Source organism: Mustela putorius, unplaced genomic scaffold (assembly GCF_011764305.1).
Source record: "Mustela putorius furo isolate JIRA1106 unplaced genomic scaffold, ASM1176430v1.1 tig00003942_pilon_pilon_pilon, whole genome shotgun sequence".
NCBI lineage: Eukaryota > Metazoa > Chordata > Mammalia > Carnivora > Mustelidae > Mustela > Mustela putorius.
Window position 1 is genome coordinate 3,032,287 of NW_025422087.1, and position 72,089 is coordinate 3,104,375.

General features: G+C 41.3%; 2 protein-coding genes across 2 annotated transcripts; one reads left to right on the forward strand and one right to left on the reverse strand.

The window, feature by feature from the left end:
- Positions 1-29,607: 29,607 nt before the first annotated feature.
- LOC101687124 (glucose-6-phosphate isomerase-like) lies at positions 29,608-31,338 on the reverse strand. Its single transcript, XM_045069630.1, is given in 2 exon segments — positions 29,608-31,119; positions 31,121-31,338. Coding segments are annotated over 2 exon segments (1,449 nt in total). The 3' UTR covers positions 29,608-29,888.
- A 15,242-nt stretch (positions 31,339-46,580) lies between these two features.
- On the forward strand, positions 46,581-48,241 carry LOC101686836 (rhomboid-related protein 2-like). The gene is given in 2 exon segments (XM_045069657.1): positions 46,581-47,425; positions 47,427-48,241. Coding segments are annotated over 2 exon segments (972 nt in total). The 5' UTR covers positions 46,581-46,889; the 3' UTR covers positions 47,863-48,241.
- Positions 48,242-72,089: the final 23,848 nt, after the last annotated feature.

Sequence of the window (72,089 nt, forward strand, 5' to 3'; positions counted from 1 at the left end):
ATTTCACATATATCAATATTTATCAGCTGGAATATCGTCAGTTTTATACATGCAAACTGAGTGACTGTAAATCATCCTGTGGGTGGGTAACCATGGGGGAAGAGAGGCAGTGTTGTTTGTAAGCGCGCCAGCCCAGTGTGTTTTGTCAGCCAGTGAACGAGTCCTGCAAGCTGGTGACCCGCCAGGACTGGCGAAGCCGGCTAGTGCTGGACAGTTCATGCTGGCAGACAGGGCAGAAGGGACTCACCAGTCTTTAAAGCTTCACTGCATGGTTCACAGTTCCTTGTTCTTTACATATTCTTTAGGGTCCTGGCAGAGTATAACTCATGTTTCAGAAGCTGAAGACATACAGTTCGGTATTGCCATTTGGCCTTCTACACTGCCTCCCAACTCCCCCCACCATTACAAGCCTCTAGGCTGAGTTCTTTGAGATCCAATCCAATTTCTTCAAGTTTGGGGGTGTTATGTGATGGACAACCAACTGACCCACCTACTGAGCACTCACTGAGGTTAGAGCACAAGCCACCAGGAAAGTCCTGGTCAGGTAGATCCTACTATGAGCCTCCTTTTACAGATGGTAAAACCAGGGGTTGTAGAGGCTAGATAATTTGCTCAGGTCCCGACCGCCAGAAAGTGGCAGAGCCGGAATTATACATCTAATGCAGTGGTGTTTTCAAAACCTGGACCCTTACAGTGTTGGGGTGACAAGGGTGTTGTTAGAGTGGGGCAGGGGCAAAGATCCTCAGAAAAATAGCCCAAATTCATGAGCTTTAATCCAACATCATTTTGGTTTGGGGGGAATTTTTTGAGGTTGTTTTTTGGTTTTTGATTTTTTTGAAGGTTGTAAGTACGTATTTTTTTTTATTTTAAAATTTTTTTTAAGATTTTATTTATTTATTTGGCAGAGAGAGAGCACAAGCAGGAGGAGTGGCTGGCAGAGGAAGAGGGAGAAGCAGGCTCCCCACAGAACAGGGGGAGCCCGATATGGGACTCCATCCCAGGACCCCGAGATCATGACCTGAGCTAAAGGCAGTCACTTAACCAACTGAACCACCCAGGAGCCCTCTTTTAAATTTATTTATTAAGTTTTTATTTTAATCCCAGTGTCACCAATATACAATATCATATTAACCACCATTTTATTTTGGTCTCTTTCCCAAGGAGAGAGGATGTTGAGGAGAAAGTAAAATTTGGTCAAGAAGATAGCTCTTTACTTAGAGGTTCTCAAACTCTGACATGTATCCAAATCACCTGGAGGGTGTGTTCAAGCACAGACTGCTGGGCCATACTCACCATTTTCTAATTGAGCGGCTCTGGGCTGGAACACGAGGATGTACATGTTGGTTGGGTTTTTTGTTGTTGTTGTTGTTGTTTTTAGAGATTTTGTATTTATGTATTTGACAGAGAAAGAGATAGTGAGAGAGGGAACACAAGCAGGGGGAGTGGGAGAGGAAGAAGCAGGCTTCCTGCAGAGCATGGAGTCTGATGCAGGGCTCGATCCCAGGACCCTGGGACTATGACCTGAGCCAAAGGCAGATGTCTAACCACTGAGCCCCCCAGGCACCCCTTAGAGGATGTGTATGTCTAATTAGCTCCCAGCCGAGGCTAATGCTGCTGGTTCAGGGATACCACTTTGAGAACCGTTGCTGCAGCCTGTGACACTCATCTGGCATATCAAGTTTTGGCTGTTCAGAGATGTCCTTCAGCAAAACTGTGGCTCAGCTTCTGCCCTTCCCACCCAACACTGGCACCTCCTTCCCCTCATGCAGTTCTCCCTGAGTGTGTCACATATCCAGGTCTTGCTGGCAGAGTTCCAACAGTCATTGTCCCGTTCAGCCAATATCTCTTCCAGGGGGTCACTGACATAGAAAACAGGAGGGAACAGACAACTCCCAGCACAACAGAATGAGCTGGGAATGGTGGCACTTCAGGCTCCACTGGGACCTTTCTTTAGGTGGCCTGGATTTTCCCATGTCCCTTGAATTGCACTCCACAGAACCACCTGTTTCTTCCACCCTCCCGTCACACTAACACCAGAGTCTTGATATTTGATATTTTTTTTTTTTTATAATTTTTTATTTTTATAAACATATATTTTTATCCCCAGGGGTACAGGTCTGTGAATCACCAGGTTTACACACTTCACAGCACTCACCAAATCACATACCCTCCCCAATGTCCATAATCCCACCCCCTTCTCCCAAACCCCCTCCCCCCGGCAACCCTCAGTTTGTTTTGTGAGATTAAGAGTCACTTATGGTTTGTCTCCCTCCCAATCCCATCTTGTTTCATTTATTCTTCTTCTACCCACTTAAGCCTCCATGTTGCATCACCACTTCCTCATATCAGGGAGATCATATGATAGTTGTCTTTCTCTGCTTGACTTATTTCGCTAAGCATGATACGCTCTAGTTCCATCCATGTTGTTGCAAATGGCAAGATTTCATTTCTTTTGATGGCTGCATAGTATTCCATTGTGTATATATACCACATCTTCTTGATCCATTCATCTGTTGATGGACATCTAGGTTCTTTCCATAGTTTGGCTATTGTGGACATTGCTGCTATAAACATTCGGATGCATGTGTCCCTTTGGATCACTACATTTGTATCTTTAGGGTAAATACCCAGTAGTGCAATTGCTGGGTCATAGGGCAGTTCTATTTTCAACATTTTGAGGAACCTCCATGCTGTTTTCCAGAGTGGCTGCACCAGCTTGCATTCCCACCAACAGTGTAGGAGGGTTCCCCTTTCTCCGCATCCTCGCCAGCATCTGTCATTTCCTGACTTGTTGATTTTAGCCATTCTGACTGGTGTGAGGTGATATCTCATTGTGGTTTTGATTTGTATTTCCCTGATGCCGAGTGATATGGAGCACTTTTTTCATGTGTCTGTTGGCCATCTGGATGTCTTCTTTGCAGAAATGTCTGTTCATGTCTTCTGCCCATTTCTTGATTGGATTATTTGTTCTTTGGGTGTTGAGTTTGCTAAGTTCTTTATAGATTCTGGACACTAGTCCTTTATCTGATATGTCGTTTGCAAATATCTTCTCCCATTCTGTCAGTTGTCTTTTGATTTTGTTAACTGTTTCCTTTGCTGTGCAAAAGCTTTTGATCTTGATGAAAATCCCAGTAGTTCATTTTTTTTTTCCCTTGCTTCCCTTGCCTTTTGCGTTGTTCCTAGGAAGATGTTTTGCTGCGGCAGAGGTCGAAGAGGTTGCTGCCCGTGTTCTCCTCAAGGATTTTGATGGATTCCTTTCGTACATTGAGGTCCTTCATCCATTTTGAGTCTATTTTTTGTGTGTGGTGTAAGGAAATGGTCCAATTTCATTTTTTTCTGCATGTGGCTGTCCAATTTTCCCAGCACCATTTATTGAAAAGGCTGTCTTTTTTCCATTGGACATTCTTTCCTGCTTTGTCGAAGATTAGTTGACCATAGATTTGAGGGTCTATTTCTGGGCTCTCTATTCTGTTCCATTGATCTATGTGTCTGTTTTTGTGCCAGTACCATGCTGTCTTGATGATGACAGCTTTGTAATAGAGCTTGAAGTCCGGAATTGTGATGCCACCAACGTTGGCTTTCTTTTTCAATATCCCTTTGGCTATTCGAGGTCTTTTCTGGTTCCATATAAATTTTAGAATTATTTGTTCCATTTCTTTGAAAAAGATGGATGGTACTTTGATAGGAATTGCATTAAATGTGTAGATTGCTTTAGGTAGCATAGACATTTTCACAATATTTATTCTTCCAATCCAGGAGCATTGAACATTTTTCCATTTCTTTGTGTCTTCCTCAATTTCTTTCATGAGTACTTTATAGTTTTCTGAGTATAGATTCTGTGTCTCTTTGGTTAGGTTTATTCCTAGGTATCTTATGGTTTTGGATGCAATTGTAAATGGGATTGACTCCTTAATATCTCTTTCTTCTGTCTTGCTGTTGGTGTAGAGAAATGCAACTGATTTCTGTGCATTGATTTTATATCCTGACACTTTACTGAATTCCTGTATAAGTTCTAGCAGTTTTGGAGTGCATTCTTTTGGGTTTTCCACATATAGTATCATATCATCTGCGAAGAGTGATAATTTGACTTCTTCTTTGCCGATTTGGATGCCTTTAATTTCCTTTTGTTGTCTGATTGCTGAGGCTAGGACCTCTAGTACGATGTTGAATAGCAGTGGTGATAATGGACATCCCTGCCGTGTTCCTGACCTTAGCGGAAAAGCTTTCAGTTTTTCTCCATTGAGAATGATATTTGCGGTGGGTTTTTCATAGATGGCTTTGATGATATTGAGGTATGTGCCCTCTATCCCTACACTTTGAAGAGTTTTGATCAGGAAGGGATGTTGTACTTTGTCAAATGCTTTTTCAGCATCTATTGAGAGTATCATATGGTTCTTGTTCTTACTTTTATTGATGTGTTGTATCACATTGACTGATTTGCGGATGTTGAACCAACCTTGCAGCCCTGGAATAAATCCCACTTGGTCGTGGTGAATAATCTTTTTAATGTACTGTTGAATCCTATTGGCTAGTATTTTGTTGAGTATTTTCGCATCTGTGTTCATCAAGGATATCGGTCTATAGCTCTCTTTTTTGGTGGGATCCTTGTCTGGTTTTGGGATCAAGGTGATGCTGGCCTCATAAAATGAGTTTGGAAGTTTTCCTTCCATTTCTATTTTTTGGAACAGTTTCAGGAGAATAGGAATTAGTTCTTCTTTAAATGTTTGGTAGAATTCCCCCGGGAAGCCGTCTGGCCCTGGGCTTTTGTTTGTTTGGAGATTTTTAATGACTGTTTCAATCTCCTTACTGGTTATGGGTCTGTTCAGGCTTTCTATTTCTTCCTGGTTCAGTTGTGGTAGTTTATATGTTTCTAGGAATGCATCCATTTCTTCCAGATTGTCAAATTTATTGCCGTAGAGTTGCTCATAGTATGTTCTTATAATAGTTTGTATTTCTTTGGTGTTAGTTGTGATCTCTCCTCTTTCATTCATGATTTTATTTATTTGGGTCCTTTCTCTTTTCTTTTTGATAAGTCGGGCCAGGGGTTTATCAATTTTATTAATTCTTTCAAAGAACCAGCTCCTAGTTTCGTTGATTTGTTCTATTGTTTTTTTGGTTTCTATTTCATTGATTTCTGCTCTGATCTTTATGATTTCTCTTCTCCTGCTGGGCTTAGGGTTTCTTTCTTGTTCTTTCTCCAGCTCCTTTAGGTGTAGGGTTAGGTTGTGTACCTGAGACCTTTCTTGTTTCTTGAGAAAGGCTTGTACCGCTATATATTTTCCTCTCAGGACTGCCTTTGTTGTGTCCCACAGATTTTGAACCGTTGTATTTTCATTATCATTTGTTTCCATGATTTTTTTCAATTCTTCTTTAATTTCCCGGTTGACCCATTCATTCTTTAGAAGGATACTGTTTAGTCTCCATGTATTTGGGTTCTTTCCAAACTTCCTTTTGTGGTTGAGTTCTAGCTTTAGAGCATTGTGGTCTGAAAATATGCAGGGAATGATCCCAATCTTTTGATACCGGTTGAGTCCTGATTTAGGACCGAGGATGTGATCTATTCTGGAGAATGTTCCATGTGCACTAGAGAAGAATGTGTATTCTGTTGCTTTGGGATGAAAATTCTGAATATATCTGTGATGTCCATCTGGTCCAGTGTGTCATTTAAGGCCTTTATATCCTTGCTGATCTTTTGCTTGGATGACCTGTCCATTTCAGTGAGGGGAGTGTTAAAGTCCCCTACTATCATTGTATTATTGTTGATGTGTTTCTTTGATTTTGTTATTAATTGGTTTATATAGTTGGCTGCTCCCACATTGGGGGCATAGATATTTAAAATTGTTAAATATTCTTGTTGGACAGACCCTTTGAGTATGATATAGTGTCCTTCCTCATCTCTTATTATAGTCTTTGGCTTAAAATCTAATTGATCTGATATAAGGATTGCCACTCCTGCTTTCTTCTGATGTCCATTAGCATGGTAAATTCTTTTCCACCCCCTCACTTTAAATCTGGAGGTGTCTTCGGGCTTAAAATGTGTTTCTTGGAGGCAACATATAGATGGGTTTTGTTTTTTTATCCATTCTGATACCCTGTGTCTTTTGACAGGGGCATTTAGCCCATTCACATTCAGGGTAACTATTGAGAGATATGAATTTAGTGCCATTGTATTGCCTGTAAGGTGACTGTTACTGTATATGGTCTCTGTTCCTTTCTGATCTACCACTTGTAGGCTCTCTCTTTGCTTAGAGGACCCCTTTCAAGATTTCCTGTAGAGCTGGTTTGGTATTTGCAAATTCTTTCAGTTGTTGTTTGTCCTGGAAGCTTTTAATCTCTCCTTCTATTTTCAATGATAGCCTAGCTGGATATAGTATTCTTGGCTGCATGTTTTTCTCGTTTAGTGCTCTGAAAATATCATGCCAGCTCTTTCTGGCCTGCCAGGTCTCTGTGGATAAGTCAGCTGCCAATCTAATATTTTTACCATTGTATGTTACAGACTTCTTTTCCCGGGCTGCTTTCAGGATTTTTCTCTTTGTCATTGAGACTTGTAAATTTTACTATTAGGTGACGGGGTGTGGGCCTATTCTTATTGATTTTGAGGGGCATTCTCTGAACCTCCTGAATTTTGATGCTCGTTCCCTTTGCCATATTGGGGAAATTCTCCCCAATAATTCTCTCCAGTATACCTTCTGCTCCCCTCTCACTTTCTTCTTCTTCTGGAATCCCAATTATTCTAATGTTGTTTCGTCTTATGGTGTCACTTATCTCTCGAATTCTCCCCTCGTGGTCCAGTAGCTGTTTGTCCCTCTTTTGATCAGCTTCTTTATTCTCTGTCATTTGGTCTTCTATATCACTAATTCTTTCTTCTGCCTCATTTATCCTAGCAGCGAGAGCCTCCATTTTTGATTGCACCTCATTAATAGCTTTTTTGATTTCAACTTGGTTAGATTTTAGTTCTTTTATTTCTCCAGAGAGGGCTTTTATATCTCTCGAGAGGGTTTCTCTAATATCTTCCATGCCTTTTTCGAGCCCGGCTAGAACCTTGAGAATTGTCATTCTGAACTCTAGATCTGACATATTACCGATGTCTGTATTGATTAGGTCCCTAGCCTTCGGTACTGCCTCTTGTTCTTTTTTTTGTGTTGAATTTTTACGTCTTGTCATTTTGTCCAGATAAGAGTAAATGAAGGGGCAAGTAAAATACTAAAAGGGTGGCAACAACCCCAGGAAAATATGCTTTAACCAAATTAGAAGAGATCCAAAATCGTGAGTGGGGAGAAAGGGGATAAAAAGAGGTTCAAAAAGGAAGAAAAAAAAAAAAAAAAAAAAAAAAAAAAAAAAAAAAAGAAAAGAATTTTTAAAAAAGAAAACACCTAAGAAAAAATGTAAAAAATATATATATATATATTAGATAAACTAGTAAAAAAATCGTTAAAAAAGAAAAAGGTAACAGTTAAAAAAAAAAAAAAAAATTTTACCCGAAGGCGAGAAAAAAAAAAAAATGAAAAAAAAAAAATTAAATTAACTGCAAGACTAAAAAAAATCACAGGAAAAAAGCCATGAGTTCCGTGCTTGGCTTTCTCCTCCTCTGGAATTCTGCTGCTGCTCTCTTGGTATTGAAACCGCACTCCTTGGTAGGTGAACTTGGTCTCGGCTGGATTTCTTGTTGATCTTCTGGGGGAGGGGCCTGTTGTAGTGATTCTCAAGTGTCTTTGCCCCAGGCGGAATTACACCGCCCTTACCCGGGGCCGGGGTGAGTAATCCGCTCGGGTTTGCTTTCAGGAGCTTTTGTTCCCTGAGCGCTTTCCGTAGAGTTCCAGAGGACGGGAATACAAATGGCGGCCTCCTGGTCTCCGGCCCGGAGGAGCCGAGAGCCCAGGGCCCCACTCCTCAGTGCGCCCTCAGAGAACAGCGCCCAGTTACTCCCGTCTGCCTGTCCTCCGGCCGCGCTCCGAGCTCACCGAGCCTGCGACCGGTTCAAGGTAACACCGAGCTGCGAGATTACTGTCGGCTCTGTCTCTGTAGCCGGCTTTCCCGTTCCAATACCCGCAAGCTCTGCGACACTCAGACACCCCCGATCCTTCTGTGACCCTGCGGGACCTGAGGCCACGCTGACCCCGCGTGGGCTTCGCCCCGGTTTAGCCTCTGGAGCGATGTCCCTCAGCGGAACAGACTTTTAAAAGTCCTGATTTTGTGCGCGGTTGCTCCGCCGCTTGCCGGGAGCCGGCCCCTCCCCCCGGGGTCTATCTTCCCGTCGCTTTGGATTCACTTCTCCGCCGGTCCTACCTTTCAGAAAGTGGCTGATTTTCTGTTTCCAGAATTGCTGTTCTTCTTCTCTTCGATCTGCCGATGGATTTTCAGGTGTTTGCAATCTTTAGATAAGCTATCTAGCTGATCTCCGGCTAGCTGAAGCAGTCTCAGCTTGCTACTTCTCCGCCATCTTGACTCCTCCCTCGATATTTGATATTTGAAGCTATTGAACCGAATCCTCCCTAGGACACAAGAATGTGTATATACCTTTAAGAAAAAAAAGGTATAATCAGGCACGTAGGAAAAAGGGTGTGTCCCCAGAGAAGCACACAGTAGGTAGGGTGCTGTTGTAGGGGCTAAAAGAAATAACAATTTTTTAAAAGTAGTGCTGTGCCCAAAGTGGGTCTTAAACTCATGATCCCAAGATCAAGGGTCACAATGCTCCACCGACTGAGTCAGCCAGGTGCCCCAGACATTTCTGGGGCACCAGACAATTTAAAGTCTGTTCCCCTCCCGCAATGTCAATCATCTCTGTCAGCAAAAACAAGCAGGGGTGCCTTTTCGCCTTTTGTTTTCTCTCCAGCCAAGTCCTGCGTGTGCTTTCAAGTACTCTCCTTGGGAAGGACCCTGGACTCCCCTTTCACCTGCCCTGTCCCCTCGCCACACCTGCCTCTGCCTCAAAGTGACCTTTCCTCAGCACAGCCTCCGTTCTGGCCAGTGCTGGTCGCTCATCACGTAGGCAAGAATGCAGCCTGCCCGCCTCCAGCTGCCCTGCACACTTCTCCAGGGCAATGGCCATGCCTCTATGGCACACAGCAAAGCTTCAACCGAAGCTTTATGAATGAGTACATGAATGACTTTTTCAGTCTCATACAGAACGAACAGAAACATTATGAGTCTGTCCCCATGACAGACCTCTGGGCGCTAATCCTCACGGACTGAGGTACATCATTATAAATGACCAAATATCTCGCTAGAGCTAGACAAAACCCAATGGCTATTTTTTTAAAAGATTTTATTTATTTATTTGAGAGAGTGAGTGCACATGAGAGAGCATGAGCAGGACGAAGGGCAGAGGGAGAGGGACAAGTAGACAACCCACTGAGCAGGGAGCCTGAGGCAGGACTCCGTCCCAGGACCCCAGGATCATGACCTGAGCCCAAGGCAGATGCTTAATGGACCGAGCCCCCCAGGTGCCTCCCCAAAGGCTATTTATAAGACAGAGGATCTGTACTCAGCTCCCTATGCAGAGAGAGTCACTGAGCATCACTTCGTGCCCAGCTTTGGGCTGAACAAAGCGATGAGCAAGGCAGTAACTTCACTTGCCAGTCCCAGAAACCAGTGCTCCTAGAGGCCTCATTCCCTGGCATGGTCCTAAGATCCTTTTACTTAAGGAAAGAGAGGGAGTGGTTTTGTTTCTGGAGCCTGGAATGAAGCTGTGTGTAAAAAGAATGCTCCAAGCTTGGTGGGGACTTTCAATACATAGCCTAAATGTTTTATTCAAGTACAATGCACACATAGAGAAGTACACAACTCACAAAATCTCGATATCCACATTCATGAAACCAGATCAAGAAACACAACATGAGCGGTGCCTGGGTGGCTCAGTGGGTTAAAACCTCTGCCTTCGGCTCAAGTCATGATCCCAGGGTATTGGGATCAAGCCCCGCATCGGGCTCTCTGCTCAGCAGGGAACCTGCTTCCCTTTCTCTCTCTCTCTGACTGCCTCTCTGCCTACTTGTGATCTCTGTCTGTTGAATAAATAAATAAAATCTTAAAAAAAAAAATGAGCAGCACCCACAGAAGCTACTATTTTAGCCACAACTCCCTTCCCCCACCAAACATAACCCATAGTAAACTTAAAAATAAAAACCGCAAAATAAAAATAAAATAAATAAAAATTGCTCTTATCAGCAAGAGATGGGCTTATTCAGGAATAAAAGATAATTGTAAGATGACACAAATAAGCTACAGCAAAAGCACAGGCAAGTCCGGGGAACAAAGGAGAGGCATGCCTCTTTAAGGAAAAAGAGTGTAAATTGGGAAGGCTATTATAAACTAAAAGTCCATGGGAGTGAACTGGAGGTTGAAAACATGGTAGCTCTTCATTGGCTCAGCTCTTGCCCTTGAGAGGAACCTCTCTGCCTCCAGCTGGAGTAGCATAGTAGTATCCATGTGCAAGGCCCAGTCCATGTAAGGTCAAGCCAGTCTCTGCCCCTTAGGTCTGGAATTGACTACAAGTCATAAGGCATGATTTTCACACCCAGAATCCTAATATTAAACACCGTTGCCTCGTCCTGAACTTCACATAAATGGAATCGTGGTTTGTACACTTTGTCTCTAGCTTCTTTTTTTTTTTTTAAGATTTTATTTATTTATTTGACAGACAGAAATCACAAGTAGGCAGAGGCAGGCAGAGAGAGAGGAGGGGAACAGGCCCCTCGCTGAGCAGAGAGCCCGATGTGGGGCTCAATCCCAGGACCCTAGGATCATGACCTGAGCTGAAGGCAGAGGCTTAACCCACTGAGCCACCCAGGTGCCCCTGTCTCTAGCTTCTTTTTCTCTGCATCATCTTTGTGAAGTTTACTCAAAGCTTTGCACTAAGTGCAGTTTGTCCGTCCATCCACCTTGCTGTCAGGTACTCCATTGTCTGAGTGTACGAGGGATTATTCATCTATTCTACTGTTGATGAATGCTTGGGCAGTTTCCACTTTGGTGCTTTTGCAAATAATGAAGCTATGAACTACGTTGGTGCATTTTTTTTAAAGATTTTATTCTTAAGTAATCTCTACCCCAAAGTGGAGCTTGAATTTACAATCCCAAGATTAAGTCACACCCTCTACCCAATGAGGCAGCCAGGTGCCCCTCGTAGGCATCTTCTGATGAACACCACACAGATATCTGTTGAGTCTGCGCTGGGTTGAGATGGACATTCCTCGGTTGTGCATATTGTTTAGCTTAAGGGGATGCTGTCAACAGATAATTTTCAAAGGGGTTTTATTAATCTACATTTCCATCACAACAAAACTCAGTATTACTTGTCTTCCTCGTTGTGCCATTTTGATAAGTGTGTGGTGGTGTAACCACCTGGTTTTCATTTGTGTGTCTCTGAACATTACTGATGTTGAATATCTTTTCATAAGATTATTATATCTGAATATCCTCTCTTGTTCAAAGTTTTTGTCCTAATTTCTTGATTCTGGGAGAACTTTGCTTTATTTTTTATTTACCTTATTTTTTGTCATCATGAGTGAAAATTGGTGTCCAATTGTGGTCAATTGTCATAAAAATAATAACTATATTAATATGTTAATAACTATGAGAGAGAGTATTTTTGAGTGCTTACTCTAATTATCTTATTACAAAGTGTTTTCACGAACACCCTGAGATAAGATATTCTCATCCTTTTTTTTATAGAAGAGCAAACTGAGGCATAGAGAGATTAAGAAACTCCCACTAGGTTACACAGGTAAGTAAGTGCCTGAGTCAGGATTTAAACCCAGACAGTCTCACTCTAGAGCTTCTCTTGCTCTTGGTGAGCTCCAAGGCCCTGCTGCGCGCACGCGCGCACACACACACGATTGCCCACATCCATTGCCTGGCTAGGACTTTCTACCATTAGCCTCAAAGCTTCAGCTTGTCTGTTCTCCAGCCCTGACCGCTTCTGGGAATGGGGTTTTGAGGGGTTTGGGAACTGTGGTCTCCATGTGTCTCTTTAGTTTGGACAATACAGGCCCTGTAACTGCCATCCCTGTTCCAGATGGAGCTTTGAGGCTGGCGACTCCTTCCCAAGGCCCCTCCCACTCCGTTGCCCTCTTCTTATTTACTCTCTTATGCCACCCATGTTCCTGCTGTTCCCTCTGCTGAACTGCAGTTCCTTTAAGAGGAAGGTATGTTGGTTACTCATTTTGACATTACTCTTATTAGAGGGATAGGGGAAGAAAGGGAAATTGTCTCACAGAAAGTTTAATTACCACCGAAATAAAAACCATTTATCGCTAGTATGTTTCTTGATCTCTATCAAAAGCCAGCATCTACACAAGAGGAAAACCGAATAAAAATGTTGGAAAATATCCCAATAGAAAATATAGGCCCCACTATGGCCCTTAAGCCCCTACCTTTGGGCTAAAATTCTGGTAAAGAAATAAAAATAAATAATGATGATGATAACAGACCATCTCCAAAAGGCTCATCATCAGCTCTAGGCCACCATTTGAGTAAACAGGCCCTTGTACCCTGGTACAAAGACCAACAAACTTGAACTCCACTGGGGAAAAAGGAAAAATGTAGAGCCAAGAGCCAACCAGAATCAGCATATGCTGCCCCTTCGATTCTAATCATCCTTGACCCCTGCACAGTAGGTGACAGGGCCATTCTGGAGGTGGCACTTAGGGGACGGGCTTCCTGCTACATCCCAGTGGACACTGAAGGTGTCTTGCCCTGCACTAAGCCTTGCGAATCTGACCTCACCTTCTCTCCTCCTTCTTCCCTAGTTCAGGCCTCTGGACCATTACAATAGCCTCACCTCTAAGTGGTCTTCCTGGTCACTCCTGTCCCTCCTGCTGTATCCTCCTGCCCCTGCCTCTCCCACTGTTACCAGAGTACCAAATCTCAGAGGCAAATGCAATTGTGGCACTTCCCCAACTCCTGACAGCAAGAAGAGGAGCCCACCATGGAGCCCACCATGGAAGGAACAGACACTCCTGGGCCAGCCTTCGGCTCCCAGGCTGCCCACAGCCCACAACCCAAACACTCCCACTCTGTTGTGTACCTCTATGCCTGTGCACCCCCAGCTCCCCTTCCACCCCTTTCCCTGTATTCATCTTGCCCAGTCATGGAATTTCTTCTTGGTTCTGATGGACGCTTCCATCAGAATGCTGCTCCAGGCTGGGCTGAGTAACCCCCTGACACCCAGGCCCTGTGCCTGTCTATGCGGAACACATTTGATGATATCCAAGACCCTCTGTCTGCTCTCTCACTGCCTATGAGCAAAAAATACTCCCTATGAGCACAGACTATGTGCTGCTACCCACCTGCAACTCCTCAGGGGCCAGCCCAGCATTTGGCTTATGGTAAGTACCTGGGAAGGTGAATCACACTGGAGGAAGTTTCCTTGATGATTAGGACCTCTGAGAGCCTCAGCTCCTATAGCCATGAGGAGCCAGGCCAGAAAATGGATGCAGCCACTCATTTTACAGACAAGAGAACTGACACGGGGCACCTGGGTGGCTCAGCTGGTTAAGCATCTGACTCTTGGTTTCAGCTCAGGTCGTGATCTCAGAGTTGTGAGATAGAGCCCTGCATTGGGCTCTGCACTCAGCATGGAGTCTGTTTAAGAGTCTCTCTTCCTCTCCCTCTGTCCCTCCCCATTGCTCTCTCTCTCTCTTTCTTAAATAAATAAGTAAATCATTTTTTACAAAAATCTTTAAAAAAATTTTTTTAAATCTTTTTAGAAAATCTTTTTAAAAATCTTTTTAAAATAAAAAATCTAAGATAAATAAATAAATCTTATTTAAAAAAATAAATTTGTTAAAAATCTAAAAATAATAATAAAAAAATAATCAATCACAAGAGGAAATTTGGAAAGAACCCAAATACATGGAGACTAAACAGCATCCTTCTAAAAAATGAATGGGTCAACCAGGAAATTAAAGAAGAATTGAAAAAATTCATGGAAACAAATGATAATGAAAACACAATGGTTCAAAATCTGTGGAACACAACAAAGGCAGTCCTGAGAATAAAATATATAGCGGTACAAGCCTTTCTCAAGAAACAAGAAAGGTCTCAAGTACACAACCTAACCCTACACCTAAAGGAGCTGGAGAACAAACAAAGAAAGCCTAAACCCAGCAGGAGAAGAGAAATCATAAAGATCAGAGCAGAAATCAATGAAATAGAAACTAAAATAAAAAATAAAACAGATCAATGAAACTAGGAGCTGGTTCTTTGAAAGAATTAATAAGATTGATAAACCCCTGGCCAGGCTTATCAAAAAGAAAAGAGAAAGGGCCCAATAAATAAAATCGTGAATGAAAGAGGAGAGATCACAACTAACACCAAAGAAATATAAACAGTTATAAGATCATATTATGAGCAACTCTACGCCAACAAATTCGACAATCTGGAAGAAATGGATACATTTCTAAAGACATATAAACTACCACAACTGAACCAGGAAGAAATAGAAAACCTGAACAGACCCATAAGCAGTAAGATTGAAACAGTCATCAAAAACCTCCAAACAAACAAAAGCCCAGGGCCAGACGGCTTCCCAGGGGAATTCTACCAAACATTTAAAGGAGAACTAATTCCTATTCTCCCGAAACTGTTCCAAAAAATAGAAATGGAAGGAAAACTTCCAAACCCATTTTATGAGGCCAGCATCACTTCGATCCCAAAATCAGACAAGGATCCCATCAAAAAAGAGAATTACAGACCAATATCCTTGATGAACACAGATGTGAAAATTCTCACCAAAATACTAGCCAATAGGATCCAACAGTACATTAAAAGGATTATTCACCACGACCAAGTGGGATTTATTCCAGGGCTGCGAGGTTGGTTCAACATCCACAAATGAATCAGTGTGATACAATACATTAATAAAAGAAAGAAGAACCATATGATACTCTAAATAGACGCTGAAAAAGCATTTGACAAAGTGCAACATCCCTTCCTGATTAAAACTTCAAAGTGTAGGGACAGAGGGCTCATACCTCAACATTATCAAAGTCATCTATGAAAAACCCACTGCAAATATCATTCTCAATGGAGAAAAACTGAAACCTTTTCCACTAAGGTCAGGAACACGGCAAGGATGTCCGTTGTCACCACTACTATTCAACATAGTACTAGAAGTCCTAGCCTTGGCAATCAGACAACAAAAAGAAATTAAAGGCACCCAAATCAGCAAAGAAGTCAAACTATCAGTCTTTGCAGATGATATGATACTATATGTGGAAAACCCAAAAGACTCCACTCCAAAACTGCTAGAACTTGTACAGGAATTCAGTAAAGTGTCGGGATATAAAGTCAATGCACAGAAATCAGTTGCATTTCTTTCCACCAACAACAAGACAGAAGAAAGAGAAATTAAGGAGTCAATCCCATTTACAATTGCACCCAAAACCATAAGATACCTAGGAATAAACCTGACCAAAGAGGCAAAGAATCTATACTCAGAAAACTATAAAGTACCCATGAAAGAAATTGAGGAAGACACAAAGAAATGGAAAAATGTTCCATGCTCATGGATTGGAAGAACAAATATTGTGAAAATGTCTATGCTGCCTAAAGCAATCTACACATTTAATGCAATCCCTATCAAAATCCCATCCAGTTTTTTCAAAGAAATAGAACAAATAATCCTAAAATTTATATGGAATCAGAAAAGACCTCGAATAGCCAAAGAAATATTGAAAAAGAAAGCCAAAGTTGGTGACATCACAATTCCAGACTTCAAGCTCTATTACAAAGCTATCATCATCAAGACAGTATGGTACTGGCACAAAAACAGACATATAGATCAATGGAACAGAATAAAGAGCGCAGAAATAGACCCTTAACTCTATGGTCAACTAATCTTTGACAAAGCAGGAAGGAATGTCCAATGGAAAAAAGACAGCCTCTTCAACAAATGGGGCTGGGAAAATTGGACAGCCGCATGCAGAAAAATGAAATTGGACCATTTCCTTACACCACACACGAAAATGGACTCAAAATGGATGAAGGACCTTAATGTGAAAAAGGAATCCATCAAAATCCTTGAGGAGAACACAGGCAGCAACCTCTTTGACCTCAGCCGCAGCAACTTCTTCGAGGAACATAGCCAAAGGCAACAGAAGCAAGGGCAAAAAAACCTACTGGGATTTCATCAAGATCAAAAGCATTTGCACAGCAAAGGAAACAGTTAACAAAACAAAAAGACAACTGACAGAATGGGATAAGATATTTGCAAATGACATATCAGATAAAGGGCTAGTGTCCAAAATCTATAAAGAGCTTAGCAAACTCAATACCCAAAGAACAAATAACCCAATCAAGAAGTAGGCAGAGGACAAGAACAGACATTTCTGCAAAGAAGACATCCAGATGGCCAACAGACACATGAAAAAATGCTCCACATCACTCAGCATCAGGGAAATAAAATAAATCAAAACCACAATGAAATACCACCTCACGCCAGTCAGAATGGCTAAAATTAACAAGTCAGGAAATGACAGATGCTGGCGAGGATGCGGAGAAAGGGGAACCCTCCTACACTGTTGGTGGGAATGCAAGCTGTTGCAACCACTCTGTAAAACAGTGTGGAGGTTCCTCAAAAATCTGAAAATAGAGCTACCCTATGACCCAGTGATTGCTCTACTGGGTATATACCCTAAAGATACAAACGTGGTGCTCCGAAGGGGCACGTGCACCCGAATGTTTATAGCAGCAATGTCCACAATAGCCAAAGTATGGAAAGAACCTAGATGTCCATCAACAGATGAGTGGATAAAGAAGATATGGTATATATATATATACAATGGAATACTATGCAGCCATCAAAAGAAATGAAATCTTACCATTTGCGACGATGTGGATGGAACTAGAGGGTAGTATCCTTAGTGAAATAAGTCAAGCGGAGAAAGACAACTATCAAATGATCTCCCTGATATAAATAAGCAAAGATGCAATATGGGGGGTTGGGGGGTAGGAAAAGAAAAAGTAAAGAAGATGGCATTTGGAGGGAGACAAACCATAAAAGACCTAATCTCAAAAAACAGATTGAGGGTTGCTGGGGGGAGGGGGGGAGGGAGAGGGTTGTGGGGATATGGACATTTTGTATGTGCTATGGTGAATGCTGTGAAATGTGTAAACCTGGCGATTCACAGACCTGTACCCCTGGGGATAAAAATACATTACATGTTTATAAAAAATTTTTTAAATTAATATAAATAAATAAATAAATATCAAAATTGCTATAAAAATTTAAAAATATAAAAAAATAATAAAAATAATGAAAGATCTAAAATAAATAAATCTTATTTTAAAAATAAATAAATCTTTTTAAAAATCTTTATTTAAAAATTTGTTTTAAAAAATAAAATATATATCTAATTAATAAATATTTATTTAATAAATAAATATTTTTAAAAATCTTTTTAAATAGATAAATCTTTGGCATGACATGACATGCCAAAATTTTGATGCATGGTAGGAAATAAGAAAAATAAGATACCGCTCGCCTGTACTAATCCAACAGAGACCAACAGCAGGGCGAAGCAGCTTCTTTCCCTTCTAGATGGAACAGGTTTTACAATAGGGACAGACCAAGCATTAATGCTACTTCTTGTGCTTCCCCAGACCCAACTGGAAAGTGAAGAACTGGAATCCAAGCCAAAGAAGGGGGTGAGGAGTGATTACTTCTCCCCACTGGACCTCCACAGCTGCCGCCCACAGAGAAGAGGTAGGTGTTCCCGGTTTAGACATGTGCCTTTTCTGGTTAGGTCTAAGAAGGGGCCGGCCCTGCCAGCATAAGCATCAGCACCCACATGAGCCGGGCATGCCTGCCACCTTGGGTTTTTTCTGTGGAGAGGCTGCCAGCCCTCCCCAACCCGATTAAAGGCTCAGTTGGTATGGATTGGCCATTATGAGAAAGAGTCAAGAAGACAGGGGCCTGGCAGCTTAAACATAGTGGGGGCAACCAGACATTCAGGAACTGAGTCCTTAAAGCACATATTTCTCAGGGCACCTGGGTGGCCCAGTAGGTTAAGCATCTGATTCTTGGCTTTATTTATTTATTTGACAGAGATCACAAGTGGGCAGAGAGGCAGGCAGAGAGAAAGGAGGAAGCAGGCTCCCTGCTGAGCAGAGAGCCTCATTTGGGGCTCCATCCCAGGACCCTGGGATCATGACCTGAGCCAAAGGCAGCAGCTTAACCCACTGAGCCATCCAGGCGGCCAAAGCACCCGATTCTTGATCTCAGCTCAGGTCTCGACCTCAGGTCATGAGTTTGAGCATACTGCTTTTAAAAAACAAATAAATAAATAAAACACATTGCTTAATGCTAGTCACGTACTTACACACATTTCAAACATAGCATTGGGATGCAAATTCAAACTGCCACATTTCTGCCAGGCTACCAGCATTATAGGAGGCCAACAGGCTTCCACTAATTCAGAAGATAGTCTGAGACCCAAGGGAAATCTTATTACAAAATGATTTTTGCCTCAAAATGTCCAGGCCCTGTCTAGGAAAGGTCCCTCAGTCCAGGACCCCAGCTTTTGAACCCAACTGCTGTGGATCGACCCCTCAATGTTCTTTTGGAGTGTTGGTGACACTGGGTTCTTCCCTCTTGTTAGCTGAGTAACCACAGGCAATATCATTACCATGAGTCAGATTCAGCACAACTCCGCCCACCAGAGAGAAACCGATAGAATCCCCTGTCATGGGGGATTTGTTAGTAAATATAAGTGCATCCATACCACGGAATACTACACAGTCATTTTTCTCAAGTTACTTATAAGGAATGATCTCCACAATGTATTGCTAAGTGCAAAGACCAAGATACACAATATAATGTGTATAGTACTGGTCATGCGAAAAGGAGGAAAAGAATGTTTATACGTGTATTCATATTATCTCTCAAAGACTACAAGAAACTGATAGCATTGGCTATCTCCTAGAAGGGGACCTACATGCACAAGGAACAGGACAGAAAGAAAACTATCAAGCTTTATACTTTAGAGTTTCAACAGTGTGAGTATATTATCTATCCACTATAAAGTTTCAAAGTGAGAAAAGTCACACAATATCAATAGGATTTAACAACCGGTGGGATAGAGGTAGGCAGGAGGAAAGGGAGAGGTAGAAGTCAACAACAACTCTGAGATCACTGTCTGGATAACTGGATTAGCTAAAATACAGACTCTAGAAGGAAAGGGAAGGTTTGGGGGAAGGAAAATAAATTCAAACTTGGACTGTCCAGCTGGAAATGCAAGAAATAACCAAATAGAGATGTTTAGAGCGGGAAACTGAAGACACATCAAGAGAGCTCAAGAGACAAGGTCGTATTTAAAATGTAGACTTGAAATATACAACGGAACAATACTCAGCCATGAAAAAAATGAAATCTTGCCATTTGCAATGCTAGAGGGTATTATGCTAGATGAAACAAGTCAATCAGAGAAAGACAATTATATGATTTCACTCATATGTAAAATTTAAGAAACAAAACAAAGGGGCTCCCGGGTGGCTCAGTGGGTTAAGCCTCTGCCTTCGGCTCAGGTCATGATCTCAGGGTCCTGGGATCGAGTTCCGCATCGGGCTCTCTGCTTGGCAGGGAGCCTGCTTCCTCCTCTCTCTCTACCTGCCTCTCTGCCTACTTGTGATCTCTGTCTGTCAAACAAATAAATAAAATCCTAAAAAAAAAAAAAAAAAAAAGAAACAAAACAGAGGAACATAGAGGAAGGGAGGGAAAAATAAAACAAGACAAAATCAGAAAGGAAGACAAACCGTAACTATAGGAAACAAACTGAGGGTTGCTGGAGGAAAGGGTGTAGGGGATGGGATAGCTGGGTAATGGGCATTTAGGAGGGCACATGATGTGATGAGCACTGGGTATTATACAAGACTAAGGAATCACTGAACTCTACCTCTGAAACTAATAATATACTATATGTTAATTAATTGAATTTAAATTTTAAAAATGTAGATTTGAAGAGGAGTCTGGGTGATGCAGTCAGTTAAGCATCCGATTCTTAGTTTCGGCTCAGGTCATGATCTTAGACATGAAATGGAGCCCCACGTTGGGCTCTGCACTTGGTGTGGAGTCTGCTTGAGTTTCTCTCGCCCTCTCCCTTTGCCCCTACCAGCCCCTCACTCACTCTCTCCCAAATAAAAAAATAAATTTTTTTAAAAAATGTAAATTTGGGGTCATCATTTCAGAAGGGATATAGAAAGCCATGAGAATGGGTGATAGACTGGTCTTCAGGTTGAAAGAAACAGAAACCTACTCAACCAGCTTTTAAAAATAAAAGGGGAAGAGAAATCTATTAGAATACACTACAGGGAAATCCAAGGCACAAGTGTGGCTGAATTAAAAAACATCCTCTGCATTCTAAGGGGGAAAAATTCTGATTCTGTAAGTTCAAAAAAGAAAAAAGGATGTTTTATTTAACCGTAGTTCCAAGTCATGAACACGGGACCCCACAAAAAGCTCTAAAGCCATCTCTACCCTTCAGTGAGAGCCTCACTTCAGCACCACACCCCACTTCTGAAAATTAGCAACAATTCACTTACAAGTCAGTGCAGCCCAAAAATCCAAGCTTCTCACAACTGTCAACAAGAACAGTGCTTGCTTGGTTCTGAAAAACAGTGCAACACAGTTCTCCTTGACTGAGCAAGTAATAAGTTCAATACATGCCCAGAAAGAGAATGCTGTGTTCTCTTCCTAAAATACTTTTGTTTCTCTTTACCACCCCCCTTTCAGCTCAACTTGCTTCTGTTTGTCTTGATTCACATATGGATTCCAGCCATCTGTCAACAAGTTGTTCCCTGACAGCTCCAAGCTTCCAAGGTCCTCAGAGTCCCTGTCCCAGAGAACCTGACAACATGAGGAAAAGACACAGGTATGATTCTATTTAGCTGAGTTTAGATCACATGCCCAACACTTAACCAACCATAAGGCAAAGAGGATAGAGAACTCTCCTTGGCCAAACCCAAGTCAAATGTGCTGGTAGTTACTGTCCATTTACCATCTCCTAGATCAGGTCTCCATCCTCGCCTGTCCTGTTCAGGGCAGCAGTTGCTGACTGCGATGACTGCATCACCCAGATGCCCTTGCCAGCTGGCTTCCAGGTGGGCGTGGTCAGCAGGAGGCACTGGGAGGCACCCATAGAGCTGCAGAGAAAGGTGAGAGTATTTCTTCCCTGCTCCCTGCTTGCTTCAGGTTGCAAAATGTAAGCAGATCTCTCTCTCTACAGCTATTGCTGAGCACTGATTTTATAAAACTGGAGCTCTCGCTGGGTACTGGTCATAACATAACATTGTTTCCTCTTTCTCCTTCAGACTGAGGGATGAGACCGGCTTCTTGCTGTTGGTTCTCTCAGCCCTGCCAACACCTCTCCCTTCTTTAAAATCTCCTCCATCGATCTGTGTGAATGGAATTCTGTTTCTAACAAAGACTACAACTGTTCATCACTACAATGGAAAGGGCTATCTCTCCTCAAAGAAAGGAGTACTGAGCAGACAAAAATACACCTCCAGAGCTCAAGGGAGCTACCTGAGTGGCAGGAGAGGCCAGCTTAGGATAGGGCCTGCATCTAAGGGGCAAGAGAAAAGAGATAATCTTTGGGGGAAGGGGTGAAATTCAAAGGAGTTATGGGAACAGTGAGAAGGTAACTGTGGAAATAGCCCAAGAAAGAGAAGTAAATTTCAAGTAAGTTGCAAGTGCCCTAGTTGAGTGGAATGAGGACTATGAAGAAGTTGCTGCACTTATTGATGAGAAAGTTATTGCTAACGTTTGAACAAAGTCTCAGTAGGATGGTGCGGCAATTTTTCAAACATGCCCCCTCCCATTTTTTTTTGTATTTTTCCCATGACAGGTGTATCTATGCCCTTTCCCCTTGAACCTGGGCTGGCTTATGACTGCTCTGATGAATAGAGTATATATAGCAGAAGAGATACTGCATGGCTTCTGAAAGTAGGTTGGAAAATGCCGTGCAATTGAAGCTGGTCTCCTTGGGGTGCTCACTTTGGGTGAAACCAGACCCCATGTGGAAATTCAACCATGCTGAGGCTGCTGTGCTGGAAGCCATGAGTGCGTGCCCCAGGTGACAGGTAAGGTGAACCTCCACCTGACAGCCAGCCAGCATCTCCCAGCAGCCACCTGAGTCAGTCACTGTGGACATCCGCCCTGTCAAAGCCTTTGGATGGTGGTAGCCCCAGCAGGTATCAGATGGCAGCTACATTAGAGACCCCAAGCAGGAGCTGCCATCCAGCCCTTCCCCAACTCTCATTCCACAAAATCATGTGCAGAGTTAAATGGTTGGTGTTTTAGGTTGCTAGGTTTGGAGGGTAATTTGTTACACAGCAAAAATGATGAACAGATTTTGGCACCGGAAGTGAAGTACTTTAGGCAGGTGGTACTGGCTTTGGGACTGGAACCATGTGACGTGTAAAGGCTCTGAGGAGACCTAGTGAAAGTGAGATGTACCTTAAGGAGGCTGTCAGTGATGGCTTAAAGGAAAATGAGGGAAATGTTATTGGAAACAAAAGGAAAGCAGACTCTTGTAATAAAATGGCCAATGGTTTAGCAAACTTTCACCTGTACTAATGTGGAAAATCAAAAACATATTTGATGAGCTGATTAATCTGGCTAAGGAAGTTTCCAGGCAGAATATTAAAAAAAAAAATAAAAAACCTGGGTATCATAAGGTCTAGACAGAGAAAATTATCTAATAGGAAAAAAGGTACTATTCCATTTCAAGCAGAATTTACAGAAAATATAAAAGAACTAGAACTTTATGGTTCAAAAATAAAACTAGTTCTAATCTCTATATCTCTTACCAGAAAATTCTCAAAGTAGGAAAGGACATCACAGAAAATATTAAGCCCAGGGCACTGATGGGAAAACATCTTCGGGTAAAAATGAGGCCAAGTGTGTGACTACAACATGCTTTGTTGAGACCTCAGGAAGTTTTTAAATGGTGCTTTCACTGACCCTTTAAGACATACAATCTATTAAGGATTGTAAGGTTTTGCCTGTAGGCTGTATTTTCTAAAAAATAGAGATTGTAGGAACCATAAAGGCACTATCTCACTCAGAAAACTTACAGATAGCCCAAGGTAGAGAGGACTTATCTTGAAGAGATTTGAGGACATGTCTTTTGTCTAATGCAGTGGATTATGAATTGATACAAAGGAATTGTATCAGCTTTGACTTGAAGGGACAGAGACAGTACAAAATGAAGAGAGGCTTTTTCCACAATGAGGCACAACCTCACACCAGTCAGAATGGCTAAAATTAATCACTCAGGAAATGACAGATGTTGGCAATGATGCAGAGAAAAAGGAACCTCCTACACTGTTGGTAGGAATGCAAGCTGGTGTAGCCATTCTGGAAAACAGTATGGAGATTCCTCAAAAAGTTGAAAATAGAGCTGCCCTATGACCCAGCAATTGCACTACTAGGGATTTACATCAAAGGCATAAATATCATGATCTGAAGGGGCACGTGCATGTCAGTGTTTATAGCAGCATTATCCACAAGAGCTAAACGATGGAAAGAGCCCAGATGTCCACTGACAGATGATGGGTAAAGAAGAGTTGGTACATATACATATACAGTGGAATTCCACTCAACCACCAAAATCTTGCCATTTCCAATGAATGAATGAAGATGGAACTAGAGGGTATTATGATAAGTGAGATAAGTCAGAGAAAGACAGTTACCATATGCTCCACTCATATGTGGAATTTAAGAAACAAAACAGAGGATCATAGGGGAAGAGAGGAAAAAATAAAATAAGACAGAGAGGGAGACAAACCATAAGAGACTCTTTATCCCTCAAACTGAGGGTTGCTAGAAGGTAGGGGGTGTAGGAATGAAATAACTGGGTGATGGACATTAGGAGAGCACGTGATACAATGAGCACTAGGTATTATATACAATTGATGAATCACTGTCCTCTATCTCTGAAACTAATAATAGATTATATGTTAATTAACTGAATTTAAATTTTAAAAAAATAAAAGAGGCTTTTAGGCATCCCATCCACCAACTTTTCGGTTATTTTATTTTTAGAGAGGGAAATGAAGGGAGGGGTAGAAAGAGAGCACGGAACCCAACACAGGGCTTGATCTCACAGCCCTAAGATCATGACCTGAGCTGAAATCAAGAGCCAGACATTTAACCAACTAATTCACCCAGGTGTCCCAAACATGGGCCACTTTTTAAAGGAAAAAGGAATAATGACTTTGAGCAGCGAACTAGGAATCCAAAGAGCCAGCCAAAGCCACAGCAATAACTTCCAGAAAATAGGACTCAGCTCTAAATAGGGGACTAAAAACATGTATCCAGATGGATTTCAGAATGGCTACATCCCAGTGACTAATGTGTGCCTCACATTTTCTTTTGTTTTTTGTTTTTTTGTTTTGAGAGAGAGAGAAAGAGCAAGAGAGTGTGAGCAGGGCAGAGGGGCAGAAGAAGAGAAGGAATCCTAAAGGCCCCACACTCAGAGTGGAACCACACACAGAGCTTGATCTCACAACCCTGAGATCATGACTTGAGCCAAATCAAGAGTCTGATGCCTAACTGTCTGAGCCACCCAGGCACAACCTTCCATTTATTTTTCTGATAGTAGTGTCAATACAATTAACCCATACTTGACATTTTAGTTTAGGTGAATGGAAAGCAAATCACAGATCTTCATATTGAGAGGAACTATACTCAAGGAACCTCATTCAAAAAGCCTCTTCTGCTTGGGGACCTGACTTCAATGACAAGATCCTGACCCAGACCCTGATGCTATAATGGGAAAGAACAAGTATTCTGCATGTAGGAAAAATGCAAATAATCTACGACCAGAAGGTGAACTGTGGCAGTTTTAAAACATAGTCCCAAAATTCTTTGACACTCCTCTCATTGAGAAATGGAGTCTATGTCCCCTCCCCATGGATCTGGGCAGGATGATGATGGTTCAGTCAGTACAGGACAGTATAAGTAAACGCTGTGTGACTTCTGGTGCTGCAGGGAAAGACCATGTAGCATCTTCCTGGACCTCCGGCCAACACTTTCTCTGGGGGAAGCTGGCTACCATGATTATCCTGAGCCTGCCTGCCATGCTGGAGAGACCATGTGGACGTGTTCCAATAGACAGACCCAGCTGAGCTTTCAGACAACAGTCAGCAGCAACTGCCGGCCATGTGAGTGAGCCATTCTGGATGCCTGCCCAACCAAGCCTTCATCCCCAGCCAACACCCTCTTGCAACTGTGAAAGACCCAAAGAAGAACTGCACAGCTAAGCCCTCCTCAAATTGCTGACTCACAAAATTGTGAACAAAATAAAATGATGGTTGTTTTAAGCTACTCTGTTTGAGGTACTTCCCACATGGCAGGAGTAACTGGAGCAAACGGGACCAGTTTAAACCAGATTACACAAGAGTAGAAATTGATGAATGGTGAAGATACTGAAGCAACTTGAGAAATTTAGCAGGGAAGGAAAGGAAAAAATACAACATAGTGATGTGGGGGGCAAGCTGACTTCAGAGAAGTTTCTTCTAGGATGGGAGAGTGGAGCCAATGGAGAGAAAGAGTGTGAAGATGTAAGAGTCATCCTCAGAGAGGTCTGGCATGACCAGGTCAGATGGACAGAGCCTTGGGTGGAAGGCAGTGCAGTTTCTGCTTGTACAGTCCAAGGACGAAGGGGAAGATAGGTCTGTCTGTGAAGACCTGTCCTGGGATCGAGCCCCGCGTTGGGCTCACTACTCAACAGGGAGCCTGCTTCCCTCCTCTCTCTGGCTGCCTCTCTGTCTGTCAAATAAATAAATAAAATCTTTAAAAAAAAAAAAACAAATATAAGAGTCACAGTTTGTTTGTTTTTAAACTTAGCTCTCCAGGGGCGCTTGGGTGGCTCAGTCAATTAAGTGCCCAACTCCTGGTTTTGGCTCAGGTCATGATCTCAGGATCATGAGACTGAGCCCCACATCAGGCTCTGCACTCAGTGCAGAGTCCGCTTGAAATTTCTCCCTCTCCCTCTCTCTCTGCCCCTCACTGTGCTTGTGCTCTCTCTAATAAATAAACAAAACCTTTAAAAAAAAATAAGCTCTACACCCAATGTGGAGCTTGAATACACAACCCCAAGATTGAGAGTCACATCTATCTACTTAGCCAGCCAGGTGCCCCTGGATTGGGGCACAATACAGTGGATTGTTTGAAAGTCTGCTAAAAAAAGAAACCAAGTACTAAAATCCTCTCCTTCACTCTACAAAGCTATTAAGCTACCTGTTCCACATCCGAGTCAAAAAGTTGAAGTTTACTCTCTGGAGAGAATAAAACAGACTGTCTTGAACTAAAGACATGAGGCAAAGTGGAGGGAGACCAAACACTAAGAAAATGAAACAAACCAGGAATACAAATTGGCACAGCCACTGTGAAAAATAGTATGGAAACTCCTCAAAAAAATTAAAAATAGAAATATCATATGATCTAGTAATTCCACTACTGGATAGTAAAGGAAAATAGTAGTTCAAAAAGATATACACACCCCTATGATTACAGCAGCATTACTTACAATAGCCAAGATAAGCAAGCTGCCCAAGTGCCCACTCATAAATGAACAGATAAGGAAGAGGTGGTATATATAGAAAATGAAATATTGCTCAGCCATAAAAAAGAATGAGATTTTGCCATTTGCAACAACACAGGTAGACCTAGAGGGTATTATGCATGCTAAGTAAAATAAGTCCGTCAGAGAAAGACAAACACCGAATTATTTCTCTTATCTGTGTAATCTAAAAAAATGAAACAAACAAACAAAAAGCAGAAATAGACCCAGAAGTATAGAGAACAAACTGATGGTTGCCAGAGGGGTTGGGCAAAATGAATGAAGGAGAGTGGGAGATACAGGCTTCCATTTATGGAATGAATAAGTCAGAGGGATGAGAGGTACAGGATAGAAAATACAGTCAGTGGTATTGTAACAGCATTGTATGGTGACAGATGGTAATTGCATTTGTAGTGAGAAGAGCATCCCATATAGAGCTGCTGAACCACTGTGTTGAACACCTGAAACTAATGTAACTTCCTGTTGTCAACTATACTTAAATATAAATAAATAAATAGGAAAAAGTAAGAAACAGGTAAAAATCAACTTAGAGGAAATAGTTCGTGCAAGGAGAGAGGTTTTAAAAGTTAACAGGAATATCCATAAAGAGACTAGAAAAGATACTTCACCCACAAAACAGGATGTTATTTCAAATGGAAAATTCAGAGAACAATAAGAACTACTGAAAATTTTCTAGGGGTGCCTGGCTGTCTGTCAGTGGAGTATACAGCTCTTGATCTCAGGGCTGCTGGTTTAAGTTCCATGTTGGGTGCAGAGATTACTTAAAAGTAAAATCTTAAAAAAAAAAAATTCTAAATATAATAGCAAAAATGAAAATCCCAGAAGAATAAATGGATTTAAAAATCGGGAAAACCGGGACGCCTGGGTGGCTCAGTTGGTTGAGCAGCTGCCTTCGGCTCAGGTCATGATCCCGGCGTCCTGGGATCGAGTCCCGCATCAGGCTCCTTACTCCGCGGGGAGCCTGCTTCTCCCTCTGACTCTGCCTGCCACTCTGTCTGCCTGTGCTCACTCTCGCTCTCTCTCTCTGACTAAATAAAAAATAATAATAATTTAAAAAAATAATAAATAAATAAAAATCGGGAAAACCTCCCCCAAAAAAATAGACCAAGAAAATCAAAGATACAGAAATAAAGCAAAAAAAAAAAAAAAGTTTTTTAATTAGAGTACCAATCTAGGAGGTACCATATCTTAATAATGGACTTTCAGGGGTGGGCAGGGATGGTGGGGAAATACTCAGCAACGAAATAATTCAAGGAAATTTCCCATGACTAAAGGACACGAGTTTCTTGATGGAAAATGCTTCCTAATGCCATATGAAGACAGACCCATACCAAACCACAGTAATGAAAACTTTCAGAATAGTAGGGACAAGTTGAAGATTTCACGAAGATAAATAAATACATCAAACATAAAAGATCAGAAATCAGGGACGCCTGGATGGCTCAGTTGGTTGAGCTGCTGCCTTCGGCTTGGGTCGTGATCCCGGCGTCCTGGAATCAAGTCCCGCATCAGGCTCCTTGCTCGGTGGGGAGCCTGCTTCTCCCTCTGCCTCTGCCTGCCATTCTGTCTACCTGTCGTGCTCGCTCTCTCCCCCTCTCTCTCTCTGATAAATAAATAAAATCTTAAAAAAAAAAAAGATTAAAAAAAAAGATCAGAAATCAGAATGGCTTTGGATTTCTCAAATACTGATTGGAAACAATGAAGCAATGCATTCAGATTCTGAAATTTTCTCCCAACTGAGATAATTATACTCAAATTATCAATAAAGCATGGAAGTAGAATAAAGTCATTTCAGCATGTTGGCTTAACCAGCTTTTACTGCATAATGAACAACCACAGGCTCTTGCATACACAATATGCATTTGGGGTGGGGGGGCAGTGGGTGGAGAGGCACAGGGAAAGGAAGAGAGAATCTTAAGCTCTAGGTGTGGAGTCTGACACCGGGCTCAGTCTCACAACCCTGAGATCATGACTTGAGCTGAAACCAAGAGTGGGACACTTAACCAACTGAGCCTCTGAGGTGCCCCACGATATGCATTTTTATTCTTGTTCACATGTCTGTGGATTAGCAGAGATGACTCCCCTCTAGGCTCTGAGTCTGCAGGTCAGCTGGTGAGGCTCCAATCCATGTGTAAAAACTGACAATTAACCTAAGCAAAATTACAATATAATTGTGTGTGGAGAAGAGGGGGTGGAGAGGTGAATACAGATAGCGGAGCAGAAGAAAGCTCACTCCTTACTCCCGGCGCTGGCAGAGCACAGTAGTTAAGGGCATAAACTGTAGAGCCAGATCATGAAGCTTTGAATTCCAACTCAGTCATTTCTGGCATGTAGGACCTTGGGCAAATTACTAAATCTTTCTGTGCTTTAGTCTCCTCATCTGTAAGACAGCATTAGTAATCATACCCACTTCCCAGAGTGATTATGACCATTCAAGAAATTAATATATGGGGAGTACCTAGAGAACTGCCTGGCAAATACTAAGTGTTAGGAGTGATTGCCATTATTATTGATCATGGTGGAGAACCAATAGAAAATGCCCATGCTGAAAAGATAACCAAGAAGTAACCATTCCATTATAGTATTTACAGACATAGATGTAAATACCAAAATAACTAGCTAGGAAGTGAAAATGGTTGCCTCTGTGGAAAAGAGGAAGAAAGGAAGGACTGGGAGCTCCTGTTTTTCAATGAAACTAGAGAAGTGGCTGATTCTTATGTACGTTATAACTTTGAGAAAGATTAAAAAATAAACAAAGATGGAATGAGAGAAGATGCCAAGCCACGCATGAGGAAAACAACCCTTACATTTCTTTGACGGTGGAAGGGCAAAATGGTTCTCCGATGTTAGAAGTGGAAGGCGAACATCAAAATATTGAGTTCCTGCAGCACCCCGAAGGTGTCTACAGAAGAAAAAACTTTTGAATTTTCTCCTAACCCAAGAAACAATAATGTGTTTATAACTAGAAAAACAACAGTTGAGTTCAGATGTTGTAATTCCTGTAGCATAATATTCCCTATTATTATTTTTTTTTTCCTTTCTGGCATCTTTATTTTTCTATCTGGTACATGAACAAAGTGAACGTGGTCAGAAAAGACAGCTGCACTGAAACACTTGAGCCGATGGTAAAACGGAGGGCGCGTGGACATGGAAGGGCGGGGTGGCAATTCCAGACCAGCTTCCCCCAGAGGGCTTGTGCGCCAAGCCCGCGACCAGAGGCTGCTCTGGGCAGGACCGTGCAGTGCATCTCTGGTGAGGAGGGACAAGAAGGACCAGTCACAACAGGGACTACAGCCGGGCATGAGTTTATTGGCTTCTGGCCTCTCGCTCCTGCTTGATGAAGTTGATTAGCCCATTGGTGGAAGAGTCATGAGAGGTCACTGGGCTACTCCCGTCAAGCTCGGGCTTGATTTTCTTGGCCAGCTGCTTTCCTAGCTCCACCCCCCACTGGTCAAAGCTATTGATGTCCCAGATGATACCCTGAACGAAGATCTTGAGCTCATACATGGCAATCAAGGCTCCCAGAATGAATGGCGTGAGCTTGGTGAATACAATGGAGTTGGTTGGGCAATTTCCTTCAAAGACCTTGTGTGGCAACAGCTTCTCCAAGGCCTCTGGACTCGTCCCTGCAGCCTGCAGCTCCTTCCGGGCCTCCTCTGTCGACTTCCCCTTCATCAGGGCCTCCGTCTGGGCCAAAAAGTTGGCCAGGAGGATCTTGTGGTGCAAACCCTGGTCGTAGGGCAGCATGGCCTGCATCTCGCACCCAAAGCAGTTGATGTACCAGATGCCCAGCATGGCCAGGATGACACGTGCGTTCTTCTCCAGGGGCATCGTACGGAAGTGCTGGTCCATCCAGTGAGCCCCTGAGAGCAGCTGCTCAAAGTTGTCAAATCCCACATGCAGTGCGATGGAGAGTCCAATGGCTGACCACAGCGAGTAACATCCTCCTACCCAATCCCAGAACTCGAACATATTTTGAGGGTCAATCCCAAACTCCGTCACTTTGGACGTGTTGGTAGACAGGGCAACAAAGTGCTTTGCAACTGCAGAAGGGTCCTTGGCCGACAGGAGAAACCACTCCTTTGCCATCTCTGCATTCGTAATGGTCTCCTGGGTGGTAAAGGTCTTGGAGGCAATGATGAACAGGGACAACTCAGGATTCAGGGTGGCCAGAGTTTTGGCGATGTGGGTCCCGTCGATGTTGGAGACAAACCAAACCCGGGGACCTCCTGAAGAGTACGGCTTAAGGGCTTCGGTCACCATGAGGGGTCCCAGGTCAGAGCCGCCAATGCCGATGTTAATGACGTCCGTGATGGACTTGCCCGAGTACCCCTTCCATTCGCCACTGCGGACGCGCTGACAGAAAGACTTCATCTTCTCCAGGACCCTGTTGACCTCTGGCATCACATCCTTGCCATCCACCAGAATGGGTGTGTTTGACCGGTTTCGCAAGGCCACATGCAGCACTGCCCGTTCCTTTGTGAAGTTGGTCTTCTCGCCACTGAACATGCGATCCCGGGCAGCCTCCACGCCCCTACTTGGCCAGGTCCACCAGCATCTGCATCACAGTGTCAGTCACAAGGTTTTTTGAGTAATCCACCAGAATATGCCCATGGCTGGTGTTCAGGTTCAAGCTGAAGTGGCTGAAGCGTTCCTTGTCCCCTTTGAAAAGACAGCGCAAGTTGAGGTCAGAGCCGAGCTCGCGGTACCATTTCTGCAGCTTCTGGAACTGCAGATTCTGGATGAGCACGGCCATGACGACAGCAGTGGGATGCACTGGCTTGGACGAGCTCGGAGGAGGAAGAGGGGCTATTTCCTATTATTTAATGCACTGCACCAGTCCTCCTTTCCATCTTCTAGTCATTTGTGGCACATCACTACATCTGAATATTCATAGGCACGATGCATTTTTTTTTCCAAATTAAGCCACTGCATATTAGAACTTCAAATAAATTTGGGAGCTTAAAACCAACTGATTCTTTTAAAGTTTCCTCCTTTTTCAGGGCACCTGGCTGGTTCAGTCAGTGGAACATGCGACTCTTGATCTCAGGGTTGTGAGTTTGAGCCCCAGGCTGGGTGTAGAGATTGCTTAAAAATAAAATCCTTAAAAAAAAAAATAAAATAGGGGAGCCTGAGTGGCTCTGTCAGTTAAGCACCTGCCTTCAGTTCAGGTCATGATCCCAGGACATAGGGTTAAGTGCTGTGTAGGGTTCCCTGCTCAGTGGGGAGCCTGCTTCTACCTCTGCCCCTCCCTCCGCTTGTGCTCACTCTCTCTCTCTCTCTCTCTCAAATAAGTAAAATCTTAAAAAAAATAAAGCCCACATAGGGCTCCTGGCTCGAAGGGAGTGTGCTTTTCCCTCTCCCTCTGCCTACTACTCCCCACCCCCACTTGTGCAAGCTCTCTCTCCATCAAAGAAAGAAATAAAATCTTTTTAAAAATAAACAAATAGGGGCGCCTGGGTGGCTCAGTGGGTTAAGCCGTTGCCTTCAGCTCAGGTCATGATTCAGGGTCCTGGGATCGAGTCCCGCATCGGGCTCTCTGCTCAGCAGGGGCCCTGTTTCCCTTCCTTCTCTCTCTGCCTGCCTCTCTGCCTACTGTGATCTCTCTCTGTCAAATAAATAAATAAAATCTTTAAAAAAAAATAAATAAAAAATAAAAATAAACAAATAAAAATAATAAAATAAAAGTAAAATGTCTTCCTTTTTCAACAATGCCATTCTCCTACAACTTTCATTTTCTTAGTAGTTTTGTTTTTATCAATCAAAATAAACAAATGGGCAATCAATACCTAAAAAAAACTTGTTACAAAAAAAAAAAAGAAAAGCATCCAACAAAGTCAAGATTTGAAACCTTTCCATATAAAATTAATACTACAGAACAGTAGTCTGACAAAAACATATGTAAATATGTGTAGGATTTTTAAAGTGGGAACTTCAATTGAAAATGAAAAAAATACAAAACAAAAACTAGTAGAAATAAAACCAAAGTAGGCCTGTTTTTAGTAGGAACATTAGAAATCTTAAAAATAAAAAAACAAGCATTAAAATAAAATTTGCAACAGATGGGATTAAACTCTAGACCCAACAGAGTCAAAGATAAAGTCAGTGAACTGAAAACAGAGTAGTGAGAAATTAATTCAGAATGCAGTACTGAAAGGCAATACAAAAAATAATGAGAACTAAAGAGGCCTTGAGATAAGATTGAGAGATTCGAAGAAATGTCTCAGAGTGGTTCCAAAATAAAAGAATAAAGGGCACGACAAAGAAGAAACACTTGAAGAAATAAAGTTTTCAGAGTTGAGGAAATATGTTCTCGTGCATGTTGCATACCAAGCAGGAAAAATAGAACAATAAATTCCACACAGAGAAACATTACAGTGAAACAACATTAAGGATGAAAAGACAACTATAAAAGCCGCGATAGGAAAAAAGATACATTATCTACCTAGGAATTACAACAGACTTCTTATCGGAACAGTACATGCTAGAAGGTAATGAGGTAATACCTTTGAAAGTGCTGAGAGAAATGACTGTAGGTACTCCCAGTATCTATGGAGGAGTAAACCAAGACACTGCTAGGCTCAGTAAATCTCTCAAGATTCTATCAGTGGGATTCAAACCCAGACAGTCTCAGCTTCACCATCCACATTGTTAGCTATGAACCTGCCATGCATTTATAAAATATATGGGAAAACTTACATAATAAAAGAAACAATTCACCAAGCAACAGCTAGGCTAAATATTTAACAGGAAACATGAGTAAATCATGCTACAGTTACACAACAGAACACTAAAAAGCAACTGCAATTAATAAATTGTATCTACACCCTTCCACAGGGGTGTGCCTCAAAAATAAAATGTGCCATCAACCAGGAATGTGTGCGTAGGCCTCTGAATCCTTCAACTACAGAATTAAAAGATTGCTAAGAAGCATTGAAGGTAGATGTTAAATATTTTTCTCCTGAAAAATTTCCTCCTGGAAAATTGACCCGTCACATCTTTTTCAACAATTTTGAGATCTGAATGAGAGAAAGAAATACAAAAAAAAAACAGTCTGTTTGGACCAAGAATTTTTAAGGCATCTGAACGTCTGAAGGAGCTAGCAATCTGATCACACTTGTAGAGCAGATGGGAGCAAGGGAAGCTCAGAGTAAATTCAAAACCCAGATCCTATTTATAACATCTCTTCCCAGCCTTTTGGCCAGAATCACTTATATATGATTAGTGATTAATACCCATTGATTCTTCTGTTGACATATGAGAGATATGCAATAAGATCATCTTACAGTTGTCAGGAGCAAGGAGAGGGGGAAACGGAGAGCCAAGTGAAGTGTATTCTTTAAGGAGTTATATTAGAAAGCTAAAAATGCTTGATTACAGCCATCAGTAAGATGAGCTGTCATGGGGATGCCTCAGGGGCTCAGTTGGTTAAGTGTCTGCCTTTGGCTCCAGTCATGATCCCAGAGTCCTGGGATCAAGCCCCACCAAGCAGGGAACCTGTTTCTCCCTCCACCTAATGCTCCCTCGGCTTATTCTCTCTCTGACAAGTAAATAAAGTTTTTTTTTAAGATTTTATTTATTTTATTTATTTGTGAGAGACAGAGAGTGAGAGAGAGCACACAAAGCGGGGAGGGACAGAGAGAGAACATAATCTCCACTGAGCAGGGAGCCCAATGCAGAGCTCAATTCCAAGACTCTGAGATCATGACCTGAGCCAAAGGCAGCCACTTAACCAATTAAGCCACCCAGACGCCCCAATAAATAAAGTCTTAAAAAAAAAAAAGATGACCTCACATTGTGAGACAATCCTCAGAATCTCAAATTTGTTTAAATGACAGATATTGCTGTGATATCCCCAGGTGGCCTGAAGACAGGCAACAAATGTTAAATATGGTAGCTTTCACCGAACAATTTAATGACTAGATAAATAAATACAACTCTTGAATTCAAAAAGGCAATCTTACGTTTGGATAGCTGACACTATTCTATTAACCCCCTCCAGACTGGTCTCCCTGTCTGGAGCCTCGTCTCCTCAATGCCCATGTTGAGTACCAGGGCTAAAATGACACATCTTCTCCTGGCACCACACACCGCAAATAACGTCTGTGTTCTCAGCTATACTGACATTTCGGTCATGGCAGGGTCAGTGTTACTCATCTTTAGGGCTCTGAAGTTTATGCTTGGCTATACGGGGGGGTTCAGAAAGTGTTTGACAAATGAACAAAACCCAGAAAGACCTTTTTATAATGCAATACTACAGAATGCTAGTAGGTGGCGCCATGTTTTCTTCTTGAGCTGAAGGAAAAAAATCTCCAGATACTTGAGGAGAGAAACTCAAGAGCACAGGAGTATTTAGACTCCAGAAGCAGCCTTACTCATTGGTACAGTCACACGGGTACCTGGGAAAAGATACACCTGTACAGATGTATTATCCAAAGGGCCCCTATGAGAACCTAGCTGTTAATAAAAATTCCCTTCTGGGAAGTCCCTCTGCAAACTGTTAAGAGGCAGAATTTAATTTATGCCATTATGTGGGATCGGTGACTCTTTCCATGGTTAATTTTAGAAACGTGAACATGTCCTTTATAAAAAGTTGTGTCTAAATTGCCACCTAATGAAATTACAAGAAAACTATGCACAGACCTAAAGTAATCTGAGTATGAAAATTCCTTACATTTAGAAGTAAGAAAAGTTATAACTGTCTAACCTGAGGAACCTAAGGGGAATGATTCTGAAGCATCTGCAAATACATGAAAGTTCTAAAATTTGCCTTTGGTGCCAAGGAGATATCTATCTACACTGATATGTAAATTCTCTATATTTCCTGGAAAAATCTAAAGCCTGGATAATTAATGAATTACTCAACTCATATGTACCCAGGGATTAAGTGTTATGTGAACCAGTTTTTAAATCCTTTCAGGAAGGAGAGAATTCTAAATGTTTAAAAAATTGTTGGAGGGCTTAGTAGCCAGGGAACAATTCAATTTAACAAACATTTATTCAACACCCCCTACCAGGCACAGGGTTAGTTTTTAAGTAACCTCTGTAAAATATAATTAGTTTTATTTTTTAGCTGTAAAAACACTTGTGCAGCATTGGAATATTAAAAATTGAAAATGAGAGTTCCCATAATACAGCACTGCAGTGTACTTTAATCTGATTTCTTCCCTAGAGACTTTTTAAAATCTGTATTTTGGGGATGCCTGGTTGGCTCAGTTAGTTAAGCATCTGTCTTCAGCTCGGGTCATGATCCCCGGCCCCCATGAGGCTCTTTGCTCAGCGGGGAGCCTGCTTCTCCCTCTGCCTATCATCCCCCTGCTTGGTCGCTGTGTCTCTCTCCCTCTCTAACAAGCAAATAATTTTTTTTTTAATCTTTAAAAATAAAAAAAGATTAAAAAAATAAAACCGGTATTTTCAAACTTCACCACATACAACTTTTTTTCCACCCAGTATTTTAACAAAATTATTTCACATGTTACTAAAAAAAGCTTTCTAAACAAAATTTTTATTGTCACATAAGAATATACAGAATTTTAAGGCTTTGCTACCTGTTGTCAAATGGATCTACAGAAAGATTGCATCAATTCCCATTCCCATTAAAAAAATATCAAAATGCTCACCTCTATGCCTCTTCCTACTAGATATTAAGATTCCTTTAAATGCTTGCCAAAATGATTTGCAAGGTTTGTTATCTTGGAGTTTTTCCCCATTTTCAATCTTAGAAGAGAGTTAACATTTTTCATACGCTTAATTACAGCCTCACTCATTTTATACATTTCCTATTCAATTTCTAAACTTAGTTTTCAATTGACATGAAAATTAAATATGAAAAAGGAATTTTTTCTCATTGATATGTTAGAACTCTTGGTATTTAAGGGCATTAATTCTTTATTTTTCTCATGTGCTGAAATTTTTTAGTTTTTCAATGTATAGAAGCTTTTGATTACTATACAGCCAATTATTTTTCTTTATGGTTTCTACTCTGGTATTATGCTTAGGAAAGTATTCCCCATTGTAATGCTATATTCAACTATATTTTCTTCTAGTTTAATATTATTTCTTTTAAGATCTTTAATACATCTGAAATTTATTTGGCACAAGGAATGAGGGGGTATCTATTTTTATTTTCTTATCAAATGCTTATCCACTTAACTTAACCCATTTATTAAATAGTCAACCCCAAAGGGGCGTGTGGGTGGCTCAGTTGTTTAAGTGTGGGACTCCTGAGTTTGGCTCAGGTCCTGACCTCAGAGTGGTGGGATGATACCCATGTCATTCTATCATACTTTTTTCTATTACATTCCTAATCATTTTTGTTGTTGTTGGTAATGACACAAGTTTGACATAACATAACATAATGACATAAGTTTCTTCTGTATTCTTTTTTTTTTAAGATTTATTTTATTTATTGTATCTATTGTATTTTATTTATTGTATCAAAAGAGCACAAGCTGGAAGGCAGAGGGAGAGAACATCTCAAGCAGGCTGGATCTCATGACCCCTAGATCAAGACCTGAGTGGAAACCAAAGGTTGGGACTCTCAACCAAATGTACCATCCAGGTGCCCCTCCTCTATATTTTCGAACTCTTTAGCATAGACCCCAAGAAATGGGAGAATTTTAAGATCATAGACATTGAAAAACTCTTGCCAAATTGCTGAAAATTTTCACACCACAATTAAAATATTTAAAAGTACCTATTTCATACCACTCTGAATTATTCAGTATTATTTTTGTAAATCGATAATTAATTTAAAGGAAATGGTATATCCCTGATTTTAGTTTACATTTTTTACTACTTGTGAAGATGAACATTTTCCTGTAAGTTTCATCTGTTTTGCAGTCTTATGCATAAAAGACATTACCATGGGTATGGATTATACTTGTGAACAAAAACGCCATTGGCTGAGCCAAACAGAGTTCACCTAGTCTAGCAATGAACTAAATGGAGGTGAATCTGGTTACAGAAATAGTTGGGGTACTACTGGCATTTGGTGGGTAGGTACCAGGGGAGCTAGAAGTCTCACAAATCATAGGACAGTCCTACATAATAATAAATGTCATACTGATCATTGTTATGAGTAGAAAATTTATTTATAATTTTCTAGGTCTAGAACCTAATTCTATTTTACACACACAATTTTGCATCATTTTGATATACACTGAAATTCCTAGGCATGCAACTTTAATATAAATCAAGACAAAATGGTACTCTGATTTGTTTGGGTATTAACAACAGTTATTCAACCATTTGAAAAGTATGTCATTAATTGGCAACATATTTATGTTATTGACGTTACCAGGAAAATACATCATTATCAGTTTTTGTAGCTGCCCATCCACAATGATTCTAAGAACAGAGCAAAATCCGACTATTACATATAAAAGTACATGTCAGTTTATAACAAGTTATGTACTTTTTATTTATCCTATGTATGAAAGCTTAAATATTTTAATGCTATTATTATTGATGCATAAGTAGGTTATATCATCTAAATGTTCAATTTCAAGATAGTAAAGAAAGCATTGCAAAACACTGGCATACGGGGCTCCTGGGTGGCTCAATCAGTTAAGCATCTGCCTTTGGCTCAGGTCATGATCCTAGGGTCCTGGGATTGAGTCCCGCATTGGGCTCCCTGCTCAGTAGAGAGCCTGCTTCTACCTCTCCCTCTCCCCGATGCTGCCTATTTGGACTCTTTCTCTGTGTCAAATAGATAAGTAAATCTTTCAAAACAAAACAAACAAACAAAAAAAACCACTGGCATAAAAAGTGGGTCTTGACTTGTTAAAATAAAACACCCAAAAGGCCCAAATTTATGTCAAGAAATCAAAAAACTGGTCAGTATTAGAAAACATTTTAAGGTAATTCACCATACTAATGACCTAAAGAGAAAAGTCATAGGATTATCTTGATAAACATTGAAAAAGTTTTTGATAAAATTAAAAGATGAGAAAACAGAAGTGGGCGAATACTTCCTTAACATGCTCTATACTACCATGTCACTTTATTTTCTGGGCCCATGTCACCTATTTTCTGACACCTGGGCTGGATCCTAGAGGGATGACCCCTCCCAGGGTTAGCTAATTCCTAGAGATAGACTACAACTCGTCTAAGAGACCACTTCCTTTACTGGGCTCTCACATTCCAGACCACTATCTACCTGCCCTAATTACCCCAGAGCCAATTAAGAGATAACTAGGGATAGGCCCTAAGCCCAAGGGCCTGCTGAAATTATTCAAGCTAGCTATTGTAAGCCTACTTACCTTGCCTCACCCTTCCTTTCCCCTGGAAACCATAGTAAAGGTTCCTGACCACATTCTCCCCTCCTTCCTCCACCTCCAGGCTGACCATGGTGTTTCCCCTTGTGGTCCCCCAGGGTGTGGCATGTCCCTTCTTTGGGGGCTCTGGGTATAACAAGTTATCTTTTTAATGAAAGTCATCTCCTGATCTGTTGGCCTTGCCATACTTAAATAATAACAAAACACATATTTTAGAAAACAAGACAAAATATATAAAATTCAGCCCTAAAGCCGGCTTCTTTTTTGATGGAAAAAACTCAGGAGTTATTCCCCTTAAAGCAGAAACAAGGCAAGAAACCCATTATCTCCACCACTATTTAACATCCTTCTGGGGATCCTAGTCAGTACAATTTGACCAAAGAGGACAAAGGCATAAAGAAAAAAAAATTGAAAATAAAACAACCTCTAATAGCAGATGACAGAATATCTAGCATATCTAGAAAGTTGTGCTAGAAAATCAATAATAAAGCAATTCAAACAATAAAAATTTCATAAGATAACAGGATATAAAATTAATATGCAAAAATCAATAGCATTGACTTCCAGTTTCTGGTGTGACACGCAAAGAGCTTGGAACTCATCACTCCCAACCTCACAAGACGGGGGTGGGGGGTGCGGGAAGCTGAACCAACTGAACATCAACACTGTTTTCAGATCCATTAAAGAACTGAAATCACAGGGCATCCTGACTCTCTGGAAACTGGAAAGACACAGGCGGACAGAAAATCACAGTGTATGGGAAGCAGAAGCCGCACCTGGAGCCTGGTAGGAACACCTGAGGGTAAATGACTAATTTCTAGAGGCTAACTTGCGAGATAAAAACTCCTGAAAGCCCAATCTTGGAGGCACCCCACACTTCCCTGAGTTTTACCTCCAGGAGGGAGAAGGGGAAAGGTAATCAATCGCTTTGAAATAAGCCCAGAGCGCTCTGTTCTCCTTACCAATGGCCTGTCCTCAAAAGAAAATATTTTACCAGAGCCTAACCCCTGTAGGTTTCACCAGAGCCTAACAGACCTGGGGGGAGGGAAATACCCACTCCAGCCCCTTCCTCCCCTAAGTGGTGTAGGAGTATGGAGCAGGTGGCTGAGAAGCACTTGAGAACATCATGACCAGGGCTCCCTAAAGGACTGAGACCTAATGAAAAGACTAGATAACATTTCTCCTCCTCCCATGCTTTACCACCACAACAGGAGGGCTTCTGCAGATTACAGGAAAGAACTGCAAACTTAGGTCTCTAGGGAAACCCAAAGACAACAAAAGGGGAAAACAAGGACATAAGAAGACATTTTCAGCCTTGGAAATCCCAGCTACGGCAAAGGGTAAACACAGCCTAACTCCTGGCAAGATTAACATGAAAACTCATGTTCAAAGGCTATTTACCGGGGCGCCTGGGTGGCTCAGTGGGTTAAGCCACTGCCTTCGGCTCAGGTCATGATCTCAGGGTCCTGGGATCGAGTCCCGCATCGGGCTCTCTGCTCAGCAGGGAGCCTGCTTCCTTCTCTCTCTCTCTCTCTGCCTGCCTCTCAGTGTACTTGTAATTTCTCTCTGTCAAATAAATATATAAAATTTTAAGAAAAAAAAAAAAAAACACAAAGGCTATTTACCTGGTGTCTCTCTTTCAACTAAAAATTGCAAAGCGTGCCAAAGGCAAAAAATACAGTCTGAAAAGACGAAACAAGCATCAGAACCAGGCTCAGATATAGCAGAGAATTTGGGCTTATCAGACCAGGAATTTAAAATAACTATGATTAATATGCTAAGCGTTCTAATGGACCAAGTAGGCAATGTGCAAGAACAGATGGGTATTGTAAACAGAGTGGTGGACATTCTAAGAAAGAATGGAAAGGAAATGTTAGAAATCAAATACACACAACGTAAGTGAAGAATGCATTTGATAAGCTTTTTAGTAGACTGGAAGTGGCCAAGGAAAGACGTGGTGAGCTAGAAGATAAAAAAGAATGTGGATGATCTCTATGATATCTATGACTCCATATGGAATGACTTCCAGGAAATTAAAAAAAAAGTAGAATAAGACAAGAGATAGTATGCTATCTTTTGTGTCAGAAAGAAGGGGCAATGTCGTTACAAGAAAAAACACAGAATCAGAAAACCATGAAGCTGGTTATTAAGAGGTAGGAGACAATGGTGTGGAAGGGATATGGGAGAGAACGACAATTCTCTTAATATTTTGTATAGTTTTGACTGTTGAGAGCATGTTAATAGTCTAAATCTTAAAATGAAATTAAAGCAATATGAATTTATTATTCAAAAATAAAATTAAATCGAAGCATCCGATTGGCTCAGTGGGTTAAGCCTCTGCCTTTGGCTCAGGTCATGATCTCAGGCTCCTGGGACTGAGTTCTGCATTGGGCTCCCTGCTCAGTGGAGAGCCTGCTTCTCCCTCTCATGCTCCCCCTGCTGTGCTCTCTCTCTGTGTCATATAAAAAAAAATAAAATCTTTAAAAAAAAAAAAAAAAAGAGGGAGCAGAAGAATGGGTGAGCCTGGTGGTGGGTATTAAGGGGGGCACATTTTGCATGGAGCACTGGGTGTGGTGCATAAACAATGAATTTTGGAACATTGAAAAAAATTAAATTAAATTTTTAAAAATATCCTGCTCCTTGTCAAAATTTCCCTCTGGGTTTGGCATCCAAGGATGATTCTTTTGAAATTTATATGTATTTACTTTTAACTGGGGTAAAATACATATAACAAATTTACATCTTACTCGGTTTTAAGTGTATAGTTTAGTGGCATTAAGTACATTCATTTTCTACTTTTTGATCATTAACCCCTCAGAGAGTCAGCCCCAAGAAAACCAGGCTAGCCCCCTGTTTTGTACTCCCACAACCTCTCGTAACAAAATGTGTTTACATTTTCAGGTCCTATTATTGCAGTAGAAGCATTAGTATAGACATTGCCATAACTAAACCCTTTTTTTTACATTTTTATCTCCCCTGTCGAGGCTAGAACCAAGTTACTCTCTCTGTACAAGTTTCTCAGGAAAAGGAAATTTATCTGAAAGTGAAAGACCAAAAAAAGGCAAATTTCCCATTTACAAGGAACTTCTAAACATTTCCAACTTTCTCCTTTAGTGAGGTTTATTATTCTCCTTACGTCTTTTTTGGATCTATGCTATCCACCAGTAAATAACATAACTGTCTGTGGGGCACCTGGGTGGCTCAGTGGGTTAAAGCCTCTGCCTTTGGCTCAGGTCATGATCCCAGGGTCCTGGGATCGAGCCCCACATCGAGCCCCACATGGAGCCCCAGAGCCCCACCATCACCTCTCTGCTCAGCAGGGAGCCTGCTTCTCTTCCTCTCTGCCTGCCTGTCTGCCTACTTATGATCTCTGTCTATCAAATAAATAAATAAATAATCTTTAATAAAAAATAATAACATAACTACCTGAGAATTTTACATTTTAAATTTGGAAAATTCTTTTCCAAAGCCTGACTACCCTGCTTAACAACAGCCTATTAAACTTCCCAATTTGGTGCTAAGATAATCTGTTTATTCATCTATTCAGTAAAAATGCACTAAGCATTTACCCTGAACAAGCCATTGTTTGAGGGGTTAGAAGATGAGGCACGGCTTCTGTGCTCCACGAGTTCTAATACAGCAGAGCAGAGCAGTGAACTACAATAACTGACCCCTGATCCTTCCCATAAGCCTTCCCTTCCCATTCATCTGGGGGTGGACACATGACCCACACCTGGACAAGCAGACCCTTCCATCCTATTGAGCCTGAATGGTACAGGAATGAACAGGTCACCAAAGCTGGCTGGTCATGTTTCCTGCCAGGGCTCTTCTGCTGGAGGACAACGGGAACCTCTAGCACTTGCATCACAAGCTATAATGACAGCATTGGGCTAACTGAGAACCATTTTCCTTCTAAAGAGGAAACCAGTAAGCAGTAGATAATAATCAAGTTAACTCACACAAAAAAGTAAAATTCAAGGTAGAGACTATAAGAACCCTGATACGCTTGAGTGTCTGAGGTTTTGGACGTTATATAAGCTTAAAAATTCCATCTTCGCTAAACTACATGGAGAATCTGCCACTTGCAGAGGCAGGGTTTCCAACCCATACCGCAAGCTAACAGTAATGAGTATCATCACGACTGACAAGAATAAAACAAGTTTCTACAAAAAATAAGTTAGGGGAGTTCTCCTTCATTAGGGAAGATCAAGAAAAAAGTGGCGTTTGAGCTTATTCTTAAGGAATGGGTTAAATCTTTTTTTTTTTTAATATTTTATTTATTTATTTGACAGAGATCACAAGTAGGCAGAGAGGCAGGCAAAGAGAGAGGGGGAAGCAGGCTCCTTGCCAAGCAGTGAGCCCGATGCAGGGCTCAATCCCAGGACCCTGAGATCATGGCCTGAGCCAAAGGCAGAGGCTTTAACCCACTGAGCCTCCCAGGTGCCCAGGAATGGGTTAAATCTTGGTAAGTAGAAATGGATAAAGGAATATTCCAGATGAAAGGAACAAAGAGGAAGTAGTCTGAAATTGTCCAGATTGGCAAGAGTGTATCCATAGCAGTGTAGTGTGGGAGCTAAGATTAAAAAAGTAAGTTTGGGCTACATTTTGTGTCTGCCTCATGCAAGCAACAGATTCTATCAGCCAGGAATGCCTCAGGGCACTCACCTAGGCCTGCACAACTTGTAAGGAGCCCACAGACACTTCCCCAATCCAGAGCCAGTGTTGTGGCTGGACTGGCCCTTGCGGGTTTTATTTGATTGCAAGATGTGCCTCAGCAACAATCAGCAGAGAACTTTGGAAAAAATAAGGTTGATTCTTGGAAGGTGAACCACAAGCCCAAGCCTACACAGTGAGATCACAGGTGGTGGGGGGAGTGAGCTCACGTGGACCCGGGTTCTCCTTCTACTGAGGTCAACAGTGGGATGCCTCAAATTTTGCAGGCTCACTCTTTATTTGTGAATTTAAAACATAAGAGTGGAAATTAAGGCTGGGGTGGGGCAGGATCATGCAAATGGTCCATTATCTGGGTCACCCAGGGCTTTCTGAAAGGGGAACTTCATGGGTTGGGAGGCCTGGCTCTTTATCCAGTTGTGTAGTGTGCAATGTGTTTATTCCCAATGATGTCTTAGAAATAGATGCCTTGGCGATCAGAAACATAATGTCAGCATTTATATTCCAATTTAAAAAGTCCAAATTGTCAGGCAGCACACTACACCTACTCAACAGAGGACCTTAAATTCCAAGAGGACATCCAAGTAGTGTTGTCCAGCTGTACACAGAAAATGTTACACTGTAGCTCAGGAGAGTGATCAGGGCTGGAGACTACATTGGGTCATCTGCAGAAAACCTGCAGCTCAAGCCCTCAGGAGACTGAACCACTCATAATAATGGTAGCTACTGTGTAAGGAGCACTTATTCAGGTCAGGCATGATGCTAAATTATGGTCATTGCTTTGTTTTACTTAATGCACAGAAAAAAAAATCCTATAAAGTTAGACAGTATTTTTTAACCCCATTTTACAGTTGTTGTTGTTGTTGTTTTTAAGATTTATCTATTTATTTGAGAGCGAGAGAGCATGAGTGGTTGGAGGGACAGAGGGAGAAAATCTTCAAGCAGACTCCCCACTTAGCGTAGAGCCCAACGTGGACCTTGATCTCATGACCCTGATATCAGGACCTGAGCCAAAGCCAAGAGTCAGACACTCAACTGACTGAGCCACCCAGGTGCTCTTTAAGCCTATTTCAGAGTTCAAATTTAAAATAAGGTTTACAGACTTAGCCTGTTCAAGGTGACCAATCCAAAGACCCAAAACTAGTTAGCGGCAGAGCCAGGGTCTGTCTTCACTTCAGGGCACAAACTTTTTTTTTTTGCGGGGGTAGGGGTACAAACTCTTAACCAGCAGGTTATACTGAGCTCCTCAGTGGAAGGTGGGGGATAAAGAATGTTGTAAAATATCTAGCAGAAGCAAGGTTTTGTCTCCCTCTGGGTCAGACCAGATGCATAGATGCCATCTGAAGAGGGGAGAGTCTGGCAAGGGTTTATCTGACATAGCTCCATTCCTTACAATATCCATCTATATCACGTACTCCTCTCCAATAACAACTGTGCCTTAGTCTCGGGTATCTTTTTCATGATGTCTCAATCTATCTTTCTTTTTTTTTTTTAATTTTAATAAAGATTTCTATTTATTTATTTGACAGAGAGAGAGCACAAGCAGGGGGAGAGGGAGAGATAGAAGCAGGCTCCCCACTGAGCAGGGAGCCTGACTTGTGGCTTGATCCCAGAACCCTGGAATCATGACCTGAGCCAAAGACAGATGCTTAACCATCTGAGCCACCCAGATCCCCCTCAATCTATCTCTTTTTTTTTTTTTAAGATTTTATTTATTTATTTGACAGAGAGAGATCAGAAGCAGGCAGAGAGGCAGGCAGAGAGAGAGAGAGGAGGAAGCAGGCTCCCTGCTGAGCAGAGAGCCCGATGCGGGACTCGATCCCAGGACCCTGAGATCACGACCTGAGCCGAAGGCAGAGGCTTTAACCCACTGAGCCACCCAGGCACCCTAAATCTATCTTTTTTAATTGAATATTGAAGATGTCAGAGTTTCTGTTACAGTAACTAATGTTACCTTACTTAACCCTTAAGGAGATTCGATTAAAGCATAAAACCACTTATCAAATTTTTATTTCTTCCCAAACTGAAAATTCCAATAGGCAAACTGAATGACAGAATTGCCACTCGTGAGATTAAAAACTGTGGTTTTAAAGACCATTTGGAAGAAACAATTTCAAAACCTAGGACAAAACTCAGAGAGAAGGACTATCTAAAGGAAAATAAAAGATCCTTGTGAGACTGATCCTAGAAAGCCGCGACACAAGTGATATGAATGCCAAAAGGAACATGTATAAGAGGTGAAGGAAGGGGCAAGGAAATTTTGTTATTTGCAGACTTATTGATGCAGGTTTAGGAGAGGTGATATAAAGGCACACATCTAGGCATGTCCTGATAAAATTTGAAAATTCCAAGGTTCAAGATAAATGTGCACACTTCTAGACCAAAAGGACAAGTTATTTCCAGAAGAAGAAAAACTAACAGGCAGTAAGTTCTCACATGCAGCAGCAGAAGTTGGTGGGATATTTTGGATATTTACTAATTACTGGGAAAAAAGGACTAGGAGCCAAGAATGTGGAACATGTAAAGACATTATCCACTCGCTGGTGTAGAAGAAAGGTATTTGCTGGGATGCAAGGATTGAGAGATCTTCATTCACATTACCCATATAAGGAAAAGTTTCCAGAAAAAAAAACTTTGTCAAGGAAGAGAAGAAAAAGTGAAAAAGAAGAAGTAAACAAAAATTGCTAAAAGAAAAAAAAAAGAAGAAGAAGAGGAAGAAAGAAACAGAAAGGGAGTCAATGGTAGGCATAGCACTTTGCTGTGTATATGGTTAACTGAAATGGATGATGATTGACTGGGAATGTCTGAACACGAAGGATCCTTGAAATATGAGACATACTGTAAGAGAAAGTCTAATATTAGTCTGGAGCTAAAGGTTCCTCTCAGCAATATGCAGGCATGGGGAGTTGGGTGGGCATATGTAAAAAAAAGTAATAACCTAGAGAGTTTGGGGAGGGACGGAGGGACCACTGGCAGGGCGGGAACGTCAGGGCCTCAGAGGCAGCCCCTCGGCCCAGGCATCCTGGAAGGCGGTGGGCAGCCTGTCCTGGCTGGGACGACATGGGCCTCCCGAGGAATGTTTCCAAGGTGGTGAACTGTGCTCAGGAATTCAGGTGTGGGAGCAGAAGATAAACAGGAGTGGGAGGGCCAGGGAATGCCACAGCCTGAAAGCACACCTGTGAGCCCTGAAGATGTCAGAGATGCTTAATCAAGGAGGTGCTCCTGGTTTCCGAAGAACAGGGCACACAGACAGGGCTTGAAGTCAGAGTGTGGCCATTGCTAAGAGAGGTAAAACCAACATGCTGCTGGTGCGACCAGCATTTTCATCTGTTGCTAGCTGCTGAAGTGGCTGAACTACATGTCTGATCCCTTTGCTGTATGTGCCGAGGAAGAAAACAGACCCGTGGTGGAGGGAGGACCCAGGACAATGGCTGCTGACCATGATTTGGAGATGGAGGATATGAATCTGAATATGGATAGAGACATGGAAGGAGAGCTGGAAGAAGAGAAGGAAATGAGAGAGGATGGTGGACGTGAAGATCCCTTCAAGAGTAAAAAGGTCCATAGGGTTGTCTCGAAATGGATGCTTCCTGAAAAGGTCCGAAGAACATACTTGGAGAGAGCTAACTGCCTCCCACCCCCTGTGTTTATCATCTCCGTCAGCCTTGCTGAGCTGGCGGTGTTTATTTACTATGCCGTGTGGAAGCCTCAGAAACAGTGGATCACCCTGGACACAGGCATCCTGGAGAGTCCCTTTACCTACAATCCCGAGAAGCGGGAGCAAGCCTGGAGGTCTGTCTCCTATATGCTGGTCCACGCTGGAGTTCAGCACATCGTGGGGAATCTCATTATGCAGCTCGCTTTGGGTATTCCCTTGGAAATGGTCCACAAAGGTAGGGCTGGTGTACCTGGCAGGAGTGATTGCAGGGTCCCTTGCCAGCTCCATTTTTGACCCACTCAAATATCTTGTGGGTGCTTCAGGAGGAGTCTATGCTCTGATGGGAGGCTATTTTATGAATGTTCTGGTGAATTTTCGAGAAATGATTCCTGCCTTCGGAATTGTCAGACTACTGATCATCATCCTTATAATTGGGTCAGATATGGGATTTGCTCTCTACAGAAGGTTCTTTGTCTCTGTGGACGGGTCACCGGTGTCTTTTGCAGCCCATGTTGCAGGTGGATTCGCTGGAATGTCCATAGGTTACACTGTGTTTAGCTGCTTTGATAAGGCTCTGCTGAAGGACCCAAGGCTCTGGATAGCAATTGCAGCTTATTTCGCTTGTGTCTTATTTGCCGTGTTTTTCAACATTTTCCTATCCCCAGCAAACTGAACTGCCTCATGATATATAAACCAAGGAATGCAAAGAGCCATCTGGAAAAAAACTGAAGTCTATGAAGAGACCAAGAAGTCCTTGCAAATACTAACAATTTTTTTTAAAGAGGTCAGAACACCACCGATGTCCTCAGTTGCAAAGACTGTTTACAAAAGGGGTTAGGGTTTAGGGAAGGGGCTTCTGAATGCAGAGGAGGGAAAAGGAAGAGAGAAAAGGGAAGGGATAGAAAAAGCAGGGATTGGCTCTTCCCAGACTCATGGTGTGCATCATATGTATCTAAATGAGACTTGCTCTCCTTAGAGGGTATGTTGTAGAGACTGTTTGATAGAATTCACAAATACTGTAGTGTGCTGATAATAAAAACTTTTCATACCTGTAAAAAAAAAAAAAAGTAATAACCTAGAAATTTGATTTTGGGGAGGATGAGGAAACATGAGGGAAGAGCAAGTGGCTGGCCCATCATCTCAGATAAGAGAATAGCAGTATGTGTTCAAGGACAATACAGTAAAATTTCCAGATTAACAGAAGGAAGGGAAGAGAATAAAAACTAACTGAATCCATCAGCAAAGTACAAAGCAAATAAAAAAGAAAAGTAAAGTAGAAGGCAAGGTAAAAGACGGGGATGGTCAGTTGGAGAAGGAAGAAAACATGATACGTTGTTTACCAAAAAAATGCTTTATAAAAAGGTAAAGGGAAGGCTGAAAAGTTTTAAAATGGGCAAAAATATAAACAAATGTAAACTTCTCCAAGGCACAAGAGCACAAAATGGTGATGAAAGAAATCAAAGACCTATATAAATGGAGACATACTGTTTTCATGGATTAGAAGAGTCAAGGTGATAAAGACATTGATTTTCCCCAGACTAATCTACAGATTTAATATAATTCTTATCAAAATGTCAGCAATATTTATGCACAATTCTTAACAAAATGTCAGCAAGCTCATTCTAACATTTATATGGAAAGGGAAGAGAACTAAAATAGCTAAACAATTTTGAAAATGAAGAATTAAATGTTATCATTTTTTATAAGAATTGCTCATTTATTTTGTTTCTTAAATTCCACATATGAGTGTAATCATATGCTATTTATCTTTCTCTGGCCAATTTTGCTTAGCATAATACTCTCTTGTTCCATCCTTGTCATTGCAAATGGCAAGATTTCATTCTTTTTATGGCCACATAATATTCCACCCCCGTGTGTGTGTGTGTGTGTGTGTGTGTGTGTGTGTGTGTGTATGTGTGTGTGTGTGTGTGTGTACTGCCTCTTTATCCATTCATCAATCAAAGGACACTTGGGCTAATGTTTTGTTTTTCCATACACAAGTCTTTGGCCTCCTTACTTATTTTTAAGTATTTTATTCTTTGGTGCTACTGTAAATGGAATTGTTTTATTGACTTCATTTTTGAATTGTTTATTACTAGTGCCTAAAAATGAGACCAATTTTTCTGTGTTGATTTTGTATCCTGCAACTTTGCTGAAATTATTAGCCCTTACTAATAGACTCTCCAGTGGTTTTTTGTAGTTTTAGCAGACTCTCTAGTAGTTTCTACACATAATACTGTATCACCTATGAAAAGAAATAATCTTACTTCTTCCTTTCCGATTTGGATAGCTTTTATTTCCTTTTCTTGCCTAATTTCTCCTGACAGAACTTCGGATTCTATGCCTAATAGAAGTGGTAAAAGCAGGCATCCTTGTCTTGTTCCTGATCTTAGAGGAGAAGTGGTCAGTTTTTCACCATGGAGTATAATGCTATCTGTGGGTTTCTTATACAGAGCCTTTATTATGTTAGTAAACTTCCTTCTATTTCAACTTCACTAAGTGTATTATCTTGAAAGGTGCTTAATTTTGTCAAGTTCTTTTTCTGCTCTATTAAAATGATCATGTGGGTTTTTTTCCTTCAATTAATACAGTTTATCACATTGATACTTTTTTTTTTTAAGTAGGCTCCACACACAGCAGGGATCATAACATGGGGCTTGAATTTACTACCCTGAGATCAAGACCTGTGCTGAAAACAACCACCCAGTCAACCCACATTGATTGATTCTTATATGTTGAGGCATCTTTGCACTCCAAATAAATCCCACTTGGTCATGGTGCATAATTCTTTTAGTCTGTTGCTGAATTTGGTTTGCTAATATTCTTTGAGGATTTTTGTATCAATATTCATAAGGGTTATTAGTCTGCAGTTTTCTTTTCTTGCAGTATCTTTGTCTAGCTTTTAGTATCAGGGTAATGCTGGCCTCATCAAATGAGTTGGCATGCCTTAAAAAGAATGTAAATATATGTAAAATCAATCTCTCCTCAAAATGCCAGTGCAGCTCTTTCTGCCCATGGGTTCTGCCCCTGTGCTTTAAAAAACTATAAAAACTATATATTAAGTGTCTGGTAGAATTTACCAATGAAGCCATCTGGTCCATGACTTTTTTTGGTGGGAAGCTTTTGGTTACTGATTCAAGTTCTTACTAGTTAGATAGTTAGGTCTATCCAGATTTTCTGTTTCTTCCTGATCCAGTCTTGGTAGAGTGTATGTTTCTAGGAATTTGTCCATTTCACTTAGGTCATCCAGTTTGTTGCTTATAAATGGTTCCTAACACTAAGTGTACTTGAAAAACATACACATGTTCAAAAATCCTAGAAGTGAATTTATCAATAAATAAGTATTTATCAAGAATCCATTATGTCCAAGGCACCATGAAACAGAAAAATTTGTTTTTTTCTCTCGTTTTCATCAAAATGAAATTTTAGAGTTTTTCTCTCATTTTCGTCAAAAACAAAATTTTATAGAGATCATCTGCAATAACCACAAACATTAATAAAGTAACTAGAAATAAATATAACTACAGATGTGCGACAAGGGATGGTGCAGCAGCCCAAAGCTGCCTACAGTGAGAACAACCTTAGGCTTAAAGGGAACCCAAGGACAGTTACTACAAGAGAGAGCCACCTCCAGGAACTGGACCTATGTGGAGGGATGCAGCCAACCTACCAGGACAAAGCAAGGAGGAACAAGTACCCCCATCTCAATCTCTCAATCTCTGATCTTTTTTTATTAACCCTTTCACATGTATGTTTGTATGTATGTAGATTTACATATAGTTCTAAGAAATTATACAGAGAGGTCCTGTGTGTGTTTTATCCACTTTCCCCACTGGTAACATCCTGCAAAACTATAGTATAATATCTCAACCAGAATCAGGTCATGATTTTCGGGTCCTGGGATCAAGCCCTGCATCATGCTCCCTGCTCAGTGGGAGGTTGGCTTCTCCCTCTCCCACTCCCCCTGCTTGTGTTCCCTCTCTCACTGTCTCTCTCTGTGTGCCAAATAAATTTTTAAAATCTTTAAAAAAATATTCCATTGATAAAATGCACTGAGCATGTTCAGATTCTCCCAGTTTTACTTATACTTATTTGTAGTGTGTATGTGTGTGTGGTGCATCTAGTGTATTCTAATTTTGTCACATGGGTTTGTGTATCCACCACCACAGTCAAGATACAGAACAGTTTCAACACCAGGGTGATTCCTCCTGCTTCTTTTCATAACCACACCCATATACCCCCTACCCTTTTCCCTTTCCCTAACGCTGGCAACCAGAGAGCTTTTCTCATTTTTATAATTTAATTTCAAAAATATTATATAAATGAAATCATACAGTATGTAACCTTTTTTTGGCATTTTTCCACTCAGTATATTTCCTCCAATATTCATTCAAGTTAATTCCTTTATTGTTGAGCAGTATTCCATGGTATGGAGGCACTACAGTGGATTTAACCTTTCACTTATGGGCAGACATTTGTATTGTTTCCAGCTTGGGAGCTATTACAAATAAACTGCCATGCACACTCAGGTGCAGGTTTTTCTGTGAATATTAGCTTCTATTTCTCTGAGATAAATGTCCAAGAGAGGAATTGCTGGGTCATGTGACAATTGCATATTTAGTTTTTTAAGAAACTGTCAAATTGTTTTCCAGAGTAGCCATACCCTCTTATATTCCCACCAGTAATATATGAGACCCAATTTCTCCACATCCTCACAAGGATGTGGTGTTAGTAATTTTTTTTTTTATTATACCCATTCTATTAGGTATGTTAGTGTAGTAGTCTGGGTTCTCCATAGGAACAGAATTTTATACACATAACATTCTTGGTTCTTGTATTATGTATGTATTTTGTGGAAACTTGCTGAAATAGTTATTAAAAGTAGAATTCACACAGATATGATTGAGATTTATTATAAGAAATTGATTCACACTGGTATGGAGGCTGAGAACTTCTAAGATCTGCAGTCGGAAGCTGGATACTCAGGAGAGCTGATGGTATAGTTCCAGTCTGATACCTAGAGCTTGAGAACCAGGAGAGTCAATGGTATTAATTTCCAGCCCGAGTCCAAGTTCACAGGCAGGAGGAGACTGATATCCTAGCTCAAAGTCAGTCAGGCAGGGAGAATTCTCCCTTACTCAGCTTTTTCAGGCATTCAGTGGATTGTTTGAGGCCCACTCACACTGGAGAAGAAAATCTGCTTTACTAGGTCTACCCCTTCAAATGTTACTCGCATCCTGAAATACCCTATGAAAACACTCAGAATAATTCAACCAACTACCCAGGCACCCCATGGCCTAGTCCAGTTCACACATAAAATTATAGTAGGATATCACACATTTTGGTTTTAATCTGCATTTCCCTAACTGCTAATGATGAAGAATACCTTTCCGTGTACTTACTTGCCATCTGTATGACTTCTTCAGAGAAATATCTGTGTTTTTTTTAAACTGTTGAGTCTTGAGAGTTCCTTATGTATTCTAGATACTAGTCTTTTGTTAAATATGTGGCTTATAAGTCTAGCTTGTCTTTTCATCCTCTTGTCTTTCATGGAACAAAAGTTTTTCATCTGGACTAGTTCCATTTTATCAATTTTTCCTTTTAGGGATTGTACTTCTGGTGTTAAGTCTAAGAACTCTTTGCCCAACCCTACTTTTGAAAGATTTTCTTCCAAAAGTTTTATCATTTTACATTTAAAATGATAGTTCATTTTGAGTTAGTTTTTATCTAAGGTATAAAATTTAGATCCTTTTTTTAAAAGATTTTATTATTTATTTGACAGTAAGACAGAAAGCACAAACAGAGGGAGCAGCAGGTAGAGGGAGAAGCAACCTCCGCACTGAGCAGTGATCCAGAGGCAGGACTCAATCCCACGACTTGAGGATCATGACCTGAGCAGAAGGCAGACACTTAAAAGGCCTGAGCCACCCAGGTGACCCAAAATTTAGATCTTTTTAAAACCTTACCAATATATAATTTCTCTGCCACCATTTGTTGAAAAGGCCATCCTTTCTCCTTGAATTCATTTTTTATCTTTGTCAAAAATCAGTTGAGCAGGGTCACCTGGGTAGCTCAGTCATTAAGTGTCTGCCTTCAGCTCAGGTCATGATCCAGGGTCCTGGGATTAAGTCCCACATCGGACTCAGCAGGAAGCCTAATTCTCCCTCTCCCAATCCCCCTGCTTGTATTCCTTCTCTCTTCCCTCCCTCTCTTTCTCTCTCTCTGTCAAATAAATAAATAAATAAAATCTGTTTTAAAAAATCAATTGGGCATCTTCATATGGGTCTATTTCTGGATTCTCTACTCTGTTGCACTGATCTAGGAGTCTATCCTTTCCCCAATACTGCATACTCCTGATTACTGTAGATTCATATTACGTATTCAAATTAGGCAGACTGATTCCTAACACTTTATTCTTCTTCTCTAAGATTGTTTTAGGTATCTCAGTCCTTCGTCTTTCCATATAAATTTTAGAGTAAGCTTGTCTATACCTACCAAAAGTTTCTTGCTGGGATTTTTTATAGCAACTGCATTAAACCTACACGTCAATTTGGTGGAGAAGTCACATCTTTGCTATGTTGAATCTTCAAATCCATGAGTATAGTATGTCTCTCCACTTATTTTGGTCTTGTTTGATTTCTCTTATGATATCCTGCTTTCAATTTCACCATTTTCTGTTCTTAATTTTAATTATTTCCTTCTTTCTACTCATTTTGAGTTTATTTTTATCTTTTTCTAGTTTCTTGGGGTAGGAACCTAGATTATTGACTTGAGAACTTTCCTCTTTTTTTTTTTTAAAGATTTATTTATTTATGTGACTGAGATCACAAGTAGGCAGAAAGGCAAGCAGAGAGAGAGGAGGAAGCAGGCTCCCCGCTGAGCAGAGAGCCTATGTGGGACTCGACCCCAGGACCCTGGGATCATGACCTGAGCTGAAGGCAGAGGCTTTAAACCACTGAGCCACTCAGGTGCCCAAGAACTTTCCTCTTTTCTAATGAAAGAATTTAGTGCTATAAATTTCCCTCTTGGCATTGCTCTAGGTGTGTAGTACATATTTTGCTATGTTGTATTTTCATTCTCATTCAGTTCTTTAAATTTTAAATTTTAAATTTTTTAAATTTCCCTTGAGATTTCCTCTTTGATTCATGGATTATTTCAAAGTGTGATGTTCAACTTTCAGTTCTTTGAGATTTTCCTGTTGCTTTTCTGTTATTATTGGTTTCTAGTTTGTTTCCCTTATACCTAACTGATTTTTGACAAAGATACAAAAGCAATTTAATGAAGAAAATGATGGTCTTTTCAACAAATGTTGATGGAGCAGCTTCACATCCATGAGTTAAAAAAAATAATAATAATAACTTGATCTAATTTCATACCTTGTGTAAAAGTTAACCCAAAATGGGGGCACCTGCATGGCATAGTCAGCTGGGCCTCCAACTCTTGGTTTCAGCTCAGGTCTGATCTTGGGGTCAGGGACTCAAGCCCCACATAGAGCTCCTTGCTCAACTCCAAGTGTGCTTGAGTTTCTCTTTCCCACTCCTTCTGCCCCACATATGCACACTCTCTCTGTCTAAAATAAAAAAGTCTTTAAAAGAGGGTGCCTGGGTGGCTCAGTGGGTTAAGCCGCTGCCTTCGGCTCAGGTCATGATCTCAGGGTCCTGGGATCGAGTCCCGCATCAGGCTCTCTGCTCAGCGGGGAGCCTGCTTCCTCCTCTCTCTCTGCCTGCCTCTCTGCCTACTTGTGATCTCTCTCTGTCAAATAAATAAATAAAATCTTAAAAAAAAAAAAAAAAAAGTCTTTAAAAGAAATTAACTCAGGCGCTTGGGTGGCTCAGCGGGTTAAGCCTCTCAGGTTATGATCTCAGGGCCCTGGAATCGAGTTCTGCTTCCTCCTCTCTCTCTCTCTGCCTGCCTTTCTGCCTACTTGTGATCTCTCTCGGTCAAATAAATAAATAAAATCTTTTTTAAAAAATTAAAAAAATAAAAGAAATTAACTCAAGGGGAGCCTGGGTGATCAGCTGGATAAGCAGCTGCCTCTAGCTCCAGTCGTGATCCCAGGGTCCTGGGATCTTAGGCCCTCATCAGGTTCCCCACTCAGCAGAGAGCCTGCTTCTCCCTCTCTCTCTGCCTGCCACTCTGCCTACTTGTACTCACTTTCTCTCTGTCAAATAAATAAATAAAATCTTTTTTTTAATCAACAAAATCTTAAAAAAAAAAAAAAGGAAATTAACTCAAAATGAACCATGATCTCAAATGTACAACTAGAAAACTTTCAGAAAACATACTCTGGAAACATTCTGCATGATTTAAATTCTATTCAGTTTGTGAAGGTTTAATGGACCAGAATATGGTCTACCTTGGTGAATGTCCCAGAGTATTTGGGGGGAAAATTATATATTCTACTGTCATTGGTCAGTGTTTCATATATGTTGATTAGATCTTATTGGTTGTATCATTCATATCTTATCTTTTATATTTTGCTGATTTTCCATTTAATAGTTGTAACAGTTGCTGAAAGTAGGATGTTGAAATCCTCAATTATAATTATGGACTGGTCTATTACTGTGTTCAGTTCTCAGTTTTTGCTTCATGTATTTTGAGGTTCTGTTGTTTGCTAAATAGATGTTTAATACTGTTTTATCTTCCTGGTGGATTGATCCTTATCATTATGTTTGTTATATTTCTCTTTATCCTGAGTAACCTTCTTCACTGTGAATTCTCTTTTACCTGATATTGATAGGGCTATTCCTTATTTTAATTAATATGTGCATAGTATGTCTTCTTTTATCCTTTACTTTTTAAAAAAACTTTATTTTTTTAAAGATTTTATTTTTTTTATTTGAGAGAGACAGAGTAAGAGAGAGAGAGAACACAAGCAGGGGGAGCAGCAGAGGGAGAGGGAGAAGCAGGCTCCCTACTGAGCAGGGAGCTCGACATGGGCTCTATCCCAGGACCCTGAGCTCATGAGCCAAAGGCAGACGCTTGAGTGGTCCACCCAGGAATCCCTATCCTTTACTTTTGACCCACCTATGTTGCTAAATTTGAACTGATTTTCTAGTTACCACCACCTAGCTTAGTAATTTTTTATTCACTCTGCCAGTTTGTACCTTTTATTAGTGTATTTAATGATTTACACTTAAGGTAATTACTCATATGTTAGTACTTAAGTCTGCCATTTTATTTATTTTCTATTTGTTTTCTCTGCTTCTCTTTCATTGCCTTCCTATGGGCTACTTAAACATTTTTAGAACTCCACTTGGACTTATTTATAGAGTTTTTGGGTGCACCTCCTTGTATAGTTTCCTTAGTGATTGCTCTGCATGTTACGATACATCAGTGTGACTTAGCAGTGTACTGGAATCAATGTTTTAACACTTTGTATGAGGTGAGGAATCTACTCCTCCATTTAAGTCCTTACTTCCCCTACTTTGAAATATCATTGTCTTGAATACCAGCTATTATTATATTTTTGTTTCAATCATCAAATATGATATTAAAAACTCGTAAAGGGTACCTGGGTGTCTCAGTTGGTTAAGTGACCGACTCTTGGTTTCAGCTCAGGTCATAATCTTGGGGTTATGGGACCAAGCCCTGAGTTGGGCTTGGCAATTAGTGTGGAGTCTGCTTGGGAGTCTTTCTCCCTCTCCCTCTGCCCCTCCCCCTTGACTCTCTCTCTAAAATAAATAAATAAATCTTTTTTTTTTTTTTTTAATTCAAAAGAAGAACAGTCAATTGTAGGTGGCCATATTTCTGCTCTTTCTATTGTTCTCCCTACCTAATGCTCCAAGTTTCCTTTTTTTTTTTAATGATTTTCTTTCTGGTTAAAGAAATTTCCTGTAGCAATTTTTTTAGGATAGGTCTGCTAGCAACAAGTTCTTTTCATTTCCTTCATTTTCAGATGTCTTTATTTCCTCTTCATCGCTGCAAGATAGTTTCACCAGCTGTAGTATTCGCAATTAATGGTTCTCTGTTTTTAGCACCTGAAAAATGTGCCACTTCTTTTCTGTCCTCTTTGGTTTCAGATGAGAACTCCTTTGTCATTCTGGTGTTCTCCATTTTAAAGTCGGCAGGAAGAAAAGGGAAAAGAAAGCAAAAAAGATGGTAAAGGTAAAACACCTATTTTATGTCTTACAGACTATTCTAAGCCACACAGAGCATGCAGAAGATGTGAATAAATCACTGGATTCAGTAAAATGCAAATGTTTCCATGAACTGAAGGTGTATCATGGATAGCCTGCTTTGTGCTCCATTGCTTCAAAAAGAGCAAGGCAGCTTTGCTTTCTCATGAAAATTGATAATTAACCAGCTCTGTGAAGAATATTGATGTGGGTGAGGGGTGGGGGGCAAAAATCAATCCCTGGAAAAACCATTTCCTGCTTTTCTTTCCTCTTTCCCCAGCCTATCCCTCACCCACCTCAAACTCTGGACCTGCAAACCCCAACTCATTCCTTCAATTCTTTTTCCTTCCTTTTAGGCCTCTAAGCCTAGTACTTATTCTATTTCAGAAAAAAAAAAATGTGTGTGGAAAGTGGGAATAAGTAGATCTCCATTTTTAAGAGAATTTTCCAAAACAATAAAACAATCAATAGCAGTGGCTGTCTAAGTCGTCTTTAAATTCCCAGTCCTTGGCACAATCCTGACTGACACAGAGAAGTTACGGATATAAGAAAGAAGGAAGGACGGAGAGTGGGAAGGTGAAAGGGAGGAAGAGAAGTGGGATCGAACATTTCTTTTATACCTGCTACATGATAAGCATTGAGGAAGAATTGCAAAGACATGGTGTTAACGTCATGGCGTCCATATCTGATAGAGCTGAAGGGACTCAGCTGCAATCAGAGGAATCTAAGAGATCTCTTGGACAAGACAGAAACACTGAGTCCTCAGAGCCGTGCTCTTTCTGCTGCTCAGTACCTCACAACCCTCACCAGTGGGAAGCACTGTAGAGTGTAGCTGCCTCATCCTGTGTCTTAGTCCAACTGGACTTCTCTAACAGCATGCCACAGCCTGGGGTGGGGGTGGGGGCGAGTGTCTTATAAACTATGGAAATCTGTTTTTCACAGTTCTGGAGGCTGGGAAGTCCAAGATCTAGCACCACAGGAGGTTCAGTGTCTGGTGAGAGCCCACTTACTGGTTCACAGATGGCCATCCTCTCACCGCGTCCTCCTCACAGGGTGGAGGGGAATGCAAGCTCTCTGGGGTCTCTTTTATTAGGATACTAATCCCTCTCTCCTGAGGGCTCTACCCTCTCCCCCTAAGCACCTCCCAAGACTCCACCTCCAAAAACCCTCACATGGGGTTAGGACATTGGGGAGGACACAAACCTTCAGTCTCTAGCACCCTGCACTGTCCTCTCTCTCCACACGGAGGTACACTGTGCAGTTAAAATCCTGTGGCTGAATAGTCGGTGTTGGCAGAATTCTAGAATTGCTATTCCTTCTCGTCCCTGCAGAGTGAGAGACAGCTATGTGTCCCTTGCTTGTCCTGTGTGTTCCCTGCCAAATCTAAGAAGCCCTATCTGTCTCCTGTGTATGTCATTCTAGAACCTAATGCTCAAAGTTCAAGCAGAGTTGCACATGTTTTAATGAAATGAGCAGGATGGCTGGGTCCTAAACAAAGGAATATTTGTTAAGAAATTGTCAAAAGACCTAAAAAACTCGGCAATTTCAAAGACCACAAAATAAGCTTTAGGAAAAAGAACTTTAAAATCTACTATTCAATGTTAAATATCTGACATACACACCCAGAACAGCAAAACACAATTTCTTGAAATGACTCTATATCATTAGGAATATCCTTAAAATTTTCTGGGTATCACTTTTTAGCATTTTCAAGTCTAAAGACTAAAGTTCTGGGGCACCTGGGTGGCTCAGTGGGTTAAGCCTCTGCCTTCAGCTCAGGTCATGATCTCAGGGTCCTGGAATCAAGACCCAAATTGGGCTCTCTGCTCAGCAGGGGGCCTGCTCCCCGCCCCCCTCTCTCTGCCTGCCTCTCTGCCTCCTTGTGATTTCTCTCTCACTCTCTCTGTCAAAAAAATAAATAAAATCATGTAAAAAAAAAATGAAAGTTCTTTGAATATCTCTTCCAGCTATGAGAAAACCCATTAGCAACTCACAGGTACCCCTGGAGGACATACATGCACCCCGGTAGTGAGGCCACTGTGGCTATGGAAATTAGTGCTGGCCTGCAAGAAGCCCCTGGGCAGCCAGCTTCTGCAATGATCCTAGGAACTTACTCATCCACTAAAGTGAACTGGAATTTTCCAGGCTACAGACATTCAAAAATATCTTATTTCTGGTCTGAATATCTCACCTAGCCATCAGGTGTGTTTACCTCCACATTAGGAGGTATTTTTCCTCATGTCTGGGGCTGAAAGTGAGATAGGGAAGAGTGATAAGTCATCTGATATGGCCGGACACAGGGGCAGACTATACTCAAAAGTGAACATAAAACAGGAAGAGAGTATGGAAATTATATCAATGTGTCTCCACAAACTAGTCCCCTTTTAATCTTCAACATCACCATACCATGACTTAGTGTTACTATGATTTCACGGTTAGAAAAATGTTTTTTCAAAAAGAGAAAAAAGAAAAAGAAAAATGAGTTTTTTCTCTTTGGATTTCTATAGACTGGGTGGCTCAAAACAATAAAAATTCATTCTCTCACAGTTCAGAAGTGTCAGAAAAGGGTCAGCAGGTTTGAATCCTTCTGGAGGGTCTGAGGGAGAAACTGTCCTCGCTTCTCCTACATTCTAAGAGTAGCAGGTGTTCCTTGGCATTCTTTGGCTTGTTGACACATCACTGGCCCAATAAATCTGTTGTAGTCAGCCAACCTGATCTGAAGTTGGAAACAGAGCTTCAGCCTGTGTGTTCTCTTTTTAGTAGATCTTCTGCCTTAGAAACACCTCCTTGGGCAGCAGTCACAACTAATTCCTCATTAAGATCACCAGACACTTGAGTTTCAAATACTTTCCTCTGGTTTGGGGAGAGTCTTTCACCAAATGTACAGCTGATGGTTGACCCTCCAAATACCATGTTGCAAACTTTGGCTAGATTATACGCCCAGGATAGTCCACAAGCTTCTACCTATAAATCACTACCTCTTGAAACCACAGCCATGAAGTACGAGGGACAAGTCTGACATGTAGATCTCCTGGCTCTTAGTGCAATGTGCCATTTCAGCTTTTCAGTTTTCACAGGTTTTTCAAGATCAATGCCAGTGGCATATCATATATGCTGGTCTTCTGTGAACTCATCTTAACCACTGGGATCTAGGAAACAGTCAAGTAAGAAATTGTCCGTTCGCCATCCAGGCCTTAAGGACACATTCTGAGATTCGGAGAATGCCAAGAGCACCTACCGTGTGGACAAAGTCCTGAGCAAAGAATGAGCAAAGAATTTCCTCTGACCATGACAAAGGGAGTTATTTTTCTCAGATGAGAGGTGTTAAAAGTCTTCTGTGGACATCAACATCTCAGCAGTGAGCATGACCTGAGAAATCTAACAAGAAAGTGGAAAAAGGGCGCCTGGGTGGCTCAGTGGGTTAAGCCGCTGCCTTCGGCTCAGGTCATGATCTCAGGGTCCTGGGATCGAGTCCCGCATCGGGCTCTCTGCTCAGCAGGGAGCCTGCTTCCCTCTTTCTCTCTCTCTGCCTGCCTCTCCATCTACTTGTGATTTCTCTCTGTCAAATAAATAAATAAAATCTTTAAAAAAAAAAAAAAAGAAAGCAGAAAAAAATAGTGGCTCTTCCTATTCACTTCTCTTACAATAATAATTACATCGATCACAGGTGCCTGTTCCTTGGTTTTGAATTTTAATCTAATAATATTTTCTGCTTCATTCCAACATCTTTTCTATGCTACTTGCCATTTTGTTAGACCTCAAATGATTAACAGAAGTTTGCCAGCATCAAGCATGGAAGGGTGCTAATCCAGGCAGTAGTTGGAGAGGCAGGATGTGAGGGCAGGTTGCCCCAGGAGATACAAAGAATGACCGTTTAATTGGAGTATTTGGTGCTTGGGAGAGGAAAAGGCAGCTTGAAGACAGGATTGGTGCCAAATTGAAGCACTCATTGGACTTTGCTTAGGAGTTTGATTTTACATGCAGTAGAGAACACAGATTTTTAGACTAAGAAAATTATAAAAGAAGCAGGCAACAGGGAACATTGATGGATACTTGTCACAGGAGCCTGGATGAGACCCAGTCTCCACCAAGGCAGTACCCAAGGACACTAGGGAAAGGCCAATTCAAGAGTTATTTAAGAGGAAGAATGAACAGAAATTGGGAACCTAATGGATGTGTGTATAAAGCAAAAGGCAATGACATTAGACAAATCATGGTACTTGCACTGAAATTAGGTATGTACACTCCTCTACCCAGAACTCTTAAATGACTTTCCTGAATCATGATTGACAATCTGGAACCCTCTGTTTTTGTCACACTTTTCCATACTGAAGCACACGTACTATGTTTTCTACCAAATCACAGTCCCATGAACTTTCCTTTAATGACTTTATGGATTCTTCTTTCTCTTTTATGTCCTCTAAGAGGGGATATCCTCAAAAATTTATCCGTGGCTCTCTTTATAGTCAATCTTTCAATAAGCCAATCAACACGTATGGACCCACATGGCCAGCCCTGTGCTCTCGCTCAGACTGAGGCCTCCAAATGCTTGCAAGCCTCTTAAATTTACATTGTCCAACTTCATCCTAAATTCAGCACATTATTATCTTTCCCTGAAAACCGGCCCCTCTATCAATTCTCTTTTGTCCATAGTAAAACCATGTTTTCAGTCTCCCTAATGGGCAGCCTTAAAGCCACATTAATAATAAAAGAGCACAGATTTTAGAGTCCAATTCTGGGGGAATATAGACTCAAACAGCTGTGAATCATATGACTTTGGTCAAGCTAGTCAACCTTTCTGAACCTCTGCTTCTTCAATAGTAAAATGGGGGCAATAATACTTAACACAGAAAAATGTCATAAAATATAAATGAGATCCTATGGGCAAAGGGCCCAGCCAGGTCCTGGCACAGAGTCAGCATCCAACAAATGTTGGTTCTAATCTCCTATGCCTTCTTCTTTACTTCCTATTCAACAGATCACCAACTTCTACTGTCACAACATATCACCAATTTCTACTTCCACATTCCCATTGTTACATTTAGATTTTCCCCTTTTTCTCCATTTCCACTGCAAGTCTAAACTCCATGTTCCCAGGATGCCTGGGTGGCTCAGTCAGCTACGTGTCCAACTCTTTATTTCAGCTCAGCTCATGATCTCAGGGCTGTGAAATCAAGCCCTGCACTGGGCTCCGTGCTGGCCATGAAGCCTGTTTAAGACTCTTTTTCCCGGGCGCCTGGGTGGCTCAGCGGGTTGAGCTGCTGCCTTCGGCTCGGGTCATGATCTCGGGGTCCTGGGATCGAGGCCCGCGTCGGGTTCTCTGCTCAGCAGGGAGCTTGCTTCCCCCCTCTCTCTCTGCCTGCCTCTCCATCTACTTGTGGTTTCTCTCTGTCAAATAAATAAATAAATAAAAAAATTAAAAAAAAAAAAAAAAAAAAAAGACTCTTTTTCCCAGGGTGCCTAGGTGGCTCAGTGGGTTAAGCCTCTGCCTTCAGCTCAGGTCATGATCTCCGGGTCCTGGGACTGAGTCCTGCATCAGGCTCTCTGTTCGGCGGGGAACCTGCTTCCTCCTCTCTCTCTCTGTCTGCCTCTCTGCCTACTTGTGATCTCTGTCGGTCAAATAAATAAATAAAATCTTAAAAAAAAAAAAAGTGAGCTTCCCTCACTAAAAAAATAAAAATATAAAAAATATTTAGCCCATGGGTGGCTCAGTTGTTAAGCATCTGCCTTCAGCTCAGGTCATGACTCCAGGGTCCTGGGATCAAATAAATAAATACAATCTTTAAAAAAAAAAAAATACATTTAGCCCATATGTCATGCTGCCATGTTCATATTCCTAAAACATTGCTCTTATCCTGTTTGATATATGTGATATAGAAAGCTGGGTACTTAAATAAATATTTCTAAGACATATATACAGGTATATGTGAAGGTGCTTCTTCACTCATTTGTTTTCCAACTTGTGTGAAACAGAGGTTTTTTGCTGCCTTCCACTTCCTCAGTCTCCTCCTGCAAAGATGAACTCAGGGATGAGCAAACAATGAGCATTCAGTCAATGCCATTAGCCCAGTGATGAACAAACCTGTTCCTAGAACATTGCTCAATTTATAGCAACTTCTTTTCTAGAAGAAACAAAGTTCACGGATTCACAAAATTCCAGAAAACAGCAGTAGCAACAGGAAAAACAGAATTAATTTGAAGGAAAGTCTTTGGCCAGGTGAAACCCATGATAGAAAACAACATCTTACTGACAGTAATTATAATGACAACGCGGCGAGAACTTAAGTGTTGAAGAACATGCATGGGAACTATAAAATCCTGTGAGGTAGCTGCCAGGGGCCAGGGAGGCGGAGCAATGGGGAGCAGGCATTTAATGGGTATAGAGTTTCAGCTCTGCAGGATGAAGAGTTTCAGAGACTGGGTTAACCAACAATGTGAATCTACTTAACAGTATTAAACTATACTCTTAGAAATGTGTAAATGGTCAATTTTATATGTTTTTTAATTATTTTTTTGTTTCTAAAAACAAATGTGAGAAAAATCCTAAAGATCTGAAGGTGTGTGCCTTAGCTAGGGGATTAATAAAACAGGAAGGAAAGCATCCCTAGATTCAGGAATGCACTCTTGTTATGGTGTTCCCATCAGAGCCTACCTTTGTCTCTGTCACAAAGATCCTACCATGGCATTTAAATTTTCTCTCTAGCTGCTTGACTCCCCTACTAAACTAGAGGTTTCTTTAAAGCAGATACTACCTCTTTACTATGGCATCCCCAATACTTAACACGTAACACGGTGTGTGGCACCAAGTCACATTCCATAAATGTGAGGGGCGCCTGGGTGGCTCAGTGGGTTAAGCCTCTGCCTTCAGCTCAGGTCATGGTCTCAGGGTCCTGGGATCGAGCCCTGCATTGGCTCTCTGCTCAGCGGAGAGCCTGCTTCCCTTCCTCTCTCTCTCTGCCTGCCTCTCTGCCTACTTGCGATCTCTGTCTGTCAAATAAATAAATAAAATCTTAAAAAAAAAAAAAAACAAATGAATGAATGAATGAACATCAAGGCACTCTATATATAACTTCTTCTTTAAAAAAAAAGATTTTATTTATTTATTTGAGTGAGAGAGACCATTATAGGGGAGAGATCAGAGGGAGAAGCAGACTCCCCACCTAGCAGGAAGCCCGATGCGGGGACTTGATCCCAGGATTCCAGGATCATGACCTGAGCTGAAGGCAACCACTCCACTGACTGAGCCACTCAGGCGCCCTATATATACCTTCTTTTCAGAGTGCTTCCTGCATATTGTTAACTCATGGGGTACAATTCAATGTGATAATATTATGATTATTCCCATTTTACATAAAAGAAAACAGACACAGAGAGGTTAAGGGCCTTACCCAAGATCACACAACTAATAAGTAGTGATGCTACTTTTGATTCAAATCAAAACAGTCCTGCTCCAGAGCTAAGCTTTTAGCCACTCACCAAGCTGCCATCCAGTACATGAGGAATCTGAAACACTGGTCCACGGAAAGCCCCAAGTCAGACTGCTAGTAAGTGACGAAGCCAGACCATACCCTATCTGCTTTCGGGAAATAATTAGAAATAGACCACAGGGGAAAGCCTGATTGTCTCTATGTCACTAACAACATCATGACCTTCCAATAAGAGCAGAAAAGCCACATTTTCAGGGCATCTGGAGTTCTTCGCTGTGTATGTTTATGTGCTTGCTCCTTTCCTCCAACAGACCCTAAGGCCTCCAGGGTAGAGATAATGTCTCATTTTGTTATACCCTCAAAGCCTGCCATAGTGTCTGGTACAGAGGAGACATTTAAATAAGAGTTTGTTGAAAGGAGTAAGAGAAGAACAATCTTAAGCCAAGCTACCATACACATATGGCAACAGATCACTGTCACAATTCCATGCATCTGTAAGTCTGTGAATTCCTAATTCTCTTAGAAATATAATTTCAAAAAAAATAATTAATTAATTAAATTTTTTAAAAAGAGAAAGACAATTTCACCTCTTCTAAACTCGCCATTCGACCTCATTATGTTTATTATCCCTGTGGAGTAGGTGAGTACGGTCAGATAGTTGAGCAAAGACTATCCAGTCTTTAAGTCCTCTGTACATAGCATGAAAGCCCAATCAAATAAACAAAAAAATGATAATTATGAATATTTACAAAGGAGCCACTTTTGTAAAGTTCGGGACCATCAAACCCAAATCTAGAAGTGGAGGTAAAAATCTTGAGTTGGGCATAGATTGGCTCCAGGTAAACCTTGCCTGGCACAGACAGACAAGGAAGAGCTGGGGAGGCAGAAGGCTATGAATTTCCTAAAATCTGCTGCAGAATTTTGTGTCCTTACACATTTGTGCATTTTTCTGGGAGAATGATTCATAGCATTCATTACAATCTGAAAGAGCTATTTGACTAAAACAACAAAGTCAAAACTATGGCTTTAGTATCTTTGCTTACCTATTGTAGCAGAGTATATCCATTCTAGGCACCAAGTAAGAAAGAACTGTAATGACTCCGTGATGTAAACTGAAAACGTGCTTCAGGGACACCTGGGTGGCTCAGTAGGTTAAGCCTCTGCCTTTGGCTCATGTCATGATCTCAGGGTCCTGGGATCGAACCCCACTTCAGGCTCTCTGCTCAGCAGGGAGCCTGCTTCCCCCTCTCTCTCCACCTGCCTCTCTGCCTACCTGTGATCTCTCTCTCTGTCAAATAAATAAATAAAATCTTAAAAAAAAAAAAAGACATGCTTCAAGGATCCTTATGGATGGAGAGAGTGAGAGAAAAGAGTTGAAATGTTTGAAATATCTAGTAACTTGAAAGATAACAGAGCTTTGTGCAAAATTTGGTGCTAAGCTCCTAGTTACTTCTATTGCCCTTATCAGTGATTTTTTTAGAAGGTGAACAATTTTTTTAAGAAAGGAAGCCTGAATTAGATGAATTGGATGAGGACTAAGGAACAGGTCAGGCCATGACTATCTACTTCTCAAGACCATCCCACCACCCTTTACCAAAAAACAAAACTGTTGAAACACCACTCCACTTTGTTCAATTATTTTCTCAGCTGAAATGTACATAACCATCTCCAGTTCTTCTCTCCCCTCCCATCAAGCAGTAACCAGAACAAAAGCCCTCGAATATTATAAGTAGAGGTGGAATAAGATCAGTATTCTTTCCATTTTTGGAAAGGACTTGCAGGGAGGAGATTCATACGGAAACACAGCAGGAGAAAGAGAAAACTCGACTCTTTCCCAGTCAGTGTTTCTCTTTACTGAATTTCCCTAGTTATTATATTTAAGTTTGGCTACTGGTCACATAAATACAAAAAGGTAAACAGTGTCACTCCACTCTCTTGAGAAAACTCCAAATCCTGTGTAATTACAAGCCAGGAGACAGATAACAGCAGGCTAGGGGTTAGAGACTTGTGTTTGCCTTTTTGTTATCACCTGTCGAAATTTGCTGGGAAGGTAAGAAAACAGTGCTGTTTATCTGGATTCATAGCAATCTCTAACTCCAACTTTTGGAAACGTCAAGGTTTGACTGTGACCGTGTTGGCAGAGTCTAATAAATTGCTTTGTAAATGAAGCAGACAACACTGATTGATTATGTTTTACAATACACATTAGTAAAGAGAGAAAAGACTTTCTTTCCCTAAATTAAACCTTAGGCCTCTTCTGCAAGAAAACTAATGAAATTAGGTCAACTTATATACAGGCTGACCATGATATAAGATACATAGATAATATTATACCCTGCACACATGGAATACAAAATATTATGTATGCAGAGTTGCCTGTGAACACAGACTCTAAGAAAATCCTGTATAAGGTGTTAGAGGGACAATGACATATGAAATGAGTATGTCTGCACCAAACTGTCAGCATACAAGAGATGAACTTGGATGTGAGTAGAACCAGTAACACAGATTAACTTATTAACTTAATAATTCAAGCCTCTCAGCTTCGCCTTTTCCTTCAAGTATCTTAATGAACCAGGTCAGGACAATCTCTACGCTGTGTGTACCGTCTACTGAGTTGCTGTTACAAACACCTGGACTGTGGGAGAGATGGTTCTCTTCAAACCAAGATACATTTCATAACTCTTGAATTGAGTTATCACTACAGACAAAGAAATCAACATGGAACCCAAATCAAACCAGACCAACTCCCTGCTATCATATAGACAGATCATTCAATGGAGAAAACATTTCCTGGCTCTGAAGACTCAAGTGTGGTTTATGAAAGTGCTCAGAAGACCAAAGCAGCAGGTAAGTACTGATATAGACAAATACTGACATAGGAACAAAAATCAAGTTGACCAGATGATCCAGACATTTAAATGAGAATTTCCCAATTAATTTCCTAATTCTCTAATAATTGAGTACATTTTAGTATTCCAATAATTGCACAACCGTCCATGTTTTCTTAAGTAAAAAGAAGAAATAATACATATTAGATTTAAAGATGCAAAGTCTTTCCAGTGTTTTAAAATATTGTGTGTAACTGATTAGAATTTGGCATGGTTCCTACCTTAGCCACTTTCTCTAGAAACCTAATCCAGTTAGAAACATTTCGTAAAAAATAATTTACTGTCCAGAAAGTTTTCCTGTTTCCAAGATAAGAAAGCCTGTTCTGCTATCCCAGCAGGCAAGAGTTGTTTAAGTTACTAGATAACAAAGTTGTTATTGATTCTATTATTTTTACTCTTCCTGATTCCCTCCAGTCCAAAGGGAGTTTGTTAGACCAAGAATGATTTTATAAAAAGGAGTCGTTATTTTTGTTGTAACTAGCCTCGTTGTGACAGATGGGATCCTCGTGTTTTCTCACTGCCCTTTACTCAGCAGCTAGGAGCACAGAAAGCAAATAACCAAGAAACCAACACACTCACAGTAATCTGGATTTCTCAGCGCTGAGCCAGAGCACTTGGAAATCAAATATTGGTCTCCTCCTGAATGCCCCTTTTAGCCTGTTGTTGTTAACCAGTGTAACATTCCCTTATCACATGCTCATGTGGGCAGAATTAAATGGAATTAGCCACAAATTATATAAAATTCATTTACTTTTAAAGGAAGCTATTTGGTCATGTTCAGTGTAGAGAGAATATGGCATTAAGACACAAGTTATAATGGTACTGCCTAGAGATGAATCAATTTGCCTTGGTTTTATTGCCTCACTTTATTTGCCCTTACGTGTTAGCTACTGTAGCTGGAAAAGCTCAGCTCAGCTTTGCTGAGCCCACAGTGGAGCCACACACATTAACATCCCAAGGAGAGTCCCACTGCTTCCAAAGAGCTCAGGGGGAGAGGTATAATGATAAAGCCAGATCATGCTGAACCTTTCTAAATATTCAGTCACTTAAAGCAAAAATGGACATGTAAGACAGAAAGGAAAACCTGAAAATGTTCAGGATTTGTAACCTACTGTGAAAATGTCCAAGATTTGTATGTGGTTTGCCCATGTAGAGTTTCAAATAACATGCTTTTCTGTACGGACTTAGGCATTTTCCCATTCATTTCCTCTATTTAAACCTCACAACAACCTTATGACATAGAGAAGTGTGTTATTATTTGAATGTTCATGCTTAAAGAACATTTGTTCTTTAAAAGCACCTATGAGTCTCCATCTATCAAATAAATTATAGCTCAAGTGTTTGTTTCCTGTTGTTATTCTCAATTCATAGTGTGTTTAAGAGTGACCTTGGCTGGGGTGCCTGAGTGGCTCAGTGGGTTAAGCCTCTGCCTTCCGTTCAGGTCATGATCCCAGGGTTCTGGGATCAAGGACCCCACACCCCACCCCCGCATCGGCCTCTCTGCTTCAGCAGGGAGCCTGCTTCCCTTCCTCTCTCTCTGCCTGCCTCTCTGCCTACCTGTGATCTCTGTCTATCAAATAAATAAACTCTTTTTTAAAAAGGACCTTGGGTGCATTTAAAATGTAGATTCCCAAGTCCCACCACCTTCAGTAGGTCTCTACATTCTATAAGCACCTTATTGATTTTAATACACATAGTTCATGAATCACACTTCCAGAAACAATACCCTATGAATCTGTTACTTCATTGGTTAGTAGAAATCTGTACCTTGTGGGATTTGCTTAAAGATGTTACGATATGTGATTGGAGAAAATACACAAAATAAGTTTATTCAAATATAGCTTCTCTCTGTACAACAGTACCCTGTTGGCAGATAAGACATATCTACCATAGGAAGAATTACTAATAGGAAAATTCAATGAATTTGAGACCACAGTCAAACAATCTGCCTTTATTTTCATTACCACAGGAGAGAGAATGATTATACCCTAGGTAGAGCTGACTCCCCCACTTTAATCCACACAGATTTCTATTTTAACACTTTTCTATTGGCCTTAATTTCAAGGGATATGCAGAGGAATCACTTTGACAGGGGCGTTTCTGGATCCCTCCAAAGAAAACCAGGGTTGCCCACGACCACCTCCCTTATCTGGGAAAAGCAGGAATGGAGCAGGATTCCGGGACTGCTCTGACCCAGACACCAGAACTGCGCCCTTCCTTCCCAAGCCACTTGAGGGTTTACGATAATAGTCTCATCTCCAACCTGGAAATGGAAGAACCATGGAAAATACAGTGGGGGAGTGCCCTCTGGCTATAAGACACTGCTTAGATGCCGAATTCCAGATCTCCTGGAATAAAAACAGTTTATTTCGCTGTGGTTAGTTCACATCCCCCCTTCAAATCTTCTCTTAAGGGCTTTCTTGGATTAAAGGGGAAGCCCCTGTATCTCCCTCACACCTGTTTCTCTCTCTGGGTGTACGTGGAGGCCTGGCAGGAGCAAGTGCCATCCAGTGCTCCCCACCTCCTCTACCCACTTAAAGCAGAGCCCCACTCTGGGGCCCATTCCCTTAAAAGACAGGGTGTTTCTGAATATACCTTTCTAAGTCTACCTGCCTGGCAATGCCCTTAAACATGGACTTGTGCTAATAGCTCTGCCATTCTTTTGGCTGCATTAATGATCCATAGTTAGATACCTATGGATGCATTAAAAGCAATGCTAGGGGAAAAAAAGGAAGACTTGACCGTGTTTTCAGTGCCCGTGCAGAGCCAGGGACTTTAGACATTTTGTCTAATTCTCACAAAAATAATTTTTTAAAAAATTTCTTCATTGTCTAGCAAGACAGTGTAGGGTCACATCTAAAGCCAGATCTCTTCAGCTTGGATCTAGGCTGTGTGATTCTGGGCAAGTTACCTAACGTCTTAATGCCTCACTATACTGCACAGCAAAATAGGAATAATAGGACCTACCTCATGGGATTTTAGTGAGGATTAGCAAATATGCCTGTGCATGGCTCCCCGTGTTTGCTGCTATTATTACTATCTACAGTGGGTGTACTTTATGGGGCAGTATATTGTTTCCATTTTACAAATAAGGACAGAGAGGCTACGCGGAGGTATATAACTTGCCAGGGAGACACAGCTTGTGCGGGGCAGGGTTAGATTTGGAAGATGGGTGTATGCAGCTCCTAAGAGCTTCCCGTGTTACACCAAAGCCAGAACACATTTCTTCTACTGAGTTTCTGTCACTCCAAGAGATTGCAGACATGCACATATACAGGGCCATACAGCAGCATTTACTGATTAAAGTAAATATTACTGAAAATATTTGGCCTGACAACTAATAAACCATGTGAAATGCGGGATGGTTCAGGAAGGCAGCTGGAATGGCCAGGAAAGGTGAGTCAAGCATCCTTTGGGTTCCTGGAAGTAAGGAGAGTTTCCCAGGAGAACAAAGGGTTAGTCATAGGAAACAGTCAGTGATTGGGGGGCGGGGGGGGAGTAGACGGGGGGGGGGGGGGGAGAAGGAGTGGGAGGAATTTCAGTGGAAGCAAGAAGCTGGTATCCAGGATGAAGAAGAGAAAAGAATGGCCAGGACTGCGGGTTTTGGGGAAAATGCACATTTGGATGATAGGGCAGAGATGGGAACCTTGAAAAGCCAGCCAAAGGGATGGGAACTGCGAGGGCAGACATGGGGATGCCAGAAGAGCAAGCAGGGGGCCTTAGACACTTTGGAATGCCAACTTCCTTTCACACTTTTCCTTTTAGCTGTAAACTAAACTAAGGGCCTCAGGAGTAAACAAAAACGGGTGGAAAGAGCTGGTGTCTGCCAGCCCTACTCCTGTGAGAAAGCACTGAGCAGTACGGCAAGATCACAAGTAGGTAGAGAGACAGGGAAGGAAGCAGGCTCCCTGATAACCAGAGAGCCAGGCACAGGGCTCCATCCCAGAACCCTGGGATCATGACCAGAGTCATGATAGAGTCTTTAACCCATGAGCCACCCAGGCACTCCTGGAGTTTTTTTCTGAACGTTACCCTTGGCCCTCTTAGACCTAGGTACCAGACTAAGGAAATCCTGGAGGCAAAGGAGGGAAGAAGGATTAACCCTGGGGGAATAAAAAACAGCATAAGTGCCCATTGAAGGAAAGGCTCAGGGTGCCCGGTGGCTCAGTGGGTTAAGCCTCTGCCTTTGGCACAGGTCATGATCTCAGAGTCTTGGGATTGAGCCCTGAGTCAGGCTCTCTGCTCAGTAGGGAGCCTGCTTCCCAACTGCCCCCCCTTTGCCTACCTGTGATTTCTGTCAAATAAATAAGTAAAATCTTAAAAAAAAAAAAAAAAAAAAAGACTCGTGTACAAAAATTCAAAGTTAACTACGGAAGAGTATTCTCATTCCATACAGCACATTGTTTGCTTTAGCGTTCCCACTCAGGATATAGTGTAACTTTTATTTTTAACACAAAGTTAATT